The sequence below is a fragment of the Panthera leo genome, chromosome E3, assembly GCF_018350215.1.
Source record: "Panthera leo isolate Ple1 chromosome E3, P.leo_Ple1_pat1.1, whole genome shotgun sequence".
NCBI lineage: Eukaryota > Metazoa > Chordata > Mammalia > Carnivora > Felidae > Panthera > Panthera leo.
The window spans coordinates 54,359-115,306 of NC_056694.1; the positions used below are offsets into that span (position 1 = coordinate 54,359).

A 60,948-nucleotide genomic window follows, 5' to 3' on the forward strand; every position below is an offset into this window, starting at 1 on the left:
AGGCATAAGTCTAACAAAATTTGTGCAATATATGTATGTGGAAAGCTACAGCACTCTGACAAAGGAAATAATTTAAACACAAACTAAATAAGGTTCTTCCATGTTCACATTTAGAAAGACTCATTATTGTCAAAATGCCAATTCTTCCCAACTTAATCTATATATTCAGTGCAATCCCCAAACAAAACTCCAGCAAGTTATTTTCTGGATACTGACAATGTGATTCTGAAGTTTACATGGAAAGGCAAAAGATGCAGAATAGCCAACACGATACTAGAAAACAAGAACACATTTGGAGCACTGACAGCACCTGACTGTAAGACTTACTCCAAAGGTACAGCGTGGTATTGGTGACAGAACAGATGAACAGGTAATTGGAACAGAGTAGAGAGTCCTGAAATGGAACCCCATAAATACAGTCAATTAATCTTTGGTAAAGGAGCAAAGACAGTACAAAGGCATATCTGTACAGCTGTGTTCCTTCCAGCATTATCTACAATAGCCAAGACATAGAAACAAGATAAACAACGGATAAAGACAATGTGAGATGCACACACACACACACACACACACACACACACACACAGAGGGAATATTATTCAATTATACAAAAGAAGGAAATTCTGCAATTTGAGGCCATACGGATGAATCTGGAAAACATCAGGCTAAGAGGAATACGTCAGAGAGATAAAGACAAATACTATATAACATCATTTACATGTGGGGTCTGAAAAAAGTCAAATTCACAGAAGCAGAGTTTACAACAGTGGTGAGTAGGGGCGAGGTCGGTGGTTGGAGGAAGTGGACAGATGCTGCATAAAGACACAAAGCTGCACCTACGTAACACGAATAAGCATAGAGGTCTGATGCACAGCAGAATGGATACAGTTAATAACACCATGCTGCAAGCTGGAAATTTTCTAAAAGAGTAAATTTTGGGTGTTCTACACGCACGTGTGCACACACACACACACACACAATTAACTGTGTGAGCAAATGATACGTTAATTCGACTGTAGTAATCACTTCACTATATACGTATATCAAATCATTGCATTGTACACCTTGAATACATACAAATTTTATTAAAAACAGTTTTTAAACCCCAGCTTTCCAGGCTAAGTACCCAGAGGAGTAAAAGCAGGAGCAGGAGCTCAGCTTAGACCTAGAGGTTCCTCCTAAATACGGACAGTCTAAAACTACTTTCCATTAAATATTTCTATGACAATATTTTTTATGAAGAATCAAAGATTCTTGTTCCGTCTTGCTGTTCAGAAGTGTCGGCCGAGGTGGCTAACATGAGATTCAGCAAGGAAAATGCCAGAAGCCATCTGTGAGGGGTAATATCTCATTCTGCTTTTGCATAAATGATGCTGTGTTCCCCTTCATCTCCCTGCTGCCTGCCATCAATGCTGCTGACAGGTCCCCCTCGGTGACTAGCTAAATCAACCCAGCGAGAGCTCTATCACAGCTTGTCATGTTTAGTAGGGTGAAACTTCAAAGTCCCAGCATCCTAGTCACAGAATGCAAAGTTAGCTCTTTGTCAAGTTTTAGAGTGAAGTGGGCAGGCCACTTTATTTTCTTTTTCATAGAAAAATGTTACTCTTTGTTATTTGACACGTAGATTTATCAAATGTAACACTAAGATTAAAATGAGTCATAAGATGTAGCAACATTATTATATAGGCATCAGATAGGCCCACATCTTAAACTAAGTTTCAAGGCCACCTGAGATATGTTGAAAGACGAAGAATTTCTCCCAGCATTAGTGACCACTACCCTGTAGGCCATGCTAGGAGCTCGAGAAGTCAGTAGAAAGAAAATTAACTATCTTTGAATATATTGTCATACATCTTTGACAAAGATGACAAGGTCAGGGATGATGAGCGTGGGTGGAGTGACCCTGGGAAGTGGGGAAAGTTTCAAGGACTCGTTTTAGTCTCCCCGTCAGGAAGGAGCAAGGACACAATCTTGCTTCCACTCATGGTTGCTTGGGGTTAGGGAGGATTGCAGCCGGGATTGGGAGGGTTAAGGAGGATTGTGACTGGTCATCGGCTAAAAACCACTCAAGAGAAGGCCCTTCTTAAGAGCGAGGGCCCATCTCTTTTGGGAACGTGGGGGAGAGGGCTCGGCTCCAGGCTCTGGGATCTTTGGCTTGGGCTCTAGCCTGTGTCCAAGCAAGAGTACCTGTAGGGTGGGTTCACGTCAGAACATGGGTGTGGTAGGCTGAATCAGGGCCCCTGGAGGTGCCCACATCTCTAACCACAAGCACTTGTGACAAGGTAAACTTACAGCAAGAGGCATCTGTAGCTACGATGAACGTGAGCCTCTGAATGATCCGGGAGCGTCCTCACAAGGGGAGGCAAGCATATCAGGACAGAGGAGCAGGTGATGTGACAGCAGGAGCAGAGGCAGAACATGGTTTTGATTACGGACGAAGGGACAGGACGGCCTCCCCTGGAGCCCCAGGGGGACCAGCCTGCTGGCACCTTGACGCTAGCCCTGTGAAGCACATGCGGACTTTGGGTCCTGGAACTTCAAGGAAACAATTCTGTGCTTCTTTGAGCTGCCGTCTTTTTGCACCTGTGCCACTGCAATAGGGAACGAACGCAGTGGCCAGGAGAGAGGGTCTGGGTTCGGCCACTCCTCACCCAACCCCTCAGGAGGCAGGAACTAGTGATTAATTTGTCTCTGGAGGGCACCATGGGACCCACGGTGGCCAGAACTTCCCTCTCGGGGCTCTGTGTGAGGACCACGGCAGATGCAGGTGCCTGTTATAGCCACACTCCTCGACAGCAAATGTATGACAGCTACTAAACAGAAACGATGGCAGCAACACCCCTCCCAGGAATTTTAATAATCTAGAAGTTGTAACCTTAGGTATCTAAGTATCAATTGCTCCGACAGGGATTGTTTGGGAGCAGGGATTTAATTTGCTTTTCACGTTTATTTATTCATTTTTGTGAGAGAGAGAGAGAGTGCACCAGTGGGGCAGGGGCAGAGAGAGGGAGAAAGAATCCGAAGCAGGAGCCCGATGCAGGGCTCAAACCCACGAACGGTGACACCGTGACCTGAGCCAAAACCAAGAGTCAGATGCTTAACCAACTGAGCCACCCAGGTGGCCAGAGCAGGGATTAAACTTAAATTTATCAGTTACCTCTTTGTATCTATTACAGCCCCCTGTCTGTGGGTCCCTGACTTCTACAGACGACCTGAGCAACACCCCAGGTTCGTGCAGGGGCGCTGCTAGGGCCGATGACACACCCCTGCTAGACCTGCTGCTCAGGGAAGGGGCTTTGAGCGCATGCAGACTCCCTCTGTCCTCGACACACAACGAGGTCCCCTGCACATTGACACTGTTTGACCCTGTGACTTTGAGAGGCTATTTCCGCCCAGCAAAGGACATGTGTGGATAAGTCATTTTTAAGCACTAAGTTCTGAGTGCAGCTGTGCGGTTATAGCTGAACTCTATAATTTGTGGACACAAATGCCCATTAGAATAGAACTGCTTTCGGGTCACCTTTAAAGGGTACACTCACTGGTTTGCTTAAAATCGGAGTCCAAGTAAAAGCTAACTAGGTCCCCACTGAGACTCTGAAGGGTATGTGTTCTGGAGCAGAGAACTGACGCTGAGCTGTGAGGACGGGTGGCTGGGGGGGGGGGGGCTGTGCCTGAACAAGAACATAGTCAAGATCTTCAAATAATAATGATTTCTTCATTCACTGAGTTCACTCCGTGTACCCAGCACAGACGAACCAAGTACCCACCACATACCCTGCATTATGGCAAAACATAATCAGTGATGGCCTTCCTGCAGCTCATGTTCTGGTGGGGAAACTTAAATTAGCCCTGTAAGGTAAGATAACAAATGCAAGGCAGGTCGTAAAGCTGCTGGGGCGGGTGCAGGAGGGGCTCTAGCTCTTGAGTGGGCGTGGTTGAGGTCAGGCTGTGTGAGGAGGGGTCACTTGGTTGATGGGAAGGAACCGGCCAAGTGCAGACCTGGGGAAGGAGCACCCACTAGAGGCACAGCACATGCAAAGGTCCTGAGGTGGGAATTGTATGGTGAACCCGAAGAGCAGCAAGGAGAGCTGTGTGGCTGCAGAAGGAGACCAGGTGGGGCAGGGGAGGCATGGAGTGCAACCCCCAGGTCGGGGGGGATCATGCCAGACGCTGTAAGCCTGATGTCAGCACCTGACGTCAGCATCTGCACAGCGTTGACGACAATTTTGCAGCAATGAAAACAGAGCAGTTGCTTTCCAGTGTGGGTGGGGAGCTCACCATGACCTGGGACTGTCCTGAGTACTTAACAAAGACCTTCTCATATGACTTCCCCGTAAGGAGGCACAACAGCGACCCTGTTTTACAGAGGAGGGAAGTGGGGATGACGAAGGTCAAATGATTTTCCCATTGACCCTCGGTTAACAAGTGGTGGCCTCAGGATCTGAACCCACGTTCGCTGTTACCCCTGCCCCACACCGCCTACATCTCGGCTCGAACACCACTAGTGATGAGGAGCCCTTTCCCTTGCCCCCTGCAGCCCTGATGGGGTCACGGCATCTGCTTTAGAGGAGAGCCCCCCTCCCTCAGCTCTGCTGTGGTGCAGACACCAGGTGAGCTGACAGACAGGTGGGTGTGGCTGCGCAGCGCTCTGGGCAGCACGATTCCCGGGGAGGTGGGACCTCCGCCTTGCCCAGTTCTGGGGGCACCCTCCGTGGTGGGCACCGTGTGATGCTGCCCTCTGTGCTTGGCGATGCGGTGGCCCGTGCCCAGCACAGCCAGGAGCAGGAGGGGAGGCAGAGCTGAGAGCTGCTTCCCCTCGGGGCTGTCGGGCTCAGTGGACTTTGCCGTGGGCACCCTCCAGCCTCGCAGGGTGGCCAGAACTAGTGGTCTGTGATGGGCAGTGTTGGGTCCCTGGCCCCCCAGGTGACACCTCAGACGCTGATGGTCCAGGGTGAGTGCACTGTGCACCCAGAGGTTGAGGGACAGCTGTGAGTGGAAGGGATTCTGAAGAGCCATCTTCCCTGTAAGAGAGGACATAAGACAGCCCCACTCCTATCTGCCCTCCTTGGCCCCCACTGGGAGGCTGGTGTGACAGACAGCATGCCCAGAGACCTGCACACCCCAGGCCACGCAAGGCAGAGCTGGGCAGCTGACTGCACTGTGATTCTCAGCTCCCACGTCTGGCCACACTTCCCATGACTACACACGCCGGCGGCAATCAGACACACAGCCACTGGCACCTACAGGTTCCAAATCGCCAAGGGCTAATCTGAAGCTAAGTATGATCAGAAACAGCAGAAAAGGACTGATTTGCGGATTCACAGACACTAGGGCATCAAACGGCTTCCAGGGGGAATGCTAATGTTGACAACACCATTCATCCATCAGAAGTGTGGACGGAGACACTGCTGGGTTTGTTCTGGGCTCTGGGGCGCAGCCAGCGGCCAGCGAGGCATCCCTGGACACCCCACCCTGATGGAGATCACCAGGCCCAGAAGAGTGAGATCGCACACCCGCACTCACGGCTCGCGCTCATTCACGGCTTAGGTACGGGCACATGTGCACACACAGCTAGCACAGACCCAGGGGCCATGTCACCAGGAGCCTGTTGGGGACAGAGGACCTCTAAGCCAATGAGATAGCCCAGTAGACACCAACTCCCCTAGATGTCATGTCTGAGCTGCTGGCACTGGAATGGAAGGTCACTCTTGAGGACTGGAGGGGACCTTTTGAGAGCCCTGGGTGGCTCCTGGGAGCTCACTCGTCTCCCAGGAGTGTGCTGTCCGGACTGGGTGCAAACCCACAGCCCCGGGGACAGGTGTGGCATTCCCCCTGCTCCACCCCGGTGGCCACCCCACTTCCATAGCTGGGGTTGCCTTTGGTGCCCTCCACCTGAGGCTGCCCCAGCCCAGCGAGGCTCGTCCTGGGTGTCCAGCTCCTTCCTCTGCGTCCTGGGGAAACTGCAGGTCTCATCTCATCGTCTCACCTCTGAACTGCTCCGAGGCTTGCAGAGAGCCTGATCGGTGGCTTAGATGGCAGAGAGAATGTGGAGGCTCCAAAAGACGGATCCCTCATCTGGCAAAGAAAAAACGCGAAAACACCAATGTGTTCATCCATTCCAGAACCAGAGGGCCATGACCGCAATCCAACTCCGTTCAAGAACACAAATGGATGACATTTATTTAGTACCGTTTCTTGAGTACTCACAATGAACTCATTGCTTTGTAACTCTCTACCAATGACTATAATATAATCTGTCCTTCTTGCCAGCCTCGTCAAGCAGGTGCTGTTGTACTTCAAGCAGACGAAGAGTCTGGCGTGCTGAGAGCTGAAGTGACTCACCGAGGCCTGACCTACCTCTGATGTGGGGTCCAGGGATGGGTGTTGGCCCTCCGGACTTGCAGGGCCCACCGAGAGACAAGCCTTGGGTTTGACTCACGCCGTCATACGAGGATGAGCCAGAAGCGTCAGGCCCTCCAGGATGCACACAGCTAAGCCCAGTAATCACTTAACATGATGAAGATATTAGAGTTTGAATCCAAGTGATAGAGACTGGGTCCCTGCCCCAAGGGGCTTAAAATCTAGAAGAATTACAGAAGTAATCCAAAGTGTCGTCAGAAAGAATGCTAAGAGAAGAGAAGGGAGAATCTGAGGCTGGACGGGATGCTCCCTGAACTGCGCCAGACGGGGCGGCTGGAACCTGGGGTTCTCCCGGTAGAACGGAACCTCCCCCATCCATGCACCCTGGGAACGGGCTCGAAGGATGAGGCCAGGGCCAAGGGGAGCTGAGGCGCCTCCTTAATCAGTGAAGAAGACACCTTCACGAAGGTGCATGGCAGGTTTGCGGCCGACGGAGGCGGAGGCTGGGCTGGAGCCCACCCCACCTCTGTCGGAGCTCCTGACCACCTGAGGCCTTGCCCTCCCTTCTGATAAAGGGCGGGTAAATATCGTCCTGTGGAGGGAATCCATGCTACACTTTCTCAGGAGGGATCGAGGGTGGAAGAGGACACAGTGAACGCACATGCTCACAAGGGTCTGGTACAGCAAGCCTCCTGGTGGAGGTGAGTGGGAGGAGTCCCTTCTCCCAAGAAGATGAGAGACCGGTTTCAGGCGGGTCTTCCTGGAGCGTCTGTCCTGCTGGGACTAGACTCAACACGGATGAAGCAGGAAGACGCGAAGATGGGGCGAGCGGGACGGGCGGAGTCTGAGGCCCACGTGCAGAGGCCTTGCTGGCACCTTCGATGCAGGGATGTCAGCCCAACGGTTCACACGCGACTGTCCCTTGTCTGGTGCCATGGGGCTCGTGGCCCAATCCCACCTGTGCCACACTCTTTGTCTCATTCCCTCAGCTTCCACACTCCAAGCAGCTGCTCAGCGGGCCCTCCAATCTGCCCCTTGGCTGAGCATTTGCACAGACAAATCTCCAAAAACTACACATGCCCTGGGGCCACCCCAGGGGCTCTCATGGACCGTGCCCTGTGTGTGTGCCCATAGCGGCTCTCCCACCTAAAAGCCACAGGATCCCCTGGCAGCTCCATACCGAGAGACTGCAGGGAAGTGTCAGGTCCTGTGTCCTTTTCCACCTTGTTTCCTACCTATCTGGGACTAACCACACGGGAACCAAAGATGTGTGAGGACAAAGATGTCCACGGAGATGAGATGAGGGCATACAGGAAGCCTGGGCAAGAAAGGGCATCACAGCCGAAGAGACAAACACCAGCTTCCGTGAACACAGTGAGCGGCACGTTGCCTGCCTTTGCTGTTGGGGCAAAGCAGGACCTGGCAGGAAGTGAGCAGACGAAAGGTATCCATGGGAACCCTGAAGAGCCCAACTTCCCCCTGACCAGACAGTCTCCCAATCAGATGCACTGCTGACCACGGCGTGGTCTCCTTCTCCCAGGCTTCACGACTCTGTCTCACTTTCCACAGTGGTAATTGATCTTTGTGATTTGGCCTTGATCAATAAAGGCCACGGAGGAGATTCATACGTTCAATTTTCACAAAAGGGCAGAAACAAGCAGGGATCTGTGCAGAGCTTTATTTGGACCCTTCTAAAGGAAGCAAACCCATCAGAGGAAATACTTGCACTCCAAAATAGATCAGCAATTTCCTTTTCCCTGTGGGATTTACGTTAGCAAGTTTGCAAACGGAAAATGCATTCGCAACCGCCGGAGTCTTTACAGCACTCAGCTGGGAAGTGGGATGTTAATCCTGTCGCTATTTTAAAACCTGTCTCAGGGTTGGGAGTACCTGCCTGAAATCGTCTTGGACTTAATTCTGCATGACGATGTAGCAAAGCGTGTCAGGAAGAGAAAAGGAGAAAATGCTGGCGAAGGAGAAGCAGTCCTAAGAGGGAACCAGAGTCAGGCTGGGCTCAGAGAAGCATGAACCACGGGGCTGGAGGCTGCAGCCAGAGGGGGGTGGACGTGGGTGTGGGTGTGGGTGTGGCTGTGCTATCCAGAGAGACCACAGGGAAGCTGAAGCATGACAGGAAGCACAGGGCTGTGATTACAGCCCCTGGGGCCCGGCGTAGACGAGGCCTTGTGGAGGCTGCTCCTTGTGCCGGGGTGACATCTGCCCCGGGCATGATCTCTGGGTGGCTTGGCACATGGCCAGGCACCGCCCCACCCATCCTTTGCCTTCTCCCCATGATGTCTGGGACAGATGAGGAACCAAGGAAGTGAGGGCATACGGTCAGCCTAGAATAAAACCCAAGACCAATGCTATGGTTGCCTTCAGCACATTCACACGTGTGCACACTCACACACACTCACACACGCCCACATGCAGAAACACGCCACATTCACATCACATTCAGGCCCACATGCTCCATCCCACGCTTCTGGGTCTGCCCGCATGTGCACTGGGCACAGCCCGGGCCCGGCTCACAGGCCCGAATAGAACCCGCCACAGGTGAGGGTTGGGTTGGCAGTCCGGGCCACCTGGGTGTCCTGGCACTGCTTACGCACCTGCCTCCTTCCCCGCAGGAGCTCATTACCTTCTTTTTCCACCAGCATTCTCTGCCCCTCGTCATCCAGGCCTGTGGCTGGACATTGCCCTGGGGCGAATGGGCCGTGTAGGTGAGACTGAGGGGAGGGCAGCACGCACCCCCTCTGCTCCACGAGGGAGACTAGTCCAGCTGAACCCCTCGAAGGCGCCCTGCCTCATGTAGCCCATTTCAAATTCTAGCTGCTGTGATTGCCAAGAAACCGGTTTTTTAAAGAGCTGAGCTAGTTACTTTTTACGCTTCTGTAGAAGTTCTGTATCGCAGAGCAAATCAGAGTTGGCTTTCAGTGGCATCTCCTCCCTGCAGAGAGATGCCCGGTCCACCAGCACCTGTCACCATTTCTTCTGACAGGGAGCACTGCTGAACGGCGCTGGATGGCCGGGTGAGCATATGGCAGCTGCTTCCAGCGTGGTGCTTGAACAGCCACGTTTCTGCTGACGGCATGAAGCAGAAAGTGGGGGAGATGTTCATTTCCACTCCTATACTCCGTTGGGTTTGGTCGTGGGGGGAAGTGTCTCTGTTCCTTGCTTCCCCTACATGTGTACCTGCATTCGGTCAGTCACGCCACAGTGGCTCAGTAAGTGGCTCTCTCGTGTGCAAATGCCATGCCGGGCCCCGGAGACTCGTGGGAATCACGGCGCCCGCGTGGTCAGACACACGGCTCCATTCAGACAGAGCAGGATCCAGCCCAGAGCAAGGCCACATGCTCCTGGGAGGCTGCAGAAGCCTGTCGAGTGGTCAAGACCAGAGGCTGGGGGTCCCAGCTCCACCGCTCACCCACCACGGGGTCCCCAGCTGCACCACTCTGTTCAGGTGGCACTGCTGATACCAACCCGCTAGGACTTCATGAAAACCGCTGCTTGTCTGGAGTCTAATGCTCAGCGAGCAGCGACATCACCGGCCCTCAGAGGCGCCGAGAGGGAGAGCGGCCAGCGGAGATGGTGCCCCAAAGACTCGGGCTCCAGTGGCTAGTGGCTGAGCCACGAGGGGCTTCCCGTCCGAGCTGCCCCCACAGGTTCCTGAGGCCATGTGGTCATCTCCTTCAACCACACATGCTGGGAAACACGTCAAGAGGGTCGTCTGCAGGGGCGAAGCCTAACCTGGACAAAGGCGCTCTCATGGCCACACGACAATGAGGGAAGAGCCTGAATTAGGCAGTGACCTAACTTATTCCAGTGCCGTTAGAAGAGCCTTGTGTCTACCCTCTGACCCGGGGGACCTCTGCATGAGGGCCCCCGAGCTCACCACGGGCAGGCCGGGTGTGAGCACCAGCTCCTGCACCCCAATGACCTGCCACCCACCAGTGGTGCCAGCCGAGAGGGCCCCAATAGACCCCGCAGTGCAGCAAGACTGGTGGTCACCTGGAAGCCTCCCTCTCAAGCCTTCCCCACCCCTACCCAGAGCCAGGTGAGCCAGATCTGGGCCTACAGCAGGGACGGATGGGGAATCAGCGGATCGGGTCTGTTAGGGACCCTGGGAAGTGTAGTGAAAGTCACCTGTTCCAAGTTTGGTTTCCAGGAGACGTGCGCTGGCTCACGCGTTCCTCAATTCCCTATTTGTTCATTCAGCGTATTTGTCTACACCAGACTCGAAGATCATGCAGGGTTCGTGGTCAAACCCCCAAGTCTCCCAGAGTCCTGCTGCCGCCCTAGGCTGCGGACTCCCCTTGAGGCCCTAAGAAGGCCTCAGTAGATCCCGGACCGCCCAGCACTGCACTCAAAGTGGGAACCCAGCCGTCACCAGACACCCCTGCTCAGGGGGACCTGGCCCCACCCACAAGAGGATCACACGTCCACCGTCCCACAGCCTGTGAAAGGTCAAGACTGCTGACAGGCAGCATGGGAAGCAACGGGTGCCTCCCAACAGGCCCCTGTGGGTGACCATTAGAAGCGAAGCGGCCCCCAGGGGGTTTGGTGGTCTTCCCAGCTGGAGGGTGGAGCCCCAGTCATCCTTGTCGGCCCACAGAGCAAAGGCCTTCACTGGGGAGAGAGCAAGCCCGAGTTTTGAACATACCTGAATGGGTTCTCCTGCAGCGTAACCAGTCTCCCAGCTCTGGTCCTGGAGCAGCCCTCTGGAGAGGCCCATGCAAAGTTCTCAGCTGGCTGCGTTCGGCACCCCAAGGAACAGAAGCAGAAGGGCCTGGCTCTCACTTAGCATGTTTCCTCCCAAATCCTTCTCACTGATTTTACCCAACTTAAGGCCTGAAATTTTACATCAAATTCCAAGAAGCTACTCCTCTGTCCTTGCTTTCTGCTTATGTATTTGTTTCCCGAGGCGCCCAGGCCACCTGCTCGTGAAGAAGGAAGGGCAAAGGGGTGAGCAGCGCCTGGTGGGAGAGGAGGGGGAAACTCACATTAAATCTCAAAGCCCTGCACCCTTGCCTGGAGCTTACACTGTATCTGACCCACAATCGATTGTCAGGCTGCTGCTCTCTTCCCTTCTGATTGGCACATACTTGGTTCTCACATTTCCCAGGATGGGATTCAGGTGTCTCTGCCTCGTCCCCGATGAGGGAAGCTGGTGGCTCTGTCCTGGGATAGGATTCAGGTGTCTCTGCCTCGTCCCCGATGAGGGAAGCTGGTAACTCTGTCCCGGGGTGGGGTTCAGGTGGCTGCACCTCGTCCCCGATGAGGGAAGCTGGTGACTCTGTCCCGGGGTGGGGTTCAGGTAGCTGCACCTCGTCCCCGATGAGGGAAGCTGGTGGCTCTGTCCCGGGGTGGGGTTCAGGTGGCTGCACTTCGTCCCCGATGATGGAAGCTGGTGGCTCTGTCCCGGGATAGGATTCAGGTGTCTCTGCCTCGTCCCCGATGAGGGAAGCTGGTGGCTCTGTCCCGGGATAGGATTCAGGTGTCTCTGCCTCGTCCCCGATGAGGGAAGCTGGTAACTCTGTCCCGGGGTGGGGTTCAGGTGGCTGCACTTCGTCCCCGATGAGGGAAGCTGGTGGCTCTGTCCCGGGGTGGGGTTCAGGTGTCTCTGCCTCGTCCCCGATGAGGGAAGCTGGTGGCTCTCAGCATCTGAAGCCCAGGTGGGGTGGGCTGTGGGTCTGAGCGGGGGCCCTCCCTCACCTGGTGCTGGATGCGTAGCAGGACGGGGCAGGAGGGGCAGGGCTATGTCCCCGCTGCCCTGGGCTGAGACAGCTGCTCCCTGGTCCACAGGCTGTGCCCTCAGCCCGAGGCTCGCAGCTCAGACTTGCGCCCTAGCCTCCGGGCTGGTCCCGGGTGAGGGAGGGTGGTCTGCTTCCCGCTGGCCGCAGCCGCCCTCAGACTGGAGACCTGGCAAGTCAGCACATCAGCTGCTTCTCGTCCCCGTGAGCCGTGCGACGCTGCCCTGCTGGCACAGAGCTGTGGACACCAGGGAAAGCGTCCGGACCTTCGATGTGCCCAGGTCCTGTCTGCCGCTCCCTTCACGCGAGTAAGGCAGGATGCCACGGAGAAGGCCAGCGGGGCCACACCAAAGCCTTCACCCTGTTAACAGACCCTCGGGGCCACAGGGCGGCAGAGAGGTGACCTGATGAGAGACCGGTCCAGTCCCTGGGCGCCGCTGGCTCCACTGGGCTCTCATCAGCCTGGACTGAGGAATCACTCTTCTTGCAAAAGCCTTGGGGGATGGGCTGGCACTTGATGTCTTAGGAGATGAAAGAGGCAAATGCTGCCAATTACGTATCACACAAACACACGAAGAAGGCCTGTCAGCACACAGGGCAGGCTGCAGAGTTCGTGCACCACCCCTGCCCCCCGCCACCAAGGAGGCGCTTCTGTTTTGCTGTTTTGACAGAGGGTGGCCGAGTACCAGCCCTGCGGACTTGAACCCTGGAGGGTCTGTCGGGACCAGGGGCAGACCCCACCAGCCCTGCACGACCTGTGGGAGCAGAGGGCAGGGGTCCGGAGTCTGTTCTCCAGTGATTCCCTCGGAGTCCTCTGTCCCCTTGAGAACTTTCCGTCTGGCCGATGCAGAATGTCCACATCCCTGGGGGTTCTGACCCAGGCCCTATGTCCGGGCCCACAGCAGGCTCTGCTGCCTCCCAAAGGCCCTGTCCTGCTGCTCAAAGTCCCCCTGAGGTCACCTTCTTGTAGACTAGCCCTTTGAGGCTCCCCTCTCCATTGCTGATGAAAACCTGGCCACCAGCGATTTCAGCAGGAGCCCCGAATGGCTTTTTTGGAGCAGAGGTTTGAGTAGGGCCTGGAGAGGGGGCAGGAGTCCCCGAGGAGAGGGGCAGCTGGACACGTGAGCTCTGGGGCTGCACAAGGAACCGCTCCCTCCTGCTGCCCCGGAGCCCACAGGGCCCAGTTCTCACCTTGTTCTGGGGATCCCACCCAGCAGAGGGTGCCATTGGCCACGAGCGAGCAGTGACTGCTGCTGTCTCTGCCTGAGGGCCTGTGTCTGCATGTATCTCTGTGTATGTGTCTGTGGGTATCGAGGTCTCTGTCCTGTGTGTCTGTCTGTGTCTGTGTCTACTTGCTCACGGGACAGTCAGAAGCCACAGCCCACGCCTTTCTCTGTCTGGCCTACTTAGGGGGCCACAGGGAGGTCAGTGTCTTGGAAAATGAGCCCCATAGGACCTCTGACTCAGAGCCACTTCCTCCTGCCCCCACCCGCCCCCAAGGCTGGGAACACAGGCACCCACAACGCAGACCCACAGCCTGACTCACCCACCTGCTTGTGTCTAGCTGGCTTGGGTCCCGGGAAGGGCAGTCGAGGACATGGGAGGGAGCCGTGAGGAGGCGGATCCCAGGGTCCCTCTGCGCCCAGGGACCTTGCCGCCTTGGGGCCTGCAACACCCTCTCTGCCCAACGCCCTGATTGCTGAGAGGAGAGGGGTAAACCGTGGCTCCCCGGGGCTGACGCAAGTGCGGCTATCACTTTGTGTCCGCTCCTTCTGGTGTGAGCGTCTCATCTTGAACTCCCCCCTCACTTTCTTTAAGGTGATTTTCATTGACTGGGTTTTTAATGTATTCCAAAGTATTAGTCTCTTATTTTATAGTTAGAGCTCTTCACAGTGTATTTAAGAAATGCTTACTCCAACGTCGCGAATAACTCACTGACACATTCCAGGCAAAGTTTTTGAGAGCACCCCTGAATTTATGCCATGGGTCCAGGTGTGGCTGGTTCTGTGTATGTTGAGAAGCAAGGGTCCTATTTCTTGTCCCACACCCAGCGATTCCTCTCTTCTTTCCGGAGGGAAAACCCCGCAGGAGAAAAGGGCAGTCAGATCCAAAAACATCCTTGGAGAAGGACAAAAGGGCTCCCAGGCCAAATGTCCACCCTGGGCAGGGCCCCACGTCTGGGGAGACGTGAAATTCTCCAGAATGAATTCCGTGTGGGATTGGATTGATTTCAATCCACTGTTATCCGAAGGATAAACATGAGAAACTCTCTTCCGGGGGTGAGTGTGCAGTTTTCACAATCAGCTAAATGCCATGGATGCCAGACTTTGGTGGTTTTTGTTTCCTTCCACTGTAAAGGTCAGAGCAGGGGACTGTGGGCCCCAAGCTGAAGAGAGGTGTGTGTTTCTGTATATGCATGGGTGTTTGTGTGTGTGCGTGTGCGTGTGTGTGTTGCATGACCCTGTGTTTGTGCGTATGTGTCTCCCTGTGACGGAGCTGATGGCAGAAGGGTTTCCGCTCCAGACCCCGTTAGGCCCCTTATCCATGAGTGTAGAGACACCGGCCCCCACATCTGTGTGCCCGGGGGAGGGGGTGCGGTGGGGAGTCAGAGGGCGACCCGGGGTCTCACATGGAGCATCTGCTCCCAGAGCCACGCGGTTTTCCTTTTGGAGGCAAACCCCACCTCCCCAGCCAGGAATCCGGCTCTGGGGGCTTCACCCTGGGCCCAGCACCTTCTCTCTTTTAGAAGCAGGAGCGAGTCCCAGGCCCGGGGAAGGAGCAGCCTGTCTCATGCAGGTGTAATGTCTACCCCACGCATCTTTTCCCCAGCTCCTCGGGAGGTCCGGGTGTCCACGCGACTGCTCCCCTCCCTCCCTGGCACCCTCTCCCCTCCACGACAGCCTCACGGGCCAGTCCACCCACTCAGGGCCTCCTCCACTGTCACTCAGGCGGGAAGATCCAGGGTGCTCTCCCTTCCTTTCCCCCTTGCGTGGGCCCTGCCTTCTATGTCCCAGAAGGGCTCCTGCAGGGTAGCTTCAGGCTGACGTCTGGCTCTGCCATTCCCAGCAGCTCATCCTCCTCTCTCAGGTGGGACACATAACACCTGCCACAGAGGGTAGCCTTGGGGGCAGGTCTCCCGGACGGGGGGACATGCAGGCACACATCCCCAGGTCGTGGGCAAAACCCCTAAGTAAATGCAGAGGAAAGAAGGGATGTGTGAGTTAACGGTTGTGGGCCCACAGCGTAATCCTGGTCCCTAGTTAACTGAAACCCCCTCCCACAGAAAGCTGCTCTCCACACAGAGGCTGGAAATGCTTCTTAATGAACAATTTGCTGCAAACACCTTTCACTTCCAACCTCGGTCTTGGAATCAAACCTGGCATTTGAAACAATAATACAGAGAAGGGAGCTCTGTTAGCCAGCAGGACATTAAGAAAATCAAATTAAGTCATGCATTTTAACTCCCTTGCCTGCCTGGGCTCATCGCTGGAGAAAGGGAGAGAGAGCATGCAGCTTTGTGTAGTTTGCACAGTCCAGAGTTTTACTTATAAAACCCAACAGAGCTGTGACCAAAATGGGTAGACCAAGCAATTCATTACAGATGAGGATCTTCAATGCTCCTCTTTGGCCAGTGCAGACGGAAGGTGCTGGGCTAAAGAGTTTAGTCTGTACAAAAAGGAAATTCATTTCATTTAGGAGTTTCTCACTGATAAACCCCCGGGCAAGGGACGCCTCTGGCCACCTGACAGGACAGCCCATATGTGGTCCCAGGAGAAGGAAACCGACTGGACACCCCGATTAATTAATCTTTGGAATCTGAAGACACCAAGGCTTCAAGTCACAAGACCAGTTGAGTGTTTGCCTGTGTGGACTTGGGCACGAGAATAAGCAGATTTGTGGATGATCCAGGAAATCTGAAGACAAATGATGTCGTAGCTTTGTGGCTCTTTGGACTCAACTGGCCCGGGAGACAGGTCGTGTTCTCACCTCTTCACAGTGGACCGGGTGGCGTACGTCACAGCCCAGCCCGGGCATCTCTTCTTGAAATGAGCATATTTTGTGTGGGGTCTCTCCATCGATTTTCTGCATGAACATATCCTGAACACATCTTTCTTTTCTAAAATCTGTTGAGATCTCTAGTTTGCTCATAACTTCTGTCTCTACTGGAACCCTGGTTTTTTTGATGCCGTGGACATTTCTTTATATGCATCAATAATTACACTTTGAGTGTAGATATGCTGGAGGCAAACATGTTGAGCAGTCCACCACCATGAACTGCAACAGTGATGCCCAAGCAGTCGTCATGGACACACGTTCGCTTCAAAACCTAATGAGCGCAGGCAATGTTTCAGGCCAGTTCTCTGGGTTCTAAGACCAGGATGTGGCTGCCAAAACATGGTCAGTTCCTCTGAGTATTTTAGTGTTTATGTTCATAACGTTACATTCTAGGGTTTCTGTACTGAGCATAGACTGTGTTTAAAGTCAAAAGAATGTCACACAAGTAACAAAAAAGAAAGAAAGAAAGAAAGAAAGAAAGAAAGAAAGAAAGAAAGAAAGAAAGAAAGAAAAGGAAAGAGAGAGAGAGAGAGAGAGAGAGGGAGGGAGGGAGGGAGGGAGGCAACCAAGCCCCTCATTACCTCGTACCCATTAGGGAGGCCACTATCAGAAAAACAAAAAGCACAGGAAACAACCAGTGCTGGCAACCCGCATGGAGAAATGGGGACCCTTGTGCACTGTTGGTGGAAGTTGTGAAATGGTACAGCTGCCATGGAAAACAGTAAGGTTGTTTTTGTTTTTGTTTTTCCAAAAAGCTAACAATAGATCATCATGTGATCCAGCAGTCCCACTTCCGGTCTATCCCCAAAAGCACTGGCAATAGGGTCTTGAAGAGATATTTGTAGGGGCGCCTGGGTGGCTCGGTTGATTAAGCGTCCGACTTCTGCTCAGGTCACGATCTCGCCGTTTGTGATGCCCGAGTTCAAGCCCCACGTCGGGCTCTGTGCTGACAGCTCAGAGCCTGGAGCCTGTTTCGGACTCTGTGTCTCCCTCTCTCTCTGTCCCTCCCCTGCCCATGCTCTGTCTCTCTCTTAAAAATAAATAAACTCTAAAAATTAAAAAAAAGAAGAAGAGATATTTGTACAGCCATGTTCACAGCAACACTATTCACACAGCTGATAACTGGAAGCAACTCAAGACATCGGCGATGGATGAATGGATAAGCAACACAGGCACACAATGGGATATTACTGAGGCTTTAGAAAGGAGGACATCCTGTGATGTGCCACCACATGGGTGAAACTTGAGGACATCGTGCTGAGTGAAAGAAGCCACACAGAGAAGGACACACACCAGGACCTGCTCGCATGAGGTCCCAGAGTCATCAGACTCACAGACACAGAAGGACACACACTAGGATCCACTCACACGAGGTCCCAGAGTCGTTAGATTCACAGACACCGAGCAGACAGTGGAGCCGGGGCTGGGGGAGCAGGAGGGGGTCTGTGTGTAACAGGGCCAGTGTCTCAGTGTGGGGAGATGGAACATTCTGGAGATGGACCGTGGGGATGCCTACACAATAGTGCGAATAGGCTGACTATCCTTGAACGATTGGTTTAAAAAGGCTAATATAGAAAATTTTATGTTGTGTGTTTTTACCACCGAACAGCGAGTCCCCTCGAGCTGCCGTCACAGATCACTCAGCCTGAGTGGCTTAGGAAGAGCGGACGATTATCCACCAGTCTGCGGGCAGAAGGTCCAAGATCAAGGAACCAGCGGATCTGGTGTCTGGTGAGGTTCACAGACGGCGTCTCCTCGTGTGTGTGCAGGCTCGGTGGGAGGGGTGAGGGGCCTGCTTTACAAGGGCGCTAAGCTCCAACCCATGACCTAAGCACCCCAAAGGCCTCAGCATCTAACAGCATTACACGGAGGGTTCAGTCTCGGTGTGTGCATTTAGAGGGACGCAAACATTTGGTCTGTAGCGGACCTCTTTTCTCTCCTAAATATGCTGGGTAGGGAATCTGTCCACAGAGTCGATTCCTGTGGGCGGGGCCAGGCTCAGTAGGTGCCCCTGCCTTCTCTCCCAGTCCTGCCAGGAAGCCAGGACGGTGGATGATGTTGCCTGAGGCTCCATGGTGGTGACATGGCCTCCCTTTCCAGGAAGACAGCTCCTCCCTGGGGCGTGGGGAAGGGGGACGGCCACCTGCCTGAGGCCTCAACGCCGCCAGGAAATCAGGGTGGTGGCTCTGGCTCAGTGTAGGATCTTCAGGCATTAGTGAGTAAGAGGGGCTCCTTAGCTTGTCCCCCACCCCCACCCCCATCTCCCACACCCCTATCACGTCCTCCTGGCAAAGTAGCAGGCTGCTTTGACGCTCTCTGCTTTCAGAGCGCCCAGGCCTCTGCGGGAAGTTGCTTCCCGTGACCTCCCAAATTCAAGCTCAAGTAACCAACGGCATGCACAGCCTCCCCAGACTGACATTTGGGGGCACACGATTGTCCCTCCACATATCTCAATAAAGCAGCTTAAGAAATAAAGACATTGCACGCATAATGACTGCTCTCCAAAGAGTACAGTGTAAGAGGAGGGGAATCAGTACCTTCACGGTGGAGAAATCTGACAGACACAACCTCAGTCAAGTGACCCAGGTCACATCCAGAGTGACGAGTTGTTTTGACAGCATGAACCCTACAGGGTGTGGTGAGGGTGCCGCTTCCCTTCTGTGGTCTGTGTCCCAAATGCCACCCCAGTGTAATCCTGAGAAGAGCACAGAAAAGTCCTGACTGAGGGACCTTCCTCCTTAAAACTGCCAAAATCACCACAAAATGGGAGAAGTCTGAGAATCTGTCACAGCCAAGAGACTTCTAAGGGGACGTGATAACTAACTGGAAAGTGGTATTTTGGATGGGATTCTGGGTACAGATCGAGTACGTGAAGGAAAAAGGCAAGGAAACCTGACGTAATGTGTTATTTTAGTTAATAATAATATACCGATATTAGTTAATTAATTGTGACAAATGGGCCATACTAAAGTAAGACATTAATAATAGAGGAGCCTGGAGGTGAAGTATATGAGAAATTATTGTCAGGATTTTCTCTAAATCTAAAAATAGTCAAAAATTAAAATTGTATTAAAAACAATTTTTTAAATAAAGGCAGGGCTCTCTGATATCAATATGTGCCATGAAAATGCATTCATTAATGACCAGGAAAAACACCCTCAATGCACCGGCATGCACACACACACTTAACATACGCCCAGGGAGCACCTACATGCACACACACACTTAACATACGCACAGGGGGCAACCTACGTTCACACACACTTAACATACGCACAGGGAGCACCTACACACACACACACACACACACACACACACACACACACACACACACTTTACATATGCACCGGGAGCACCTGCATGCACACACACACTGAACATACGCACAGGGTGAGAGCCGAGGAGCTGACTCTGGCATCGCAAGGAACAGAATCCAAAAGGCAATCACATTGCCAAGTGTTATGCTAATATAATTATTGGAATTCCTAGTCAAAAACAGTTAATTGAATAATTAAGATAGATTGACCTAAAAGCTGATTTAAAATTAACCTGATATGTGCATATTATCTAAATAATGACTCTCTCCTACGATCTAGCCTCTCATTAAAATAAAATCCCTTTGGGATAAATTATACACTTCGCACATGATTGGGAAGAACAAGCCACATTCAGCCCCCCACTGATGAATGTGAGGGAACCAAGTGAAAGTGAACAAGCCTGGCCTTCCCGGTGTGGTGCCGCCTCTCGCTGTAACCAACTAGCCTCCCTCCCACCTGTCCTCAGGAAATGCTGGGGGCCCTATAACATGGCACCAGCGAAGGACCTCAAACCACTAGGTGTGCTGCTGAAGCTCCTCCTAGAGGGGAGTTGGGCAGGGGAGGACCCATGGGGCTGGGGTCTTACAGGTGCACTGATGCCAGGGAAGACAAGTGCACACCTCCAACACATAGGCACCTCTCGCATGATGTGGATGCGTCCAGTTCGATTTTCCAGAAGCGAGGACAGCAGGGCCAAGGAAGAGGAGGGGCTTATTGGAAACCCATCAAGGAACCTGTGGCCAGGGTGAGAGCAGAAGCTATGCTCAGGGTCGTGTTCCCCACTGCACAGCTCCTCCTCTTTCCCTCATGATTTCCTACAGGAGCCCGTGGTGAGGTGTGCCAATCTATGAGGTCCTGCTGGAGCACTCCAGGCTCCCAAGGCTATGCCCCAGGCTTGGCCCACGGTAGGTGAGCTGTTTTTGCTCTCCCTGTATCTCCAGACAGCTGCCTGCCGGGATCCCGTGCTCCTGGCGGAAGACCTCACGGGGCACGGGGCTGGGTCCTCATTCATCGTGAGCCGGAAGTTACCTTGATAACATCGTTTAAAATGGGTCTCCCTCTCGACATTGTTAGGAGACAAAGAATCTCCCTCCTTAACATCATTCAGATTCTTAGCAGAGCGAGGAAACACGGGACACTACAAAATGATCTATTACTGAAAGGGTTTTTAACATTCTACTGAGGAAAACCACTCACCGCCATGCGTCCGTCCTCCTGGCCATCAGCATAAGGCAGGGATTGGTGGCATTCTTTCTGTATCGGTCTGATTTCTCCAGAACCTTCTCTTCAAAGAGAAATCTCTGTACCTCCGAGGCAGGCCAGAAGAAAAGAGGGGGCGGGAGGTGGGAAGTGGTGATAAGGAGAAGCCGGCGGTCACTTTCAGTCGCAGGCTGAGCGTCTGAGCTCATCTCCAAATCTCCAGAGACAGTAAACACCACCAGGAGTCAGAGTGGTTGGCCCTGACACACAGCGTAGGGCAGACGGAGCCACCAGCCAAGCCGCCACGGCCACTTGCAGAGAAAGAAACCAGAGTGGGGGGGGGGGGGGTGGCACCATCAAACACAGCTTGAAAAGGGTCACTAATGTAAACAAGAAGACACACTTCTCAGAAAAGTGAAGACAGTTTCGTGGTTCTCAGAGATTTGCAAATACTGTGTGTTCTTCAGGAAGCACACCGAGGCAATCGGCCTTTGAGGGTGATAGTGGAAATGACTCCGAGCTCAATCACTGTTTCTGGATTACGACAATCCAGCACTCACTCCTTAACCACGCTGAAGATGACCAGGGCCCACTCGCCAGATTCCGAGGGGAGCAGGAAGGGTGACGGGGCGGCCCCCGGACCACAGACGGCTCGGCAGATGCGCGCTTCACAAATATTTTCTGCCATTCTGGGCTGTGGATTGTGAATTATCCTTTTCCTTTCTTAATCTTCTCCTTTATGCACTAAAGTTTCTCACTTTAAGGGAGAAAAATTATCTGTTTTTCTTATGTTCCTGGAGCTTTGATATCATACCTAAGAAATCACTGCCAAATCCAGGGAGACAAAAGCAAAATGAACTACGGGGACCTCATCAAGATAAAAAGCTTCTGCACAGCGAACGAATCAATCAGCAAAACTAAAAGGCAGCCGACGGAATGGGAGAAGATATTTGCAAATGACATATCAGATAAAGGGTCAGTATCCAAAATCTTATCAAACTCGACACCCAAAACACAAATAATCCAGTGAAGAGATGGGCAGAAGACATGAAGAGACACTTTTCCAAAGAAGACATCCAGGTGGCCAACCGACACATGAAAAACTGCTCCACATCACTCATCATCAGGGAAATACAAACCAAAACCACACTGAGATACCACCTCACACCTGTCACAGTGGCTCACGTTAACAACTCAGCAAACAACAGATGCTGGCGAGGATGCAGAGAAAGAGGATCTCTTTTGCACTGCTGGTGGGAAGGCCAACTGGTGCAGCCGCTCTGGAAAACAGTGTGGACGTTCCTCCAAAAAATAAAAACAGAACTACCCTACGACCCAGCAGTTGCACTACTAGGAATTTATTCAAAGGATACAGGAGTGCTGATTCGAAGGGGCACGTGCACCCCAATGTTTATAGCAGGACTTTCAACAATAGCCTAATTATGGAAAAAGCCCAAATGTCCATCGACTGATGAATGGATAAAGAAGATGTGGTTCATATATACAATGGAGTAGTACTCGGTGATCAAAAAGAATGAAATCTTGCCATGTGCACCAACATGGATGGAATTAGAGTATATTATGCTGAGTGAAGTAAGTCAGTCAGAGAAAGACAAATATCATATGGTTTCACTCATATGTGGAATTTAAGAAACAAAACAGATGAACCTAGAGGAAGGGAAGCAAAAACAATATAAAACCAGAGAGGGAGACTCTTAAATACAGAGAACAAACTGAGGGTTTCTGGCAGGGTGTTGGGTGCGGGGATGGGCTAAAGGGGGGAAGGGCACTACAGGGGGCACTTGTTGGAAGAGCACTGGGTGTTGTGTGTAAGATTCTATTCCTGAAATTATTATTACGCTATATGTTAACTAACTTGGATTTAAATGTTTAAAAATAATTAAAAACTTGAATAAAAACTCAATGAAATGGAAAAAAAACAAAAAAGTCACTGTCAAATCCAAGGTCATGGAGGGTTATGCCTATGTTTTCTTCTACAAATTTTATAATTTTGCTCTTACACATAGGCCTTTGATATATTTTGAGTTCATTTTTTTATGGGGTGAGATAAGGGTTCAACTTCATTCTTTTGTATGTGGGTATCCAGTTGTCCCCTCACCTGTAGTAAGTGTTTGCAAGTTTTTTTAAGATTTTTTCCTGGGGCGCCTGGGTGGCTCAGTCGGTTGTGTCTGACTCTTGATTTCGGCTCAGGTCATGATTTCACGGTTCCTGAGTTCAAGCCCTGCATCGGTCTCTGTGCTGACAGCATGGAGCCTGCTTGGGATTCTCTCTTTCCCTCTCTCTCTGCCCCGCTCCCAAGCTCACTGGCTCTCTCTCTCTCTCTCTCTCTCTCTCTCTCTCAAAATGAATAAAGAAACTTAAAAAAATTTCTTTATGTATGATTCTGGATACAGATGTATTTATGATATGTGCACAAAGAGGTGTAAAGAGGCGATTTACTTCTCCCTTCCCAATTTTTATGATTTTGATTTTGATTTTATTTCAAACTATCCGTGTCTTTGTATTTAAAGTGCAGCTTTCGTAGACAGCATATACTTGGCTCTTATTTTTGTATCCATCCTGACAATCACTGCCTTCTAACCTTAACCTTGACCCACAAACGCCTACAATAAATATGAACCCAGATGGCAGTACAGAAGTTACCAGCACAGGTTGTTCAGGCAGTAAAGTGGGAGGCTTCCCACTACCTGATTTCACATGTACTAGAAAGCTATAGGAATCAGAACACCATAGTACTGGCATAAGACAGACATTTGGAGCAACAGAACAGAATAGAGGGCTCAGAAATAACTCCCCACATTTATGGTAAATTGACCTTTGACAAAGGTGCCGGGAACACACAACGGGGAAACTCTCTTCAACAAATAGTGTTTGGAAAACTGGTTTTCCACACACAGAAGGATGAAATTGGATCCTTAATTCTCTCCCCATGTAAAAATCAACTCAAAATGGGGGTGCCTGGGTGGCTCAGTCGGTTGAGCGTCCGACTTCGGCTCAGGTCACGATCTCGCGGTCCGTGAGTTCGAGCCCCGCGTCAGGCTCTGGGCTGATGGCTCAGAGCCTGGAGCCTGCTTCCGATTCTGTGTCTCCCTCTCTCTCTGCCCCTCCCCCATTCATGCTCTGTCTCTCTCTGTCTCAAGAATAAATAAATGTTAAAACAAAAAATTTAAAAAAAAATCAACTCAAAATGGATTAAAAACCTAAATTTAAGACCTGGAACCATAAAATCATTACAAGAAAATATAGAGGAAAAGCTTCTTGAGATTGCCCTGTACAGTGCTTCTTGGCTATGACCCCAAAATTACAGGTGCCAAAAGCAAAAATAGACAAATAGAATTCAGTCAAACTGAAAACCTACCTCACAGCACAGGAAACCATCGACAAGTGCAGAGACAGCCTACAGATGGGGAGAGAATATTTGCAAATTGTACATCTGGTAAGAGGCTAATATTGAAAATATAAGGAACTCATACAACTCAATAGCAAGAAATAAACAACTCGATTAAAAATAAACAAAGGATGCAAAGAGACATTTCTCAAAAGAAGACATTCAGATGGTCAACAGATACATGAAAAGATGCTCAATATCACTAATCCTCAGGGAAATGCAAACCAAACCATAATGTCACCTCACATACATTAGAAAGGTTATTATTGAAAAAAAAAAACAACACTCAAGATAGCAGGTATCAGCGAGGATGTATACTCGCTGAAAGAGAGAGAGAAGGGAACCCTCATGCACTGTTGGTGGGAATGCAAACTGGTGCAGCCACTCCAAAAAACAGTATGGAGGTTCCACAAGAAATTAACAACAGGCCCAAACACCTTTGGGGTGATTAGATCATAGGGTTGGAGTCCTCACGAATGGATCGGTGCCTTTTCAGAAGAGGCTCCAGAGAGATCTCTGGTCCTGTCCACCATGGGAGGACACAGAGAAGGTGCTGGCCATGAACTAAGAAGGGGCCTTCATCAGAACATGACCATGTTGGCATCTTGATCTTGGCCTTCCAGCCTCCAGAACTGTGGGAAACAAATTGCTGTTCTTTCGAAGTCACCCAGTCTGTGGCATTTTGTTATAGCAGCCCAAGTGGACTAAGACAAATTCCCCACTCAGTTTATTTTTTCCATCAGTTTTTGTGGTCTTCAGCATATAGATCCTGTTTATATATGATTTATTCCTAAGTATGTTATGATTTAGAAATTTAGAGTTTAGAAATGTCAATTTCTAATCATTTATTGGTAGTGTATAGAAAAACAAATGATTTCTATATGTTGACTTTGTATCCTATGACCTTGTTACACTCATTTATGAGTTCTAGTAGCCTTTTTAGTTGTTTGTATTTTTTAGTACTTTATACTAGATATCATGCCGTCGACAGAAGTTTTATTTCTTCCTTTTCAATCCGTTCCCCTTTTATTTATTTGTCTTGCTATTTCACACTTGCTAAGAACTGCAGCACGATGTTGGATGGAGAAATGAGAATGGATATCTTCGCCTTGGTCCTGATTCACAAAGAAGGCATTTAATCTTTTGCTACTGATGTTAGCTGTCGGTTTTTTGCAGATGCCTATATCATTTTAAAGAAATTCTATTTCCACTTCTCTGGACTTTGTTTTATTATGAATAGATGTAGAATTTTTTTGAATGTGTTTTCTATGTGCCACGTTCTTTTTTTTTTAACCTGCCAATATAATGGAAGTGGATTGCATTATTTTATTTTTTGTCCCACTGGCTTCTATTCTTAGTCGTTTCTCCAGAGTTCACAATATCCATCTTTAACTTTTCAGATGCCGCTTACAATTAACATTTTACCGTTTCCGGTGAGATGTAGACATATTGCGGCCATCTTGGCCACACCTCCCCCCCTTCATGCTGCAGCGTGCAATAATACATCTACACACCTGATAAAGCTCAGAAGAAATATTACAGTTTTATCTGAAGGCTTAATTTTTCTAGAGAAGTTTGGGGTTTACAGCAAAATTCAGAGGAAGGTACTGAGACTTCTCATATGCCCCCTGCCCCCACACACGCACAGCCTCCTCTGTTATGAGCATCCCCCGCCAGAGAGGTACCTGTCCTCACATATCACACTCACCCACAGTTCACGGTTTACTCTCGGTGCTGTACGTTCTCTGAGTTTGGACAAACGTACAACACGCAGGCGTCCATGGTTATAGCACCACACAGAGCAGTTTCCCTGCCCCGGAGATCCCGAGCTTCACGTGTTCCTCCCTCCACACCCCCAATGATATCATAGGTTTTACTTTACAGAAGTTAGGAGGAAGAAGCAAAATAAAATGAGTAGCCTTTTACATTTACCTATATGTTTATAATTTCTGAGGCTATTTATTCTATTCTGAGGATCTAAGTTTCCTTTTTCTGGTATAATTTCCTTTATCCTAAAGAACTTCCTTTAACTGTGAGGGTTTTTTTGGTGATAATTTCTCTATGTTTTTTAAAATCTGAAAAAGTTCTATTTCAACAGTCACTCTTTAAGGATATTTTTACTTGATATAAGGGAGATACAGAGGAATATAAAGGATATGGGGAAACATCGAGGACACAAAGGGTATAAGGGGACATAAGGGACATAGGAGATATGGGGAACATAGCAAATATAGGGGCACACAGTAGATACAGGGTGACATAGGAGAAATGGGGCACGTAGTAGATATAGGATGACATAGGAGATACGGGGGACATAGGAGTATAGGGTGACAGGGGACAGAGGGGGACACAGGGGACATAGGGCACACAGTAGATATGGGGGACATAGGAGAAATAGGGGTACATAGTATAGGGGGACATAGGGGATATGGGGGGACATAGGGGATATGGGGGGACATAGGGGTATAGGGTGACAGGGGACATAGGGGAACATAGGGGCATGTAGGGGGATATAGGGAGACATATGGTATACAGGGGATATAAGAGATATAGGGAGACATAGAAATAGGAGGACATAGGGGTATAGGGTGACAGGGGATATAGGGGGACATAGGGGATATGGGGGGACATAGGGGTATAGGGTGACAGGGGACATAGGGGAACATAGGGGCATGTAGGGGGATATAGGGAGACATATGGGATACAGGGGATATAAGAGATATAGGGAGACATAGAAATAGGGGGACATAGGGGTATAGGGTGACAGGAATACAGGGTGACAGGGGATACAGGGGGACATAGGGGAATGTAGGAGATATGGGGAACATAGGGGGATATAGGGGACACAGGAGATTTAAGGGGACATAGGGGCACATAGGGGAATGTTAGGAGATATAGAGGGACATATGGGATACAGGGGACACAGGGGACATAGGAGATATAGGGGGACATATGGGACATACCGGGAAAATAGAAGATACAGGGTTCTAGATTGAAAGGTCTTTTTGTTTGTTTTCTGCACCTCAACTCTCATTTGTCATTCTCTTCTGATCCCCATAGAGTCTAATAAGAGGTTGGCTGTTGATCAAAGCATTATTTCCCTCTATGTAAAGTGCCACTTTTCCTCTTTTGCTTTCAATATTTGTTTTTGGGCTTTGCTGACCATCTGTTTGATCCTGCTGTGTCTGTGGCAGTGTCCTTATTCTGCTTGGCACGATCTGTCTTCCCACACGTGGATGGGTCCAGCCACGATTCCTTCCAATATTTTGGTCTGTCGTCCTCCCTCTTCTCTCCTCCTCTGAAGCCACTGATCTTACTAAGGGTGCCTGCGACTCTGTTATCTCCCTACCCTTTTCGCTGCTCTTTCTCACATTAGACCATTTCTGCTGCTCTATTCATTATCTACTCTGTCACCTCCGCGTAGCTGTCAAGTCCATGTCATGAATTTGCTATTTCTGATATCGTATTGTTGAATTCTAGATTTTTTCAATTGTTCAGATTTTTCTGCCAACATTTCTGACTTTTTCATTTTTTACAAGCATAGTTATTTGTCTTCACTGAAGATATTTATGACAATGGCTTTAAAATCTTTCATACTTCCCCTGTCAGCCAAGACAAAGTTAACAAGGAATAAATTCACCCTTCTTACTATAAAACTAAGGATTGTGGTGGAGGGAGAGATATATTGAATAGTTGTTTTTAGCAAGTGGGCCTCAGGCAGCACCAGACAGAAACCACTGGTACGTGCAGCTGACAAGGTGAGCCCTGTATTGGGACTGCTGTCTGCAGAGAAAGAGTTCCGGCTTCAGCGCAGGGTGAAGAAGCCGGTGATCTCCCTGTGTGAAGGGATGGCCCTGGGAGTCCGGGAAGGGTAGGTGACTCATGCTTACCTGGAGGACCACGAGAGAAGAAAGAACTGTGGCAGGAGGGAGAGAGCTTTGCAGATTCTCAGTGGGTCCCCTTGAGTCTTCAGCTGAATACTGAACTGTGTGCAAATGTAAGGGAACTGCCCAACGGTACAGAATAAAATACCAAACGAGAATGAGAGGGAATAACCCGTGAAGCTCACGCGGAACCAAGAATGGCTTTGTGTTCCAACCAGGTAACATGTGGCTCAGGAAGGCCTCGTAACGCAGAGGAGACTGTGTGGAGTATTCAGAATGGCGTTACCCCAGGAGAGGAGCGTGATCAGCCCGAGACTGAGGTCACTCCGATCCCATCTCACAGTGCTTAAAATCAAACATAAATGTACAAGTTGTTCAAAGTCACACACCTCTATCCCAGGAATAAGCTCAAGAATGGTTTCAGGAATACAAAACCGTCCAGGAGCCAACGAAGAAAATATGCAATGTCTATCAGCCAAAGGGAAATCACCTGGTACAGAAAACAGCAGGCAAACACATCACGTGATGAGAAAAGTCATTGGTTGAAACTGACACACAAATGGCAGATGAAGTAACTCAGGGACAAAGACGGAATGTCATTACTGTCACCGTATCCTGTGCTCCAGAAGCTATGAGAACATGGATGATGCTCAGCGGAGACAGGGAAGAAATGAAAAAGACCTAAATCAGACTTTGAGGGACGAATCCTACAGGGTCTGTGAAGAAAATTCACCAGATGAGATTAAGAGCAGATCAGGCACTGAGAAAGAGAAAGTTAATGGACTTGAATACATTTAATAGAAACCATCCAAAATGAAATACGGAGAGAAAACAGACCAGAGAAAATGAGCAGAAAGTTAACTGGGGGATGTCTTCAAATGGCCTAAAATACATGTCATCAGAGTCCCAGAAAGAGAAAGAAAAGAAGACAACAGGACAAAATATTTGACGAAATAATGACTGAAAATCTCCCATATTTGATTTTTAAAAAACTGTAAACCTGCATGTCCAAGATGCTTAATGAACCCTGAGTCGAAGAGGTCTGAAGGAGGCACATCATAATTAAATTGCTTATAGAGGATTATAACAAGATAATCTTAAGATCAGATAAAGACACATGCTACCCACAGGAGAAGGAGGGAAAGGTGAGGCAGATTCCTTATTGGAAATGGGGCAACAGGGGGAGGGGACCAAGGCCCGCAAAGCACTGAGAGAAAAGTGTTGATTCATGATTCTATGCCCAGCAACAAATGGTGTGAAGAAGGTAAAACAACTTTCTCAGACCTACAGAATCTACAACAATTCATCATCACCAGCATATCAACATTAAAAGATGTTAAAGAAAGTCCTTCAGGGGCGCATGGGTGGCTCAGTCGGTTAAGCATCCAACTTCGGCTCAGGTCACGATCTCCCGATTCATGAGTTCGAGACCCGCATTGGGCTTTGTGCTGACAGCTCAGAGCCTGGAGCCTGCTTCGGATTCTGTGTCTCCCTCTCTCTCTTCTCCTCCCTGGCTTGCGCACTGATCTGTCTCTGTCTCTCTCAAAAATAAATAAAACATAAAAAAAAAAAAAGAAAGTCCTCCAGGCAGAAAGAAGATGATGCTGCACAGAGACCTGATGTGAAGAAAGAGGTGCGTTCTTGGGGGGCGTCTAACACAGGAAGGACAAAATGCACGGGGATAGCACCACTGAGGCCACAGGCAAGGGAGGGAGCTGTGCCGCTGTGAGGTTACCAAACTGTCATCAAGGGGGAGTGATATTACGTGAAAATGGGCAGTGATAAGTTAAAGCTGTGCATTACAAACCCTAAAGCACGCGTGTGAGCACGCACACACACACACACACACACACACACACACACACAATTACAGGGAACCAGGAAAGATATGATTAAATGGAATCATAAAAAATGCTCAAGTTATTCAAAAGAAGGCAGATTAAGAGGAAAAGGGAAATGAAAACCAGATGGACAATAACAAAAAATAGCAAGATCATAGATTTAAGGCCGACTCTACTCAACAGTAGCATTAGATGAAAATGCTCTACAAACCCCAATCGAAAGGCATAATTTGTGAGACTGAGTAAGAAAGCAGGACTCAGCTATGTTCTGCCTGTCCCATATCCACTTTAAATAGAAAGACACAAATAAGGGGCTCCTGGTGGCTCAGTCGGTTAAGAGTCTGACTCTTGATTTCAGCTCAGGTCATGATCGCAGGGTTGTGGGATCGAGCCCCGTGTTGGACTCCACACTCAGTGTGGAGCCTGCTTGGGAGTCTCTCTCTCTCCCTCTCTCTCTCTCTGCCCCTCCCTCAAATAAATAAATAAATATTAAAAAAATTAAAAGAGATTGGAGAACCCTACCACTAACGCTAACTGAAAGAGCTGTAGTATCTGTGTTATTATGAGATGAAATAGATTTCTGACCCAGGGACAAAGAAGGTCCCGGTGCAAGTCCTACAGTGTCACTTGTCAAGGGGACATAAGGCCAACGTCTCTGCAGCTAGCCGCCGAGAGTCGTGGTGCATGAAGTACAAGCCCCACCTGCTGTCCTCACCCTGGGGCACCCTGGGCTCTCTCTTCGTTCACGTTCCTTTCTCTGAGGAATATGTCCCACTGACTTAGTCTTTTGCATGTCGGGTGGCGATTTTGAATCGTGTCCACATTGTGAATGTGGTCTGGAGGCGGTTCTGGATTCTGTTATTTTTTGCCAGTGCTGTGTCTCATTTGGTTCAGCGGGTGGTGATGTCAGCTGCGCTAACCCAGGTCCCTGGGGCCGCAGCTCCAGCCTCCGTTCAGGTCTTGTCCTTGCCCGGTTGCTTCCGGAATGCTGTCTGCATGCGGTCCGGTCAGTCGGGAAGGTGGGCAGGCAGGGGTGCAGATTCCCTGTACATTTCTTCCCCAAACCGCAGTGGCCAAGCTCCGTCAGCCGTGTTGATCTCATTCTCCAGGCCACCAAGACCGGCTTTCCCCTCAGACTGGCTCCCGCACGGCCCAACTGCGTGTGGCCCCTGCACGTGGCCCAGCTGGAGGTGGAAAGGAGCGTTCTCTTCTGCGCCGTTTGCTCCTCAGTACCCTCACGAGGCTCCTGTTTGCACTCTGTACAGATTTTCTGGTTGTTTTCTGAGAAGGAGTGAGTGTGGTGTGATCTTACAAAAACCATCACAGGAAGCAGAAGCAGCAGTTACCCGTCCAATTTTAGAACTGCCTCCGGCATGAACTTCACATCCTCTGGGTCACGCTTGGGGAAAGTGCACATTTCATCCGCTTCAAAGTCACATGGCTTCGTGGCACTGATGAGAAATACACTGCTGTCTGGCAGGGGACACTGCAGCCTCGTAAACAGCCATAGTCCGCTGGTCCAGGGCTGGGGCTGGGGCGGGCACCGCGGGGAGAAGGCAGCGACAGAGGGCACCCGGCAGGCCTCTTCCATTTCAGGTTCCGGGTCTCGACACAACTTCCAGCTCTGGCCGAGGGGCCACGCCCCTCTTCCCTTCAACATCATCCCCTTCCACCCCGACCTGAAGTCTCCGCAGGACCTGCCTGACTTAGTCTCCCCTCCACCTCGTGGCCGCTCCTTGGCCCAGCCCCGTGCTCAGCTCCTTGCCACCTCTACTCCCCTCCACACCCGGAGGCTTCTCTAGACGGCACCCCACCCCTCCCCCACTCAGTGCCCCTCACAGGGCTCTCCCGGCTCCCTCCGGCCCCAGGTGCAGCCCCTCCGGGCCCAGCCCCCACCCTGCCTCATCCGCCAGGACTATCTCAATGTTCCTTCTTCCCCCAAGAAGCCTGTCCTGACTCCCCAGCATGAGTTAGGGGCCTTCCACTCTCCTTACACTGCCCTTGTCTTCTTCAGCGCTGAAAGTCTGAGACCCAGGCGAGGCAAGCTTCCCTGTCCCAGCCAGACCCGTCACTGGGAAGGGGCACGGAGAGCCACACAGCAGCTCCGCCACGGTCAGGGAGAGTGAGAGGGGCCCCATGCTCTGCTTGCCCCGTGCAGCCCTCCGCTCGGCGCAGCCTGGCCATCTCTAAAGGAGGCCCCGCAGACCCCATGGGGTTGTCCAGTGGTCCCACTGAGCTGCCTGGGTGACAGAGTGGGAGGAAGTGAGGAGGGGACCTGGGCCGAGAGCCAAGAGCCTCAGAGTGTGCTGGCCGTGCCACAGCCGAGGGGCTTTGGGGCCTCAGGACCCACACGCAGAGGGGTGCTGCCACCCCATCACCGATGGGACACCCTGGCTGGGGTGGCTCAACAGCTTGGCCAGTCACATGGCTCCAGAGTGGGGAGCAGCCAGCCCAGTGGGATGGAGACGCTCCTGGAATGCTGCAAGCTGGGCCTCGGTCCGACCTCCCCACCCTTCTCTCAGGAGCAGCTGTGGGGCCCAAGAGCTCTCTCTCTCATTCCAAACACTCGACTTTGCTCCTGTTTGAAGCTGACGGAGCACAGCTCAATGCCCCAGGAAACGCTAGGCTTTGTGAGGGTGAGCGGGCCCACCCACCTTGCAGAATAAGTGTGGCACGTAGGTATTCTGTAGACACCTTCGTTTTACCCAGCCCGTCTGCTGGCTGTGAGTCTCAGGGAGGGAGCAGCACCTCGGCACACCTGACACCCTCCAGACAGTCACGGCCCTTGCCCCCAGTCTCCAGCCCTGCCTGCTCTTGCCAGTACACTCCCCACCTGCCCCATCCCCTTCCCTCCTACCCCCGCCCCCAGAACCCCGACCCCTGCTCCTCTAGGGCCAGTCCACAGAGTCACCAGGTCTCTTACCGCAGTTCCTGGGCTGTGGCCTTGACTCAGCCTAGCTCTGCTTCCTGACTCATTGCCCTGTGACCTGCTGGAAAAACAACAGTATCAGCCGTGGATTAGTCCCCATTCCCTGGGCTTCTTTCTGATGCTCTCTGGAAGTCATGTGAAGAGCCCGGAATGTGTGTGTCCATCTTTTCTTTAACTATTGTCTGAGCAGGGCTGATTTTCAAATCATAAGTCACGCCTCTTTTGGTCAAATGCAGCGATTTCTCCCAGGTTGCAAATTAAATATATTTATTAAAAATAATTCTGCTGTGGGGCTGGCTCAGTCGGTTGAGCATCCGACTTTGGCTCAGGTCATGATCTCACAGCTTGTGGGTTTGAGCCCCTCATCAGACTCTGGGCAGACAGCTCTTGAGAGCTGACCTGCTTCAGATTCTGTGTCTCCCTCTCTCTCTGTCCCTTTCCTGCTCTCTCTCTCAAAAATAAATAAACACTTAAAAACATTTTTTAAATAATTCTGCTACAATGAAAACAGGGCTGGAGCAGATCTGGCCACAGTTAGTGTCAGTCCCCTACCCCTACATGCCAGGCCTGGATTACAGCCAGAGAAAAAAAAGAAAGACAAGAATTGATAGGGAGAATGGGATGGCCAGGTGGGTCCATGCAGATGGTCACGGAGCAGAGAAGGGAGGAGGAAGGACAAAGACCTCAGTGTGGGGCCTTCGGGTTGGGGGGGGGGGGTGGCACCCAATCCCCGCGGAGGCCGGCCCGCCTCAGGGCTGTGCCCAGATACAGGGGCACCAGCAGCTGTTCTGCTGCACTGACTCCACTGGCAGGAAAACAGAGTGGGAAATGGACGTCAGTCAGTGTCGTCCGGGGACCCCTAATCAAGGCCAGACCTGCAGGCTGTGCCCGCTGCACCCGCTCAGGTGCCCCCGGCCGCAGGGCATCACCACGGCCCTATTACCGTAGCGATAATGCAGAGGTGTGATAAAAGCCACCTGTCATTCATAAAATGTGGCGTCGCCTTTTTGCAAAGCCATAAGCCATCCTGGGGCTCAGCCAAGAAATGGCCTATAAAATCCTGAGTAATGACCTCAAAGCATACTTTCCAATATAAGGAATATTCTAGGCAGCTGTTTGCAGAATATTTATGTGCAATAACTTTACACCCCCCCTGACTTTTAACATGTTCATAGTCTGACTCCCTCCGCCAGCAGCTCCCCACCCCCCCCCCCCCAACCTTAGTAGCAGTAAAGCATCCAGAATGTGCTTGACAGTCCTGGGAGCACAGGGCCCTGTCCCCTGGGTGACAAGTGGCAGTGCTGTGCTCAGGTGCAGTGCCCTTTGCCATCGGATGCCTCGGCACGGCAGGGGCCTAGCAGAATGCCAGCTGCCTTCGGGATCTCCAAGTTACCAGGGAGGAGGAGCTCAGCCCCGTCCTGAATCTGTTCCTACGGTAACGCTGGGAACAGCAGGTTTTGTCTGGGTTGGACGAGGGTGGGCATCCTCCCTGGCGAGGGCTGGGGGGGGGTGGGGGGGACCCCCTCGGACCACGTGCCCCAGACAGAGCCTGAGGTGTGCAGATGACAGGGAGCCTCAGGAGGAGGGCCCACCTGGGGCTTGCACCTGAAGGTCAAGGGATGATGAAGCTGGTGAGTACAGATCTTGAACTCCATCCCAGATGGACTCATTCCCAGATCAGCTGTCTTCCCAGAGGAGCCAAGCCTTGCCCGAATGCACTGGGGGAACAAGGCGGGTGGGCCCATGCCTGCCTCGGGCACCGCTCTGCAGCCAGAAGGCAGCTAAGCCTGCTGGTGCCCCGAAGTGCTTTCTCTGCCCATCCTATGTGAGGGTTCCTTCTGCCTGTGGGCAAGGGGACGCTGCCAGGCCAGCAAAAATGTCTGCATGCTTCACTCTCTTGAGCCACAGCTCCTGGATGAAGGAGCAGGGCCAGCGGCAACCCCAAATCCAGACTCAGCTGCCCAGGCCCCACAGTCTGTCCAGGGTGTGTCTCTGGGAAGGAGGGGGCAGTGGTGCCCAGGGCCTTACAGCCTCGGCTCCCAGGGGCAGAGAAACTGCAGGGTGGTGAGCACAGGCCAAGATGTCTGCCAGCATAAAGACACTGCGGCTGAAATGGGCATCCATAGAACCGATCGGTCAAATCTGCAACAGCAAAATCCCCATCAGCTCCTGTCACATGGGCTCAGCGACTTCAGTAATGTCGGGTGCGGGGCTTCACTGCGGGCCCCCAGCAGTGAGGTGGTGGCCACTACCAAGGGACTATGCTCTCCTGGTTGGCAGGCTGTTGACTGGACAAGTGTGGAAATAATCGCCCTTCACTTGCCTAAGGTCTCAATCCTTGAGGGCCTGATTTTGATTCACAGAGGGCCTCAGTAACTATTTTAACTGGGGGTAGGGTCCCTGGGTCCCATGCCACGTCAAGCATCCACAGCCACCATAGGAGGTTTTAAGGCAAACTGTGCTATGACCTTGGAGAACGCAGGGCAGGTGCCACTGCAATAGTTAAGATGAGGCCTGTCTATGCGATTCCTATTTTATGTTGGTGTTTTACCCAGGTCTGGACCACTTTATTGAGGCCCCGGTCCCACATTCCTGCCCCTAAGCAGGCATTCTGTACCAGGAGCTGGGCAGGGCTGGGAAGCACAGCAGAGCCGTAGCTGAGCTGGGTACCAGCAAGGGCAGGTCAGGGTCCATGGCACCAGGAGCCAAGCCACAGGTGGCTCTCCACGACACCTGGCCAACTGTGGCCGTATAGTCACTGTGGACTGCTAGGTAAAGCATACGGGCACCTGTGCTGGTGAAAATGTTCCAGAATTTACCGTGGCCAGTGGTTACGCATTTATGAACACACTAAGACCACAGGAGTATACCCTTTAAATGCGTGACTTGGGTGCTAGGTGAATCGCAGCTCAGTGAAGCTGTTTGAGTGAACAAAAGGAAGAAGGAATGAACAAGGAAACTGGAAAAAGGAGCAAATTAGTGAGCACTGCCTGACGTTGAATGCTGGGGACTGCGGCCAGCACCGGGGCCACCTCTGTGAGGCTGAGCAGCCTACCTCACTCGGGGAGCTGCGTCTGCCCTTCTGTGAGACGGTGCTCTTGCCGCCTGCAGGCCTGGGGCCGCTCCGGCGAGGGGATGCTTTGAAAGCAAACGCGATAACACAATTTCAGTCTGTAGCACAGACTGACACGTGATGTCTGGGTGTTTATATGTTAGTAAAAGATTTCCTGAACCAATGGGCATTTCAGCAATGGTCAGAGGCTCCTTCTCAGCTACCGGGAGTGGGTCTGACAGAAAATGGGAACTGTGCTCCTGGGTGAAGGTCACGGCCTCAGCCTAGATCTGTGGGCCTACCACCCTCTCGGCAGTGGAGGGTTCACTTGGAGGCCCTCTCTCTCTCCAAGTGGAAAATGAGATCAGCCTGACAGATGGGCCAATTCTAGACAATCCAAAGGAAGTGGGAGTCTGTGGACTCCATGAGTCATGGGTGACTGAGCCAGGCTGCTCAGGGCCATGGGGCCCTAAGGTCAAGGTCATGGTGAAGATGCCCACGGACAGGGGCTGGGGCTCTGATGCTAGTTGCTGGCCAGATGCAAATGGACACAGTGTGGAAAATGCTACTGCGTCCATACACAAGAATGGGACGTTCCAGGCCCTCGGGGGGAGCCGTGGCAAGAGCCGTGGATCCCGCAGGCATCCCTCTCTCCCTGAACAAAATGAGGAAAACCAAAGGAGTAGATAATACTGACAAGAGACTTCCGCAGGGCCAGCAGTGAAGGAAACATTCCTGTGCAATCAGGGCGCAGGGGGAAACGAGGCCTATTTCCAGGCCTGATGCTTGGCATTTGTGCAAAACCGGGTTTTGTATTAGTGCCCGCACGCTGGAGCCTGGAGCCCCCTGACGTTTGCTACCCCACCGCTCCAACATGTGCTGGAGCCCCTGCCCACGTGGACGGTTGTCTGGGGTGGCCTTGCTCTCAACGGGTCCCTGGGACAGTGTGCGCTGGTGGGTCCCACCTCGGAGGGGTAATTGGGGTGCCACCTCATTGTGTCAGAATAACAGCAAGATCTATGTGGCCTCCTCTGCTCTGCAATTGTGAAAACGAGTCCCAGAGCAAGAAAGGGGCTGTCCAAGGTCACAGAGGGGCCTCGCACAGGTCAGTACTGCAGGCCCCACTGTCAATGTGTTTTCATTTTTTTTTTTCTCTAAATACACATTTTTGGGCACCTGAGTGGCTCAGTCAGTTAAGCATCCGGCTTCGGCTCAGGTCATCATCTCACGGTATGTGAGTTCGAGCCCCGCGTCAGGCTCTGTGCTGACAGCTCAGAGCCTGGAGCCTGCTTCAGGTTCTGTGTCTCCCTCTCTCTCTGCCCCTCCCCTACTCATGCTCTGTCCCTCTCTCTTTCTCTCTCTCTCTCTCTCTGTCTCAAAATTTTTTTTAACATTTATTTTTGAGACAAAGAGAGACAGAGCGTGAACAGGGGAGGGGCAGAGAGACAGAGAGACACAGAATCCGAAGCAGGCTCCAGGCTCTGAGCTGTCAGCACAGAGCCCGACGCGGGGCTCGAACCCGCGGACCGTGAGATAATGACCTGAGCCAAAGTCGGACGCTTAACCGACTGAGCCATCCAGGTGCCCCCATTAAATATTTTTTAATACAATAAATAAATACATGTTTTTACTGAGGTGTGGCTTACATACACAAAAGCTTTATAAAGTGAAAACACATGTGTACTTTGTACTCAGATCCAGAAATAAAAAAGATCCCATGCACTTACAAACATCCACTTGCAGGCCCGCAGAATCTCGGCAGCTACACACCTGTGCTGATACTTAGGACTGTCAGTCTTTCCATTTCAGGCACTGGGTTCACTACGTATGGGTATTATAGAAGATAGTTGACCTGGAACGACACGGGGGTAGGGGCACCAATTCCCCACACAGTTGGAAAACCATGTGTAACTTCTGACTCCTCAGAAACTTAACTACTCATACCTTACAATTGACCAGAAGCTTTACTGATAACATAAACAGTTGATTGCCGCATATTTTGTATGTTACACGTATTATAGACTGTATTCTTACAGTAAAGTAAGCTAGAGAAGAAATGTTACTAAGAAATCATAAGGAAGAAGAAATGCATTTAAAGTACTGTAGTGTATTTATTGAAGAAAAAAAACCCTTGTATAAGTGGACCCATGCAGTTCAAACCCATGTTACTCAAGGGTCACCTGTAGTTTTACTTCTCCTTTCCTAATGCACGACAAATGCTGAACTTATCAGTGATTAGGTGTTCCTATATTCTCACATATGCACTGAGGCTACAACTTTCCCTCTAGTTCCAGCCTTACCTGCATCTCTGTGCTGGGGTCTGCCTGGGAGAACTGCAGAGGGTGGCAGAAGACCAGTGGCCAGTGAGCCTGGGCCTCGATCTGGCCAGAAAGCGCACATCCCTCATCCTCATTCCACCACTAGAAGTGCAGGTGTCCATCCAGTGAGACTCCTGTCAGGAGGAGATTCCCCCAGGCTGGCTATCTCCTGGGAGCCCAGGGACCCCTCAAGTTGGGCCACCATCAAGGAACACATCCCAACACCACTGCTTGCCCCGTGATTCCAAGGAAGGGGAAACAACCTTGTTGTGAGGCCCAGGGCTCCAGCCAGTCCTTGCTCCCAGATGGGTCAGAAAATACCACTAAGGAGAGCTGCTGAGGGGCTGGGCCTGCTAGACACATCCATCAGTCCACCCTTGGCTGCGAAACGCAGGTCACAGCCCAGCTCCCTGGCCTCTCATGGTCCAGGCTAATTAGATCAATTACAGGGGCACCTGGGGCACCAGAGCAGGTTGTGCCAAATGGTTGGGGTGAGTGGGGTAACCCTGGACCCCTCTCACTCTCTATCCTTCAGGAAGCAACCAACGGGTAGCTGTGTTTTTTATGGGCAGTGACAAAACTCCAGCCCAGAGCCCTTCACCTGCTCTGCACTGAGTGGCCAGAGGCCAAGCAAGGGCCCCACACATGCCTGGTGTTATTAGAACTGACATTAGGCTGCTCTTACAGTCAGCTAACACTTCAGAGTGAGTTCCCTCCATGCTGGCCTCTGCTCTGGGAGTTTCTACATATTGTAGTTGCTTCTTAAAAGGTCTATGAAGTAGTAAGTATTGTTATTACACCCATTGTAGAGTTGGGGAAACTGAGGCATGGAGAGAGTGACTAACTGCTGGGTTCTGAACTATAGCCTGACCCCAGGCCCACAGGCACCGGCCCTGCTGTGGAAGCCCAGATCATTTGGGGCTGCTTCTCTTGCACCTGAATCCTCCTCTGAGCCCCCCACACCACACACGCTGGACCCAGAGACCCCAAGAAGCAGCATCACAGCCGCCAGAGAATGGGTTCATGTCCTTGCAAATCAGGCTTCGATTATAATCCTTGTCGGGAGATTCGGGTGTTGGAGAGAAACAGAGCTTGACAACTATCTTCTCATTACAGAAGCTCCCCGTCTCCAGTTCCTGGCAAATGACAGGCTGGCGCAGGCAGGGCCCAAGACAAGCCAGGCTGGAGACACAGACGCTAATCAGGGTGGACACGCCCAGTGACAGAGACCTGTCCACAGCACCTGTCACCATGGCCCTGCGTTGGCTGCTGGCTGCTCCTGAATGTTCACTGTTGGCAGCTGTGCCTGGAGCTTCCTCCCAGAGCCTGGGCCTGCACTGAGGCTGCTCCCTTCCACAGAGGGATGGGGTCCACTCAGGACAGGAGAGTCATGGTGGGAGTCTGGGGGAGAGTGCTGTCCTTCCAGAAGGTGGCCGTATGCGGAAGGAGCAGCATGGAGGTTGGGGAGCATGTGGTCCAGCCTGGGGAACGCAACACTCCCTGAGAGCCCCAGCTGCAGCCCAGAGGCTATGGGAGACATGAGAGCCACGTCCTTGGAAGGCTCACTTCCTTTCGTGCCCGGCCCTGGGAGTGTGCCCAGCTTGGGGGGCTTGTGAGAGTCCAACCGCCACCAGACTCTGAGTTTGAGCTGATCCTGGGGCTGGTTTCCCAAGGGAAGGCCCAGCCATAAGTAAGCCTGGGAGGGTCCCCCGTCGCCCTGCTTCCTAAAGGTGCTCTAGCCCCTCCCCCTCCTCCATCCTCCTGTCTCTGTGCGTGTCGAATCTCATACCAAGTCTGCCTGCTGCCCCGAACCTCCCCGACCTTCACATCTCTGCGTACTTGTTTGACCGGGAAAACTTTGGCTACACTAGTCTGTAAACTTACCTCCATGAACAGCATGCTGTGGACAGATTCCACTGTTGTCGAACATTCTTCATAAACACGGCTCCTAGTGATGAAACAGACATTCACCACACGATTGCGTCAGGACGCACCTCCTTGCTAGTAGGCACTCACCTGGTTTCCAGCGTGTCACGATAATGAAGTGAACCTCTTCCTGCACGCAGCTTGGGTGGGGACTCTAGCTACTGTCCTAGGAAAGATTCCTGAAGGAGAACTGCTGGGCCAAAGAGCACGTCTGTTTACTCCAAGGCTGCATGTGTGTGTGTGTGCATGTGTGCACGCTCACACATACGTGTGTGCGTGTGCCCACGTGTGCTCATGCACGCGTGTGCGCACACACTTGTGTGCTCGTGTGTGTGCATGCATGCATGTGTGTGTGCGTGTGTTTACGTGGGTACGGGTGACAATCTCAAACCTTGCAAAGGTTGCAAGTGTGGTGCAAGGATTTTTGTCTGACTGCTCTAAAAATAAGCTGCTGACTGGAAGGCTCCATCACCCCCAAAATCTTTCCACAAACGAGGACACTGTGCTACATCAGGGCGGCACAACCATCAAAATCAAACCAGGAAAGGGACACGATGCTTTGTTAATCCCGTTACACTGCACTAACCTAATCCTGGGCCCCATCCAAGTTTTGCCATTTGTCCCCATGCTGCCATTAGAGAAAGAAGGTCCAGCTTAGAGCTGTGTGCTGGCTTCTTTACCCTCTTTCTTCTCAGTCAGGAGAAGCTCTTAGTCTTGTCGGGACTCTCGCAATCTTGGTGCATTTGAAGAACACAGGTCAGTTATTTTGTGGAGCATCTGTCCATTTGGGTTTGTCTGATGTCTCGTCATGATTAGATGCACCTCTAGCAGGAATGCTGCACAAGAAACTGTCCTAATCACACATCAGGTGGCAATTTGTCCCCTTACGGATGATGTTCCTGTCACCTGACTACCCCCGTGTCCCCTAGTCTTCTCCACTTATTTTCTTTGCAGTTAATAAGAATTTTGAGAGAGGGGCACCTGGGTGGCTCAGTCAGTTGACCATCCGACTCTTGATTTCAACTCAGGTCATGATTTCACGGTTCGGGAGTTTGAGCCCTGCCCTGGCCTCTGTACTAACAGTACGGAGCCTGCTTGGGATTCTCTCTCTCTCCTCTCTCTGCGCACCCCCCCCCTCCCCATGCATGCTCCCTCTCTCAAAATAAATAAACTTAAAAAAAAAAAAGAATTTTGAGAGGAGGAACTTTGAGTCTATTTCAATGTTCCATTTCTCATGGAATTTTGAACTTATTTGTGCATTTCTTTACATCAGTTTAATGTGTGGTTTCTAGTATATGCAAGCTGTCCCTAATTTTACTTATTCTGATGCTGCAATTGTCCTACAGTTGGCAGGTGGGACCCTCCATACTGGCTTGTGTGGTGTTTGATGTGCTGCCACCATTCTGGAAGCATTTCCTGTCTCGCACAGTCTGATGTTTCCTGCTCATCTTTCCCTGCTCCAGCGCCAAAATGAGCTGTCGGCCCAAAAAGTCCTCATTTCTTTTAGTGCAAGGGGTACTCGGGCCAGTCTCTCGGGGTGCTGTGTGCAGAGTGCCAGGTTGCCTACTTGCGGGCTCCCCAGTGGATGCTGCCTCCTCCAAGGAAGCTCTGAGTGATGACCCACCATGCTGGCCTCATCCTGCCCTTGCCCCTGGGCTCATTCCCCGAAAAGAATGGCCCTGAAATCTTTAGGAGGGGACTGAACGGTGAAAGGGAAGTAGAAAAAGAGGAGCCGTGTCGACATCTCTCATTAATTAAGGCTGAAGAAAGTCTGTGTTTTTCTACCACCAATACCACCACGAGAACTTGAAATGCCTCATTACCAACGCTGCATACAATCCTCTTAAAGTCAGTAACAATTTCCTATCTAAGTCTGATTTGCTCAGTAACGATGCTAAACATTTTTCCGTGTTTACTATTCTCATTTTTGTGTTTGTCTTTCATGTCTTTTGCCTTTTGATAATCATTTCTAAGAAATTCTTACATACTAGGGGAGCATGCCTATAAATTTTTTATAATTAAATTACCTTCCTAATTGTTCATTCTTACTTTCGTCTTAATTTATAATTTCAATGTCAATTCAAATCTGTTTTTTGTGTGCTCGCTTACATTTTTTTCTTAAAAATGACATTTTCATCTTAGAGTGGATAAAACTTAGACTTTTCTACTTAGAGTCCTGTTTTGTCTTGTCTTCTTGTTCTTTCGTGGTTTTATTTTGAAATCAAATCTGCCTACAATTTACTACATTCTAAGTACATTCTTAGCACATTCTAAGATCTACTTTGAGTGTATGTAATTTATTTCTTGGTCCCATATGATTGGCTGAATAACTGTTCTTCATTGATTAATGATGATCCTATTAACATTTAGTAGACTGTTACATGAACACATAAGATTATTGCATAAATTCCGATTCTCTCCAGAGTGATCTACGATCTTCCACTGATATAAATGAGGGCTCCCGCAGGCACACTACCTTTCGTGGCTGATTGTAGCTCGGACCACAGCTGGAGGTCTGAGAAGGAATCTCTGACCTCAAGAGAGACCTCTTCTCTTAAAGTGCTTGTGGTTCTTCACATTCACTTCTTCTCCAGGTGAGCTTGAATCACAGTAGCAGGCTTCAAAGATCGAGATACAATTTTGTCGTGACTCACACGACATCTAAAACCCAGGAGAATTAACGCATATGCTATTCAGTCTTTGCCTTCCGGTGATGGTGTCTCTTTCACTCACTGTTTTAATAACCTCAGTGAGATAGTGAGCATTTTCCACATTAAGCCACTGTCTTTCTGGACAAGTTAATTCCTAGGTACTTACCACTGAGATCAGGCCTCAGTTTGTCCCTATCGCATTTTCCAAATCACTACGGACTTTCTTTGGAAACATGCTCATTTCATACATCTTGTTGCCATTGTCCTCACTACAAAATACTATGCATTTCCCACCTCCCCCCACCGCCCTGGCTCTATACCCCAGACACATTTGCTCAGGTCTGCAGTGGCCAGCCATGTAGCCAGCTCCCTGCATCTGGAAGGAGAGGTCCTGATGGGAAGGGCCCGCCATGGTGGACTTGGGGAAGAACCCCCCAGAAGACGCCCAGGCAGCCCTGCCCTCTGATGTGCCCAGAGCCAGCAGGGACCCTCTTCTGCCAAACCCACACCCACACACCCACCCGCAGTCCCTGTGCTCTTTGCTCATGGAAATACCTCCGTGGTCTGTGATTACTCACCCACGTTCCCAACTTCCTGTGCTGTAGGCAACTTGTGTCTCTTTCTTTTTACTTCATTTGTTCTTTACATATTTTTCAACCTCCCAGCATCCCTGTGAGAAGGAAGGGCAGCGAACAACACTGAACACCACCAGCTCATCATAGCCTGCCGTCTCTTACAGGGGAGCCTTAGAAACCGAGACCCTTCCCACACTCACTTAAGGAGCAAATACGCAGTATGAAATGAAGACCTATAGCACACACACCTTCCTCCCGTCTTTTCACGAAAGACCGCGCTCAGTGGCGGTCAGAGCGACACTGCATGACGGTCACCTCTCGTTCATCTCTCAGGATAACAGAGGCCTGCGCTCCCACTGTCAGCCTGTGGTCATGGGATCATGTGCCCCTCCTTGAACAGGGGGCAGACTAGGCAGAGACCTGGCTTCCGAGGTCCCGGGGCCCTTTGGCCCTCCTATGACCCCTGGTGATCTGCATCTGGGCGGCTTCCCGAAAACCCATCTCGTCAAGTGTATCCGGTCTCCAGCAATTGTTTCCTGAAGATGTGGATTACAGAATGGAGGGACCTTTGGTGAAATCTGCATTGTGCATTTTCCTGCAAGGACATCTCCAAAGACATTTTAAAAATACATGTGGAAAAAAATCAGGTTTTCAAAAATAGTAAATGTTACAAACTAAGCTGCACATTTCCTCTTTTCTGTATAAAACAGAACACGCGTGGTTATTTTTAGCTCCTGGAGCTCCACTGGGAACGTGGAGCATTAGTATGTGCCAGTGTATACACAGAGAAGTCCTTGTTTTGTCAGCCGCTCAAGCCCTGTAAGGGCACGTGTCTTCCTAAAGGATGCGTGTAAGCAAACCACTGTCCTCCCTTATGCTGATGCTGGTCTGAGCGTGAATGGGCTGAGGCGGGAAGGAGATGGGTGGGTGCTGTGGACACAGATCATTTACTCGGCAGACAGTCCCCACTTCCTGCCCGAGGGGCTCTGGGACTGAGGAGTCAGTGGGAGGGAAGCAAGACGGACAGGGTCCTGCGCTGGAGGCACTCCGTCTGGTGGAGGGAGGAATGCCGTTCTCTCAACCCTCTTGGGGTCTCTGGCCTGGGCCTGAGACTTAGCAGGAGAAAGACACACAAGTTTATTTTACATAAGTTTTTCATCACATGGGAGGGAGCCCTCATAAGGAGAATGAAGACCCAGGAGTGGCAAAAACGAGAGGTTTCATGCTAGTGTGAACAGAAAGGGACAGTGGGAAAGTATGCAAAATACCTGGATAGGAGTTATTTCAACAAGAATTCTCTCGGCCTGGGCTCCCGTCCCCTTGGCAAGACCACTTCCTTCCCCCTGGTGCAGGGACAGCGACTTCACCCTGGTCTGTGTCCTGCTCTCAGGAAGAAAGGGGGAGATACAGACGTTCTTCTTGTACCTGCTGTTTTTCAAGTGCCTTTTGCTCGAATCATCTTATGCCAAAGTGGGGTGGCCGTCTTGGGGTGGCGTGTTTGGCCACCGTTTACGGTGAACAAGTAGGAAGACGAGTGACAGTTTGCACCGTGCTGTGTTCTGGCTGAAAGACACATAAGGGAAGCCCTTCCAAACCTGCTCCAGACAGACTCCAGGCACAGGCTGGGGGTGGGGGCTGTAAAGGACGTTTGTTTTCAAAGTCATGAGTCCTACGCAAAAAAAAAAAAAACACACGGCAACACGGCACATACTTTGTTTAACTTGTGAGGAACACATAAGATATTATAACCAGTTCAAGGCAGAGTTCACACACATTTGTATACAGGCAATCAGAAATGCTGAAATAAATCTACAAATAGATGTCAGTATCAACAGGGCAATTGCATTCCAAAGGACAAAATTTAGTTGCATTTCTATGGTCAATAATTAGTTGCATTATTGTAAGTTTCCTACAGTTTAAAAGCTGTAAAATAGCTCAAGGCAATAAAAGGCACAGGCCCGAACTGAATCACAAAATCTAGAGGGGGAACGACAATAATTTTTTTGTTTTTCTACCTTAATGTTTCACATTTTTTTCTAACAGGGCAAACATTCAGTTCTGTCTCAGCATGGCTAGGCCTCTGCATGAGGTGATATGGTGTCTTTCAGAAAACTGAGCCAGAGACCAGTGCACTGGGAATGGGGTGAGGGCTGCAATCCCAGGGAAGGAGTAAGAGGCAGGAGCAGGAGTGTCAGTGGGAAGAAAGGGGAATAAATACAAAGTGATGCCCTTTGGTTTTGTTGTTGGTGGGCTTTTGTGGGTTGTTTTTTTTTTTTTTTTGGCTTGCCACAGATTATAAAGGAAACAGCAAGATGATGGCTCACTGAGTTAACTTCAGGGAGACTTTAGGGAACCACTGCCTCTCTAGACCTTCTAGAGAAAAGGCAAGCAATTTATCTGCCCGTCTCTTCAGGTTGGTCAAGACCCTTCCAAGCATCTACTGGCCTTTGCCCTAAGCAGGAGCTGTGACCACCGGGGAAGTCATCACAGTAGAGGCAGGCTTCTCGAACCATAAAGAGGTGCACCTGCACACACTCTGGCTGGGCCACGTGAGGTGGAGCGGATGGGGTAGACGGAAGGGGTGGGGTCGATGGGGCCAGTGAGGCAGGTGGGACGGATGGAAGTGATGAGGGAGCTTGGGGCACGGCGAGGGCAAACACAGGCTGGCATCACCCCCACCTCCCTCCCCGGTGGAATATGTGTGATATTCCTCGGACACTCCTGGCTGCCCAAGAACAAAGGAAAGGGGTTTAAGTGCTTGCCATGGTGATGTGGGAAACTGCAGCAAATGAAAAATTAAATTTCCTTACTGCCTACAGCCCATTGACAAGTCCTTGAGACCCGCAGAATGACCTCCCTCTAGGAGCTCAGATGCCTCGATGATGACACTTTGCCGGGGCCAAAAGAGAACCCTAGCTTAACATTATCCCAACCTCAAGGTTCCTGTAAGTCTACTTCCTTTATCTCAACTGCCCCAAGATACATGCTGGCAATCACACTCCAAACTTACGGCCCCCCGATAAACATCTGGGGGGGTCTCATGACCGAGGTTTTACTAAATGGTAATAAATGGTGTTTCCCTAGCAACAGCTAACCCCTCAAGGTCCCAGAAACCTTGTTTCCAAAATTCCTTAGAGACTTACTCTATCCCTGACCCCCTCCCAACCTACGGGTAAAGAATGAGTTACCTGTCACGACCCCAGAGCAGCTCTTCCCGCCATGGGTCCTGTCCACACACTTTAATAAAATGAACTTTTTGCATCAAAGATATCTTCAAGAATTCTTTCTTGGCTGTTGGCCCCAGACCCTATGAACCCATCACCCCAAAACATCATCAGGACGGATGAGACAAGTGGGACAGACGGAGAAGATGGAAAGAGCGGAATGGGCGGGCCGGATGGAAGGGCATTCCTGCCGGCAGAGATCATTTTACCTCTGTCACCATGTTCTACTTGCCTGCTAACAGTACCTGGGCAAAGTCTGAGCTTCTGTGGCATCCAAAGGAAGGAAAACACTCCCCAACCCGACCATCCCTGCCCAGCTTGCCAGAGGCCAACACCAAAGCACATGTGGCCCAGGGGCCCAGTGGCCCAGTCTGGGCTCTGGTGAGGACACGTGGATGCCAGGGAGGACTGCTGTCCACAGACAGCTGGGAGCTCCGTCTGGACTCTGCCCTGTGGCCTTCTCCTTGTGTTACGTTCGCCTGTATCCCTCTGCTGTAATAAACCACGGCCCTGGGGTGCCTGGGTGGCTCAGTCGGTTAAGCGTCCAACTTCGGCTCAGGTTATGATCCCATGGTCCGTGAGTTCGAGCCCCGCGTTGGGCTCTGTGCTGACAGCTCAGAGCCTGGAGCCTGCTTCAGATTCTGTGTCTCCCTCTCTCTCTGACCCTCCCCCATTCATGCTCTCTCTCTGTCTCAAAAATGAATAAACATTAAAAAAAATAATAAATTAAAAAAAATAAACCATGGCCCTGAGTACATCAGCTCTCACTGAGCTCTGAGAGTCCTACTGGGGCACCCCCTACTTGCAGTCTGTTCCCTCAAACCCTGCAATAATGTTAGCTCTATGTGCATGAGAGCACTTGAGAGCCCGGAAAACTATCTGGAAAAATGCTGAAAGTAGATACCTCTGGGGTGCAGCACGCACATGTGTGTTCTCATCAGTCTGTATGTGTATGTAAAGCACCTGTAACACACCCGCCTCTGCTCTGCCACTCACGTGGTTGCGGGCTCAGCGGGCTCATCACTTCAGTGAAACGCAGTAGACCACTTCTTACTGTGAGCTTCACCAGGACACTTAGGTTTGCACCCAAGCACGTTTATGCCGCTTGTCCACACTCTCCCTACTGCTGAGCTCGTTTATTATTATGGAAACCAGCTTCCGGCTAGTGCTAATGAAAGAAAGTGGTTTCTATGAAAACCAGGATAAACTTGACTTGGAAAATCAAGATAAAGGCAAGTTGAGGTTCTTTTAAAAATGGATCTTGAATTAGGTATAGACAAGATAACTATTAAACAGAAAATAATTTTTGAATATTTGGAAGAATTCTGGTCTTAGACTGCCTTACAAATACACTCGATTTCTCAGTCCACTTTAGAAAAACACTGAAACCACACATCTTAGGAAGACAAATTAAGGATGCGGTTTATACTAAAAATGGAGACTAAGAATCCAGTTGTGAGACAAGTGCTCACTCAGACTCTTCAGCCCCATACAGAAACATCCAGAGTTGTGACAGGAGCCAGAAGTGGCCACATTAGGAAGGCGGTTAGGGGTGTGGTGACCTCTGGGCGGGATACTGACCAGGAAGGAAGCAGGGGGCTTTCTGGAGCCATGACATTGTCATGCATCTTGTCCGACTTTCCACATTTGTCACAACTTACCAACATGTGCAGTTAAAACCTGAAGGTTTCACTCTATGAAAAGTGATCTCAATAAAGTTGTTAAAAATTAATGCACAGATAGCTACAAATTTTAAGTCAAAATATATGTAGCCTGTATCTCCTTCCTGTCTATTACCTATTTTCACAGCTTTTATATTTAAATGACAGATCATGTTGGCTTCACAGAACTGTTTCTTCTAGCCATATATGAAAGGCCCACACTAATATCATCTTCAATGGGGGAGAAACTGAGAGCTTTCTCCCTGAAATTAGGAACACGACAGGGTTGGCCACCCTCACCACTGTTGTCTAACATAGAGTTGGAAGTCCTAGCTACAGCAATCAGACAACAAAATGAAATAAAACGCATTCAAATAGGCAAAGAAGTCAAACTTTCACTTTTCACAGATGACATGATACTCTACATGGAAAACCCAAGAGGCTCCACCAAAAAACTGCTAGAACTGACACATAAATTCAGCAAAGTCGCAGGATATAAAATCGATGTATAGAAATTGGTTGCATTTCTATACACCAGTAATGAAGCAACAGAAAGAGAAAGAATCGATCCCATTCACAATTGCACCAAGAACCATAAAATACCTAGGAATAAACCTAACCAAAGACGTAAAAGATCTGTATGCGGAAAACTATAGGAAGTTTATGAAAGAAATTGAAGACAACACAAAGAAATGAAAAAACATTCCATGCTCATGGACTGGAAGAACAAATATTGTTAAAATGTCGGTACTACCCAAAGCAATCTACACATTCAATGCAATCCTTATCAAAAGAACACCAGCATTCTTTGTAGAGCTAGAACAAACAATCCTAAAATTTGTATGAAACCACAAAAGACCCCGCATAGCCAAAGAAATGGTGAAAAACAAAAACAAAGCAGGAGGCATCGTAATCCCAGACTTTAGCCTTTACTACAAAGCTATAATCATCAAGACAGTATGGTATTGGCACAAAGAACAGACACCTAGACCAATGGAATAGAATAGAGAACCCAGAATTGGACCCACAAATGTATGGCCAATTAATCTTCGACAAAACAGGAAAGAGTATCCAATGGGAAAAAGACAGTCTCTTTAGCAAATGGTGCTGGGAGAACTGGACAGCAACATGCAGAAGAATGAGGGGCACCTGGGTGGCTCAGTCAGTTAAGCGGCTGACTTCAGCTCAGGTCATGATCTCACAGTTCATGAGTTCGAGCCCCGCGTCGGGCTCTGTGCTGACAGCTTGGAGCCTGGAGTCTGCTTCGGATCTGGGTCTCCCTCTCTCTCTGCCCCTCTCCCACTTGCACTCTGTCTCTGTCTCTCTCTCTCAAAAATAAATAAACATTGAAATAAATAAATAAGATGCAGAAGAATGAAACTGGACCACTTTCTTACACATACACAAAAATGAATGCAAAATGGATAAAAGACCTAAATGTGAGACAGGAAGCCATCAAAATCCTAGAGGAGAAAAGAGGCAACAATCTCTTTGACCTCGGCCATAGCAACTTCTTACTCAACATGTCTCCAAAGGCGGGGAAGTAAAAACAAAAATGAACTACAGGGACCTCATCAAGATAAAAAGCTTCTGCACAGCAAAGGAAACAATCAGCAAAACTAAAAGGCAGCCGACGGAATGGGAGAAGATATTTGCAAATGACATATCAGATAAAGGGTCAGTATCCAAAATCTTATCAAACTCGACACCCAAAACACAAATAATCCAGTGAAGAGATGGGCAGAAGACATGAAGAGACACTTTTCCAAAGAAGACATCCAGGTGGCCAACCGACACATGAAAAACTGCTCCACATCACTCATCATCAGGGAAATACAAACCAAAACCACACTGAGATACCACCTCACACCTGTCACAGTGGCTCACGTTAACAACTCAGCAAACAACAGATGCTGGCGAGGATGCAGAGAAAGAGGATCTCTTTTGCACTGCTGGTGGGAAGGCCAACTGGTGCAGCCGCTCTGGAAAACAGTGTGGACGTTCCTCCAAAAAATAAAAACAGAACTACCCTACGACCCAGCAGTTGCACTACTAGGAATTTATTCAAAGGATACAGGAGTGCTGATTCGAAGGGGCACGTGCACCCCAATGTTTATAGCAGGACTTTCAACAATAGCCTAATTATGGAAAAAGCCCAAATGTCCACTGACTGATGAATGGATAAAGAGGATGTGAGTTATATATAAAGTGGAATACTACTCAGTAATGAAAAAGGATTGAAATCTTGCCATTTGCAACAACATGGATGGAACTGGAGGGTATTCTTCTAAGTGAAATAAGTCAGTCAGAGAAAGGCAGATATCATGTTTTCACTCATATGTGGAATTTGAGAAACATAACAGAAGACCATAGGGGAAGGGAAGGGGAAAAAATGGTTACAAACAGAGAGGGAGGGAGGCAAACCATAAGAGACTCTTAAATACAGAGAACAAACGGATGGGGACAGGGAAGAGGGGCAAATGGGTGATGGGCACTGAGGAGGGCACCTGTTGGGATGAGCACTGGGTGTTGTATGTAAGCGATGAATCACAGGAATCTGCTCCCAAAGCCAAGGGCCCACTGTATACATTGTACGTAGCTAACTTGGCCATAAATCATATACATTTTTTTAAAAGTGCTACTTCTGTTACTTTCACAATGAAAGAATAAGTGTATTTTAAATAAAATAAAATTTAATGATTTTCATCATTGTCAGGGGTAGGAGCAGGATCCTGTATGAAAGGGAAATACCATCCACCTTAGACTAAGAACTTTTCCAGTTAGAGATTTAAGTGAGGTTGAGGGAACACAAATGTCCTGGAGAGTTGCCTAAAATACAGAAAATGTTCCATCTTTTAGATTTCTAAGCAGAGGGCAGAAACTCACCCCAACTCTCCTTTCGTGGTGGGTGACTGGTGCCCAGGACCCAGGAGGGGAGCCTGCGTGGCAACAGCTCTCTAACAGGCCACCTGGGGCCATGACAGGACCCCTGGAAGGCACCCAGGTGGGCTTCCTTGTGGGGCAGAGGGCTGCCACTGTTAGCAGTGGTGAAGACGTGCTGAGTATAAATGTGACAATGTTTCTAAACATTGTTGGAAGAGCCAATTTCACCCTCGCACGCGCTGCAATCGGACATGTGGCCTCTGACTGCAGGAATGATCACAGAAGCAAACGAGCCTGCGAGGGCCCCTCCCTCTCCTCTACATCGGCCTCAGTGTTCGCTTCTCATCCTTCCCTCAGAAACAAGTCCCCAGGCCCCCGGCGGGCTGCAGAGACCCAATACCAGGCTGACCGTGATGGTGTTGACTTCTGGAGGGAGTCCTGCAGACGGGACAGTCAGTGCCTTCTCTGCAAGCCCAGGTGTGACACAGGGCGCAAAGTCCCTTTGCCAGTGAGGCAATGAGGCCAGGGGCAGATGGCTGTGGCTCTGGAGGCTGGACTGGCCCTCCTGGGCCTGGGACCCTGGTGCATCTCTGGTGGGGACACTGCACTACACCTGGGTCCACAGTGGCCCAGCTGACTCACATTTACAGGGAGCAGTGGATGGAGCCCAGGCCAGTGTTCTGGGCAGTTCCAGGCAATGCTGCAGCACGGGTCACTTCCCACCCTGCACCTCCCAGACAGGGGACCTCTAGCCATTGAGGTTCTTCTGCCCATTCCAGAGTTTAGACACTACTGGGGGGCCTGGGAGACCTGATGGGACAGACTCACTCTTGTTAGGACTTAAGGTAGGAAAAGCCCTGAAGTAGGCTCCCTAGGAGAGAGAGACTGATTTCCTGACCTCGGCCTGGGAGTCCAGCGCTACCTGTGGGGCTGATTCTGGCCTCACCCCAGGACCCAGGAGGTACCTGAAGTGAACGTAGAGAAGCCTTCACCAAACCCCAGTGAAGAAGAAGGATGCTTCACTGATTGGTGGGATAAAGGAGTGAATTGCTGAGAGGCGCTGGGTGCAGGCCCTCTATGGGTGGGGGTCACTTGTGCTGGTGCAGGACCCCCCCATACACCCCCACCAAAGTCAGGGCTCAGCACAGATTCAGCACAGATTCAGCACGGACCCAGCACGGACCCAGCACGGACCCAGCACAGACCCTGCACAGCCTTGACCCTCTCTGATGCCAGGCTCAGCTTGGAGGCTGCAATCTAGTCCCTCCGCAGCTGCTCTGGGGCCAGGCGCCGCTGCATTAATCCGTGCACTTCCAAGATCCCAGGGTCCGAGACCAGGGAAGGCAAGGAGGTGAGTGTATGGCGATGTCTGGAGATAGCAAGTCCAATGGGGCCACAGAGGGGACACCCTTGGACAGTTCGGGGAGCGCCAGCAAGTTTGGGCCACTTTTAAGGGTGGTGTGGGGGTAAAACAGACACTCTGTCACTTGCAGTACCTGCAGGAACACTCCTTCCAAAGGAACAAGTCATACACAGTGGACACCGAGGAGTGGCAGCTCCTCCCTCTTACTCGGCCCTTTTCAGTGTTGGCATCACCAGGATTACAGCCTTTTCAGAGGGATCTCTGTCTGGTTTTCAAATTGCTGGTGATCACTTTGTATTAAAGGTAATCTTGCACTTGGGGAGAGGACTCAGAATACGTATGAAGGCTCGGGCAGAACTTTGAGAACACGCTCTGTGCATCTGCATGGCTGGAGCGCAGGGGCTCGTGGCCTGACTCCGGACACGTCCAGACAAGTCTAACTGCTGTGGGCAGCGCTCAGCTTCATACCAGAGAAGCGGGCCCCTCCAGAGGGAGGAGGAATGTGTAGGCTTGTGGTTTTGTCCTAGCATTCCTGAGTCTAGACATGGGATAAGAACTTGGGAGGATTCTCAGCGTGGGGAAAGAGAGCTAAGGGCATGTGATATGAGCACAGCGCCTGCAGAAATGTGGGCAGCAGGGATGGGAAGGTCTGTACGGCCATGCACCTGGGCCTCTGTGGATCCTCTCAGCCATCGCTGCCCCTGAAAAGGCCAAGAAGCCACACTTATGCATGATTCCTGAATCCTCGCGCAGTGGAAGCCTTTTACGCCGGAAGAAACTGAAGAAAGTCTTTTCAGCTTGGTGGCCTCACGTCAGGGAGGACAACCCTGGGTCCAGGGGAGCATCCCCACTGGGCACGACCACTGGCGACCAGCATCCTGGTGGCCTAGGTCCTGTGCCTGTTCCAGCTTCTTTTCCCAGACGCTTCAGGGCCCCCGTCTTGTACAGGAGAAACACGCAAATCAGAGGGCAGGGGGACAGCAGGGCGAGGGGACCTGCCATCTGCCCACAGAAAATGCCACGAACCAACACGCAGTTTTCCGTGCGACTTACACAACCCTGCGTGCCAAACGGCCCCACAGTGGCTCTTTCTTCACCTAGATGCCCTGACCCAGGCTACAGGAGGTCATCTGGTTTCTTTCCAAAACATCCCAGGTGCACACTAGGGCATTCTTCCATGTATTTTAAGGTCTAGGTGTCCCCCCACACCCCAGTTTTGTTGATCTGTGGTGTACTCTGCTTAGGGAATTCCCTCCTTAAGCTCCCGGAGGGACCTGGGGCTCCCTGGGAGGCCGGGGTCCTACCTACACTCAGGCCGCTGGTGTCTACCGTCCAAGCAGGCCCGCAGGTCCAGGGCAACAAGGGGAGGAGCGGGTACTCCCTTTCCTCGCGAAGGCAGGGCTGCGACTGAGTCAAAGGGAGACCAGCACCTCAGCCTCCCAGAGAAGAGCGGACTCCCATGCCCCTGCACCCACACTCCCAAACACGCACAGCTCTCAGATGGGACTAGTCCCTGGCTGGCCTGACCCGGCTCCACATGACCCTTCAAACAACCACAGAGAAGCCAAAGAGGCCCAGGATGAGCTAAAACCCAAGTGGGGAGGAGACCTGAAGACATTAGCAACCGTCCACGACACAACACTGGCCTGTACCTCCTACGCTGCCTGTTCGTGACATCGTGCCGCGCCAGCCATTTGACGCCAGGTCCCCTCCTCAGGCCTCCCCCCGAGCGAACGGAAACCGCTCCCAACCTTCGTTTCTCCGTGTACTGGTCTGCCCCTGTCCCTAAATACAAGCTGCAAGAGGCTGAGGACTGGGCCCGTCTTACCCTGAGGCCACCAGGTAGAGCCAGACCGTGTGTGCCACCAAGGGGGTGCTTTGTCCACCAGGCCTGGTGCCCAAAGGGGCACACCCGCCGGAGTGGGCACACATCTTCTGGCCACCTCCCCAGTGGAGGCCTTCTTCCATCGGCACAGAGGGTCTGTATGAGCCGGAGGTGGCCCTGTGGCCTCCTCGAGCACACAGGACCCACCCCAGTCACCACTCCCGGTGTGTGCAGATCCCCATCACTGTCACGTGGGGGTGAGGTCGCTCCTGGGAGCTGCCCTTCATCTCCTCCCCATGACCAGCCGCCCTTCATCATTTCTCAGCCATGAACCTCACACACGTGTTAAGATGCAGGCCTCCCGAGCAGCGCCCAACAGATGAGGAGTCTCCCCAGGTGTCGTTGTCAAGCATGGCCTGCCCACACGTTTCTGGCACGTTTCAAGCACCTTCTGAGCATGTTTCAAGCACAAGGTAACCAGCGTGACTCCAACAGGCTGAAATAAAACATAGTGGACACATCAGCAAGCGTGGCTACCTATGGATAAGTGCTGGAACTTCCAAAGCCTTTTAAAAATATTCAGAGAAAAACTGGAAGCATCCCATTGTCAACCTCTTCACATCCCTAAGAGGTACTGGAATTCATTACTGGATACCACTACTTTAAGATAACGGGTAAAAGTAGAAACCTCTGGGGGCACCTGGGTGGCTCAGTGGGTTCGGTGTCTGACCCTTGGTTTTGGCTCAGGTCATGATCTCACAGCTTCGTGAGTTCGAGCCCTGCATCAGGCTCTATGCTGGTGGTGCAGAGCCTGCTTGGGATTTTCTCTCTCCCCCCCCCTCTCTCTGCCCCTCTCCCCCTCACACTGTCTGTCTCTCTCAAAAATCAACTAAAAAAAAATGTTTTTTTAAAAGTAGGAACCTCTGACTTAAAAACATACATATTTTTCTCAAGGTGTATGAAAACTTTCACACACACATAAAAGATGTTTTATAATGTACAGGGGTGCATGGTTGGCTCGGTCGGTTAAGCATCTGACTCTTGATTTCGGCTCAGATCACGGTCTCACAGTTCGTGGGATTGAGCCCCATGTCAGACTCTGTGCTGCTGGCCCAGAGCCTGCTTGGGATTCTCTCTCTCTCTTGCTCTCTGCCCCTCCACCACTCACGCTTTCTCCAATCAACCAACATAAAAAAAAAAAAAAAAGACTTATAATGTACAGACATATAGGGATACTCCATTACTATTACTAATTACCATTACTAATGATATTGTTATTAATACTTTCACTACATTAACACTTTGGTTCATCACGCAATTCTATTTTTTCCATCCTTCTACGCATCTATCATCAGTCTTTTTTTGCCAGCTACCGCTTCACCCAGTGTTGCTCAACAGCAAACACATGCCGAGTGAAGAAACCACCAACCGGTACGTGCTGTGTCATTCCACTTACACAACATTATGGAAAGCGAGGCCAGACACTTGGTTCTGGGGCCTGCTGAAAGCAGAAGCTGTACGATAGTCGTATTACTAACCTAGCCTCCCATCCCATTCTTTTCTTGTGTTTCCCTAAGCCCTGTGCATGACTCATCATTAACTGTGCCCTTTCCACTTTATCCCTTGTTTGCACACTGATTATAAGAATCTGACGGAAAACAGATAACATTTTTCTTAAAACTATCTGATGTACCAGGCAGATCCCAGATGGCGCCTCACTGTCCAGAAGAATGCATATCTTCAGTAGTTTCAAGACTACCCTCAACTTTCAAGAAGCCCATAAACTTCCCTTCACATACTCGCATTCCTAACTGATCACATATAAACTGTCCCTAGATTCAACAAGGCAAGGCAACTTTGGGAATGACCCCCTGCCTCCTCATTGGGCTGCCCTTCTGATAATAAAGCTTTCTGTGCTTTAAGAACTATGTCAATCATTGGCTTACCATGCATCAGGTGCCTCAACAAAAGGACAAATCTCTATAGGGACAGAAAGAGGACGGGGCGCCTGGGGGGCTCAGTTGGTTGAGCGTCCAACTTTGGCTCAGGTCATGATCTCACGGTTCCTGGGTTCAAGCCCCACGTCGGGCTCTGTGCGGACAGCTTGGAGCCTGGAGCCTGCTTCAGATTCTGTGTCTCCCTCTCTCTCTGCCTCTCCACCACTCACGCTCTGTCTGTCTCTCTCAAAAATAAAAGGAAAGAAAGAGAGAGAGAGAGAGAGAGAGAGAGAGAGAGAGAGAGAGAGAGAAAGAAAGAGGAAGGGAGGGGATCAGAGGTGCTTGGGACTGGGGTATGAGGACCTGGTTGGAAAGGAGCACATGGCAACATCTCTGGTGATGGAGAGGTTCCACGTCTCGAATACGGTCATGGTTACAAGAGTGCTCACATTTGCCTAATTTTGTCAAAATGTACATCTAAAGTGGCTGCATTTTATGTAAGTTATACCTCAAAGAGTTTTTCTTTTTTTTTTTTTCACGTTCATTTATTTTTGAGACAGAGAGAGACAGAGCATGAACGGGGGAGGATCAGAGAGAGGGAGACACAGAATCCGAAACAGGCTCCAGGCTCTGAGCCGTCAGCACAGAGCCCGACGTGGGGCTCGAACTCATGGACCGCGAGATCATGACCTGAGCCGAAGTCGGACGCTCAACCGACCGAGCCACCCAGGCGTCCCAAGAGTTGATTTTTAAGAAGAAGTAAATGCTGCTCTGGACTCAATACCTCTTCATCATGTGACTCCTCTCTTCCTCTCGCCTGCACACCACCCACCAAGTCACACCTTCGCTTTGTGTCTACAGTCCCGGAGCACTGTCTCGACAACATCAACACCCTCTTCGTTCTCTCTAGGTGCCTGCCTTGCTGCTCTCTCCTGTGCTGAACAAGACAGAAACTTCCGAAAACAGTACATTCATTTATTCATTCATTAAGCTGGTCAGGCAGCAAGTATTTATTGTGTCTGTCAGCTCCGAGCCCTGTATTAAGAGAAGCTGGGAGTACAAATGACAAAGTCCACCCTGTACTTTAGAAGAGGTAAAGAGACACAGAGTGAAATCAGCACAGTACTGCCATCAGTAACCGGTTGTGCCAAGTTCTGGAGCACAGTACGCCCACGCAACAGGGACCCGCGTCTTCTCCACTGTCAGGAAAGGCTACCAAGAGATGATACCTGAGGTAGGTCTCCAAAGACACAGTGCAGATGGAGGAACGAGGGAGCATCCGAAAGGGCATCAGACAGACGATAAATTAATGACGAGATGGGAAAATGGATGAAACAGCATGGCAGTTAGGGGGAGCACAGCAGTTCAGTAAACCTGGAATGCAGGGAGCAGGGCAGAGGCTCCTTGCAGGCAGAGAAGGGAGAGAGCGGGGGAGGAGGGGCAGGCAAAACCAGTCCATCAAGCAGGAGCTTAGGCTGGAGGAAAAAAAATGTATTAAGGTACAGATATTTACACAAACACCCTATACACACATACGTGTGACTTCGTTCACAGGTGCTGTCTCTGATAGTACCAACTTCCATTACCCAATTCTTTTTATAGACATTATGGTAATAAACAGTACAATTTTAGTACTTTAAAACCAGCCATTCACACACTTGAACATGTTTATCTGCCAACCTGACAACTCCACTTACTCCTGAAGGGACAAAAATGGAGAAGGATAAAGTGACCAAAGAATTTTGGGGTTCATCCAGAATACCAACTCTTCCCTGGGGGGGGTGGGGGGGAGGGGGGGAATCAGAATTGCCGAGGAGAGTTACACAAGATTTGTAAAGGCAGTGGTTTGATAATACATGGGTATAATTACAAATAGATTAAAAAATTACTATTTAAAACCCTAATGTATGCTCATGATTGAAAAATATCAAAAAATATACAGTGTTCTTCATTTCCATGTAAGACGTTATTTTTCTCAGCCAAGTTGCTTTTAAGGAACATTAATGAAAATCACATTCTATCATAGTACACACGAAACACGAAATGCCCACAAATGGATGAGGAGGAATGCTGCCTATTTTCCTTTCTTTAAACACAGACAGTTGACAACAGTCAGGCACTATGTCCGGGCCACGGGGACTCGGGCGCGCCGTCTTACTCCCTATTCTCTGCAGTCCTGGGAAGGCTCGGTCCCCCGGCGGGGACACGGACAAAGCGGCGCAAGAGAGGGGCGCGGAGGCAGACCCGAGCGCTCGCAGCCGGGGTGGGGGGAGGACAGAGCGGCCACCACCGGACGGCGGGGCTCTCCCTCCCGAGGACACCGAGGGGCACCGCGCCGCCCGGGAAGGGGGTCGTGGCTAGCGACTGGAGGTGCCACGTTCACGGGGGCGGGGAGGGGACGAGGGGAAGGTGACAGGAGAGGAAGGGAGCTGGACGGACGGGACGGGAGGCACCTTCTCGCGATGTCATAGGGCGGGGACGCGGATGGGGGCCGGGGGCTTCCCGTCGCCTCCCGATGGAGTCACAGGCCTGCGCGCACCCTGAGCGCACAGCGCGTCACCCTAAGGCTCGCCGACTGGAACCCGGGCCCAAGTCGAAGCCGGGGCCGGCTCTCGACGCGCGCTCCTGCCCCGCGGCGGCCACGCGCAACAGGCACCAATAAACACCTGCGGAAAGGGGACCTGCGGACTAGACGGGCGACAAACGCTGAAGGACAGAGGGCCAGCCTCCCCCTCAGCCCGCCAGACTTCCAGAGTCTTGGCCTCCAAACCGCGCCTGCGCAGGGGCTGCCGCCACAGTACGCCTGTGGCCTGAGCTACACTCCGCGCCTGCGCAAGTCCAGCTGCAAGCGGCGTCTGCGCAGCGCTGTCTTCAACGCGTTTTCTCCTCAGGCACATTCAAGTTTCTCGCTGAGCAGCTACACGTCGTCCGCTCAGTTCGGAGGCACACACAATATCTGGGTTTTCTTTAGCTCGCTCGACCACCATCTTGACCCGATCTTCCCCCACCCACCCCCCGTGTCTCCGCTCGAGAGCGCAGGAGCCGCCTCCCCGTTTCCTAACGTCCTGCAGCCCTGTTGTGCCGCGCTGCGCGTGCGCGGAGCCCCTCACCCCCCCTTCAGCCGTTTGGGGTGGCGGTGTCGTAAGGCAGTCCGTTCTGCACGTGCGCAGAGCCTCTCCTTCCTCCCTCAGCCGTCTCTACAAGAGTGTCGTGCGGCGCCCTGCGATAGGCTCTACGCGTGCGCTGAGCCACCCCACGCAGACGGCTCCTGTGGTGGAGTCATGTGGCGCTGAGCCTTTCCGGTCTGCGCGTGCGCGAGACCCCATTTTTTTTTTGGGGGGGGGGTTCTTTTGTGTCTGAGTTTGCACCTGTGAGGGTCGCCACCTGCTCGGACACACAGTTCTTCGAGTTTTTCATTTTTAGTGTAACCCTTCACAAGGACGTCATGAATTACATTTTCTTAAACACTAATGATCTGTTTTGAACGTACATAGGAACGGTCACACTTTAATGCCCTCGTGGTGGCCTCGGTACCACTGATCATCTTGGCCTAATTTGAGTTCCAAAGGCCCGAGGCCAGCGAAGCTCCTCACTACCTTGCGGGGTCTTTGTGGGGGAGGTCGCTACTCCGCAGGGTTCTCAGCCACCAGGAGCCCAGTTTGGACTCTGTGGGGAGCGTGGGGTCAGACCAGGGGGGACCTTGGAGGAATGAATCTGGGAAGTGGGTGGAAGCCACTCAGAGCTGGTTCACTGACGAGTTCAGCACCAGAAGGGACTGGAGCATTTCCAGTTTTAGATGGGGAAATCTGCGGGGGAGGGAGTCAACTAGGGGTGTCGCAGGAATCACTGCCTTTGCTCCAAACACAGAGGGCAGCCAGGCTTCCTTCGATGGCCCGCGGGAATGCGCGGTGCTTCACAGTCCAGAAAGTGGGTGGGAGAGGCTGGGTCAGAAAAGCCAGAGAACATGGCCCAGCGTGCAATACAGAGGTGCCTGTGTCAATCCCGGGGATAAGTTAACCTGCACATAATGGACAGAGAAGGTACACACACCATGGCCAAATAGGCTCTGTGCAGTCTGGGGCTGAGGGGACAGAGTGATGCCTCCTTTACCCTTAACGTGAGAGATGGGCTGGGTGGGGTTGCAGAGGCTTCTGTTCAGAGTTTGCCCCCTGTGATGGTGCCGGGGAGCCCCCTCACACTCCACACCCCCTGAGAAGCCCAAGCTTGTCACCACTGTGTTTCTTGAGATGTGGGGGCTGTGGCTCTCGGGTTCGTGGGGATGGGAATGGGGAGATGAGTGGGAGGTAGGTCTTAATCACTGTACGTGCAGGAGTGATGTATTCGTAAAAGACAATGAAAACAAAAGCCAGAGAATCATGGCCACTCCTGCAGCCCAGTGTTTGAAATGAGACTGAGCAGTCGAGGCCCGGGCTGAAACGGAGGCTGAGAGAGAGCCTTCAGGAGGAGGGCGGGGGACCCGGCACCTCCAGGGTGGAGGGGAGGCGAGGAAGCCTTGGACCTGGCAGACTGTAGGGGCCAAGCAGCCGAAGCAAGGTCCTCATGGGCAAGTTTGAATGTGCCCTGCCTTACAGGTGAGAGCAATGTTAGACCAAGATAGATATGTATCAGTCCCAGAACGTCTTCTGGCATTTCTATTATAATTTGGTTTTAGATTATATTTCTGCTTGATCTGTCTCTTTCTCCTAAAAATGGAATACAATATAACAATTCTGGCTATTTCAGTTCTGGTTCATCAAGATTTTAGAGCACTAAGATTTTATTAGCTA

The 60,948-nt window shown here is 50.9% G+C and overlaps 1 long non-coding RNA gene across 1 annotated transcript; it reads right to left on the reverse strand.

The window, feature by feature from the left end:
* Positions 1 to 32,704: 32,704 nt before the first annotated feature.
* Positions 32,705 to 59,231, reverse strand: LOC122209701. The gene is made up of 8 exons (XR_006197717.1): positions 58,615 to 59,231; positions 54,567 to 54,720; positions 43,517 to 44,831; positions 43,272 to 43,363; positions 42,519 to 42,660; positions 40,001 to 40,064; positions 37,526 to 37,650; positions 32,705 to 32,807 (listed from the first exon to the last, which is right to left on the reverse strand). It is a non-coding gene; the product is annotated as an uncharacterized LOC122209701 (long non-coding RNA).
* Positions 59,232 to 60,948: the final 1,717 nt, after the last annotated feature.